General features: G+C 37.0%; 2 protein-coding genes across 2 annotated transcripts; one reads left to right on the forward strand and one right to left on the reverse strand.

Moving 5' to 3' along the window:
* Positions 1 to 1265: 1265 nt before the first annotated feature.
* Lipi (lipase I) lies at positions 1266 to 33220 on the reverse strand. Its single transcript, XM_021185487.2, has 10 exons — positions 33178 to 33220; positions 30176 to 30561; positions 27599 to 27707; positions 25745 to 25846; positions 22593 to 22682; positions 21059 to 21226; positions 18653 to 18757; positions 15871 to 15982; positions 10717 to 10893; positions 1266 to 1353 (listed from the first exon to the last, which is right to left on the reverse strand). Exons 2-10 carry the CDS (start codon positions 30518 to 30520, stop codon positions 1266 to 1268), a joined length of 1296 nt encoding a protein of 431 aa, XP_021041146.2. The 5' UTR covers positions 30521 to 30561; positions 33178 to 33220.
* A 15206-nt stretch (positions 33221 to 48426) lies between these two features.
* Positions 48427 to 57771, forward strand: Rbm11 (RNA binding motif protein 11). The gene is made up of 5 exons (XM_021185530.2): positions 48427 to 48564; positions 52077 to 52239; positions 53764 to 53836; positions 54372 to 54468; positions 56246 to 57771. Exons 1-5 carry the CDS (start codon positions 48469 to 48471, stop codon positions 56531 to 56533), a joined length of 717 nt encoding a protein of 238 aa, XP_021041189.1. The 5' UTR covers positions 48427 to 48468; the 3' UTR covers positions 56534 to 57771.
* The last annotated feature ends 14318 nt before the right edge of the window (positions 57772 to 72089 follow it).

Below are 72089 nucleotides of genomic sequence, written 5' to 3' on the forward strand. Positions count from 1 at the left end.
AACAACATACATTAGGTGGGTCGCACTCCAGCCTTGCTGGTAACTTACAATAATATTAAGTATACATTTGGGTACAGTGAAGAACAGTCAACCCTGGCACACATAGAGGAACCTGTCTTCATCCTATGTATTGTTTGATATACATAACAAGAAGACAATCATCACTAAAACACTAAAACAAAAAAGCAAAGAAGAACGCACGAATTCACTATACTTGATATTTTGCTTTGGATATTTATAACACAAACTATAGAGGGGTTGAGACCCAAGTAAGAAAGATCTGTGGTGAAGAAGTGCCTCGATTAAACAGGTGTGTTGCAAAATGTCAAGGAAATGTAGATTGCATTTCAAATAACAGTGTTAATTAATCTAACTCCTCATATTACAAGCACCAGTTGATGAAAGACATTCACAAGATAACTAACATGCATCCAAACATCTCCCATTTAATTTGAGTTATGCACTGAATATTCAGCATCTTTAGGCTGGAAACTCCTCATCAGTTAGGTAACGAGATTTATTTCATGAGGTTTTACAAAATTTGATAGGTTAAAATGTTCCAAAAGCAATAATGGTCCTTGTGACTATTAGGTAGAATCATGTTTATTTTTGTCATCATCGTGGACAGATACTATTCTTAGTTTTGTTGAGTAAATTTCATAAACATTTCTTAGAGGACTGAGAAAAAAGTTAAATTAATCCACTCAAAAGTCCTACCATTAAATCAAGGATTTAGGATTTCATTTTAAGCAATGTAGGTCCATAAATTATTATTTTATTGAGCACTGTAGCATAACACCCATATGTGCAGTGCATAACAAGTTCTTCATATTCACAAGGTTCACATGAACCCAGCTTATTTCACAAAACAATACATTTTCAAATTTTATAAAAGTATTTTTCCATAATAGAGATGTACAGTGATATTGAATTTGCTCCATGGCAAAGCACTAAACTTCCCATTTCCCTTAGGAGCTGTGCTTTTTACATATCCACTTATTATTAAGCTAAGCAGCAGATGTAAACAGTAGATGCTAAAATTCACTTAGGAAGCAGGCAAGGAGAAATGAACAGTTTTAGAATATATTCAGGATGAGTTTTGTCATGCACATACGTTGTTTGCTAATTTTTGATTCTCCAAAGTGAATTAAAGTAGATATACCTGGATTACAGATTAAATAATGCATTCTAAAGCAGTGGCTGGGTACATTGCTGCAGTTGACAAATTTGTTAGTCCATAATTTTAAACTGGATGAAAAAGGTGTTCACTCCATCTGTGTGTTACATTCATCTGGTTGAAGATCTATCCTTGTTCTTTCTTTCAATACAAAATTATACTTACAAATTGGTGGTCTTTGAAAAAGAAGAAAAGAGGGAAACATCTATTAGTAAGGTAGCAAATTTTATTTCCTCTTAATGTACTAATGTTATATAATATAAGAATAGTCTATTCTGTAATTAACTAGTGTTCCAAAAGAAGAGCATTGGAACAATTCCATACAACTGAATTCATTTGTCTCATCAGTGTAGGGACATCATAGAGATCATACTTATGAAAAGGAAAGTAATTCTCATTTCCACTTTTATCTCTGTCACATTGTATAGAATAATTCTATAGGACAATAAACATTGCTACTGAAATTAGTGACTTACTGAATTCAACTTTAAAGTAGCTATAATACTCTTTCCATCATGACTAACTCCAAGGAGAGAGAGAGAGTGACATATGAAACATATTTATCTACATGCATTTCTTCAACCCTGTTTTGCAATTCATTACAATGGTAATAACATCATGTAACATATGATACATCTTATGAGACTGTGTATACACTATTTGAGATGACTAATATATGCAACAACTGTGGTTAATGAAGTTTCTTGTCCAGACACTTTCTTTCCTGTTAATATTTGAAGAAACTTGCAAACATAAAAACAAACAAAAACACAAGAAATCAAATTAAATAGTAAAAGTTTGGTAAACATCTTTGGAAGGGGTAAATTAACACATGGTAGAAATAATCACTTTTTTTAAATCATCAATAGTAGCTATGTCAAAAGAAGTCAAGACAACCATATAGGTTATCTTACTTTTATCAACCTCCTAGCTGGTGGAAATTCTATTGGATGTTTTGTTGTTGTTTTTTGTTTGTCTTATTACACAGCTCAGGTTGGTCTTGAGTTTACTTTAAACCTTCTGCAATATCCTGTATACGCAGAAACTGCAGGCATGAACCACTACAGCTAGCAATATCATGAAACAAGAGCAGATTTTGTTTAAAATCCTTGACTTTTATAAGAAATACATTTTATGTTTGCATATATAATATAAACTGATCATCTTAAAAATTAACAGAGGATACTTCATGTGTGAAGTAATAAAGACTAGTTACAACTTTCTTTTTTACATTGGTGGTACTAGAATTGTAGAATGACACTACTCAAGTACTGGGAAGAGTTTCATATTGGCAGAAGCAGCTTTCAGTATGCTATAGTGTGTGCTTTTGGGACTGTAGATGACTCAGTCATTGAAGGCACTTCTTGCTCTTGCAAAGGATCATGGGGGTCCATTTCAGGAGCTATGGATAGTTCCAGGGCATCGGATTCCCTCTTCTGGAATATGCAGGCACTACACGCAAGGAGTGTAAGGTTGCCTACATAAGCAAAATACACGTACACATAAAATAAATTAAAAATAATTTCTAAAATAAATTAAAGAAAAGTGGAGGGAAGATTTCTAGTCCCTCAAAAGCTTACACCAATTCTTGCTGTATTCTGTTGTACTTATGCATGAATATGGCTTCAATACTTGAATTTCATGTGTCACACTTTTACACTCTTTATATTAAAAATGTGCCGGGCGGTGGTGGCACACGCCTTTAATCCCAGCACTTGGGAGGCAGAGGCTGGCGGATTTCTGAGTTTGAGGCCAGCCTGGTCTACAGAGTAAGTTCCAGGACTGCCAGGGCTACACAGAGAAACCCTGTCTCGAAAAAAAAAAAATGTATCAGACCTACAAATGATAAAGTTATCTCTGGAGCTCAGTGCCTTTCCAGACTGCACGTCTAAGATATATGAACAGAGCAAGGATAATCTTCTTTCATTTTTAAAAATAGAAAGAAGCTCACAAGCTAATCACCACAGATTTAGGTTGTCAACATGTAGAATATATGTCCTATTAAATAATGCTCAGTTCATAAGGCATGTACAACATTATAAAAACAGTTTAAGCATATGTGTAAGGCTTGCCAACCTTAAATTTAGCCATTGTGTATGCGAGAGTTCAGTTTTCTTTCTCTTTACATTATGAGAAGTCATCTCTTTTCACTGTCATTACTCTCATGTTAAAGTGTTTTATTTTATACAGTTGATACGCCCTGCTTTCTAATGAAAACACTATTTCAAAGAAAATGAATACTTGTTATAAGTCCCAAGAGAAAATTGTTTTTATATTCTTTTATTTTAGCATATACATTGAATATTGCACTTCTAATATTTTGCTTATTACAGATTAATACAAGAGGAAACTATTTTATCGATATAATGTAAAACAATAAAATTGAAAGTAATTCTAAGATAATATCTAAAACTAAATCCAATTTAGTTTTTACTGCAATCTATAAATAACAAAACAAATGATAAGAAGTACATTTTTCTTTTTAAAAAACTGTTTCTGAGAGCTTTGCATGATTTATCACATTTACTTTCCTACTGTTTCTTTGCAAAATGACTTAGAGAAAGATTTTAAGCATTAATACAGAGACAGAAATATATCTTTTCCTAACTTCTAGGACAGCAATAAATTCATGGCATACAGGTCACTAGCTGGATAAAGTGTGCTTAAAGTGTGCTTAAAGGGTGGAAGTAAATTAACCTAGGTTAAATACTTCTCCAAGTCTGTCTAGTATAGCATGAAATCAGGCCTTCTAAAGAACATCTGCCCAAAATTAATTTAATAGCTTCTTGAAAATCAACCTCAAAGATATTTATAGAAACTCTCCATTATACATTATATTTACAGCCCTGCTCAAGTACAGACCTCACCAGACAGAAGAACAAATTGGTACCTAGATCAACAGAGGGACTTCATCCCACAACTGGTGAAAGAAGATGCAGAGACCCAAAACGAAACAGGAGACAGAGCCAGAAAAATGTGAAGAACAGGAGGAGGAAGGACTGTAGGAGTCAGGGACGTCAGAGCACCAAGAGAATACATAGGATCAACTAAGCAGAGCTTTGAGGGGCTCACAGAGACTAATGTGACAGCCAGGGAGCCTCTATTAGTCTGATCTAGATCATTTGCATGTATGTTCTGGTTGTATAGTATGGCATTCTTGTGGGACTCCCAAGAGTGGGACAAAGGATTCTCTGACTCTTTCATCTGCTCATGGCATGCATTTTCTCCAACTGGGTTGTCTCATTCAGCCTTGATATGACCATATGTGCCTAGTGTTATTGCAACCTGTGCTGTGTTCAGTTGATATCATGGAGGCCTGCTCTTTTCTGAAAGGAAATAGAAGAGGAGGGGATCTGGAGGAAATGGGCAGTGGAATAGGAAATAGGAATCCCCCAAAGAATATAGATAAATGATACAGACACAAAAAAGAAGTTCAAGATGTTGTTGAAAACTTAGATGGAATCTTATTTTTAAAAAAAAAAGAAAGAAAAAGAACAAAATCTGCAGGGCCAGGACAATGGGATTCAAGACAAGAGTTAATTTATCAAATTCCTGTTTAGTTTCTGTTTCCATGATCATAGAAGAAAATAAGATTTATTACCTTTTATGCCTTAAAGTTATTATAGTACAATATTATAATCAATCATTCCTTATAGCAAGCTTAGATATAGGAATAAAATTATCAGGCATATTATAATCTAACTGTTCCAATTCAGAAAAAAATTAATTACCCAAAGAGAATAATTTGTCATTTTTTGAGAAACAAAGAAATAGAACTTTCAATAAAATCAAGGCAACAGGCACCATAGCTACTTATAAAAGTACTGAAAATAAAATTTGTTTCAGGATGAAGAAAACATGAGGAATTTTCAAAGATATTATATTGTAGTTCCTTAATAATGCACCCACAATATAAAGAATTATTGTGAAAACAGCTTTAGAAAGTAAATTAAACCAGATGAGAACATGTGTCTATCGGGAAAAGCATTTAAGGACGAGACTGAAAAGCTCCATTTTGTAATGTTCTTCCCATGCAAACAGGAGGACAGAAATTAGAAGCCCCAGCACCCATGTAAACCAGACTCAGGGTGGAGCACAGAAAGATCCCAACTGAGAACTTGCAGTTATATGTATGAAACTGAATCCATGAGCTCAGATTCAATGGAAGTCTAGGTTCAAAAAAGTCAAAGTTGAAATCTCTGGCCCTTATAAATCACATGCCCTCACATATGTACAATAACAGAACAAACACATGAACTCATACTTGAAATTATATGTACACACATATATACTACAAAGAGAAAACAAAAGGCCACAGCAAGAATTTACCTACACTGTTATTAATCTTGTTTAGCTAAATGTGTAAATGCCCAAATTGAAGAGTACAAATGACCTCATCATTGCCATTTGAAAAATGCCAATTAGCCGGGCGTGGTGGCGCACGCCTTTAATCCCAGCACTCGGGAGGCAGAGGCAGGCGGATTTCTGAGTTCGAGGCCAGCCTGGTCTACAAAGTGAGTGCCAGGACAGCCAGGGCTACACAGAGAAACCCTGTCTCGAAAAAACAAAAACAAAAACAAAAAAAAAAAAAAAAGAAAAATGCCAATTAATGACAAGCTATATTTGTTAAAAACAACAACAACAACAAAAACTAGAATCAAGCAACCAATTAAGTAGCAGTCACAAAATGAAGCCACAAGTAACCTAGTTGTGGTGGTTTGAATGAGATTTCCCCTATAAGCCTCAGGCATTTGAATTCTTGGTCTTCAGTTAGTTGTAGTTTGGAAAGTATTAGGAGGTGTGGCCTTTTGAGGGGAAGGAGTGAGACTGGGATTGGCTTCCTGTTTCAGAAGTCTTTCTCCATCCCCAGGGTGCTCTCTGCTTCCTGTTTGGGGATTAGAATGTCAATTCTCAGATGTTGCCCTAGTACCATGCCTGCCTGCCTGCTGCTGTCCTGCCTGCCAAAATGCTGATAGACTCTTATCTCTTTGGAAGTGCAAGCACCACTTAAATGTATTTTTTTTTAAATAATGGCTTTTATTGTGACATTCCTCTTTAAAAAAAAAAAGATTTATTTAATATGTGTAAGTATACTGTAGCTGCCTTCAGACATTCCAGAAGAGGGAGTTATAGATGGTTGTGAGCCACCATGTGGTTGCTGGGATTTGAACTCAGGACCTTCAAAACAGCAGTTGGTGCTCTTAACCACTAAGTTATCTCTCCGGCCCAAATGTATTTATTTTATAAGTGGCCTTAATCATATTTTTTTAGCACTGTAATATGAAGTAACTAAGACAGTGGTAGAGGAACACTTGTCAGAAGAGCCGTAAACACAGACTGCTGTTCAAAAGTAGCAAAACATATAGCTACTTTGAAAATTTCTTTGCCAATTCGTGATAAAGTTTAAGATATATCATATGGCCCAACAATCCTGCTTCTTGATATCTATATAAGAAAAATGAATAATGAAAAAATGACACCTTATAGCCATATAAAAACCCATATGCAAGTACAAGTTTACTAATAAGAAACAAAACTAAAGCTCATGTATTTTAAATGGTGAGTGGATAAGTAATATAATACTTTTAAAAAAACACTATTAATCTATAATCTTCAGTGATAAAGATTGCAGCTAGGTGCAAAATGCCACATTTACCATGACCTATAATGCTATATCTATAATATCTGGAAAAGTTTGAGCCAGTCACAGCTCCACTTCTACATCACCACCACTCCCAATTGCTGTGTAGTTTTGCAAAACTTTAGGGTTTTTTTTTGCAAAAACAAAAATATTAATAATTTTTAATAATATTATTATATTAATAACATAATGTTGAAACATTATGTATGAATCCTGTTTTCAAAATCAACAATTAATAAACTCAACCTCATGAAACTGCAAAGTTCCTATAAGGCAAGGACACTTTCAAAGGGACAAAACGGCAGTTTATAGAATGGGAAAATATTTTTTACCAACTCCAGGTCTGACAGAGGGTTGATATCCAAAATATATAAATAGCTCAGGAAACCAGACAGCAACAAACCCAAAAAGCAATTTAAAAATTGGGTACAGAATTCTTTACAGAGGAATGGCTGATGGCCAAGAAGCACTTAAAGAAATGTTCAACATCCTTAGTCACCAGGGAAATGCAAATCAAAACAACTCTGAGATTTTATCCCACTCCCCTGAGAATGGCCAAGATCAAATCACGCTGAGGAGAATGTGGAGCAAGGGAAACACTCCTCATTTGCCAGTGGGAGTATGAACTTATACAACCAATTGGGAAATCAATTTAGTGATTTCTCAGAAAATTGGGAATAGATCTACCTTATGACCTAGCTATATGACTCCTATACTCAAAAGTTCTTCCACCATACCACAAGGACATTTGCACAACTATGTTCACAGACAGAAACAGCTGTATTCGTAATAGCCAGAAGCTGGAAACAATCTAGATGTCCTTCGACTGAAGAATGGATAATAAAATTGTGGTACATCTACACAATGGAGTATGACTCAGCCATTAAAAACAATGACATCATGAGATTTGCAGGCAAATGCATGAAACTAGAAAAGATCACCCTACATGAAGTAACCCAGACCCAGAAAGACAACTATAATATGGACTCCTTTATAAGTGGATATTAGTCACAAAATATAGGTAACAAGCTACAAATCACAGACCCAAAGAAGTTAAGTAATGAGAAAGGCCCAATCAGGATGTGCCTGAGTCTCACTGAGAAAGGGAAATAGATTAAACATTCGTGGTGAATAGAGAGGACTGGGTTGGGGAGGAGTGAGAATGGGAAAGGGGGGATCAGATGCAGGGAGGACAGAGTACTGGGAGAAAAAAAAATGGATAGAGGAAGGAATATCTGGGACTAGCTAGAAAACTAGAACAATGGAAATTCCCAGGAATCCAAGAGGCTAAGACTCCTAGCAATGGGGAATATTGAGCCTGAACTGGCCATCTCCTATAACCAGGCAAAACTCCTAATGGAGAGATTGAGACACCAACAGAACCACAAAACCACAAAATCCATCCAACCTACAAGATATGCAGGGGTAAAAAATTGATCAGAGTTTGAGAGAAGGGCCGATCAATGACTGGCCCATCTTGAAATCCATGTCATGAGAGTGACCCCAGTCCTAACACTATTCACTAACACTATTCTGCTCTACTTGAAGACAGGAGTCTAGCATAACTGTCCTCAGAGAGGCTTCACCCAGCAATTGATGGAAGCTGATGCGGAGACTCATAGCCAAACATTAAGTGGAGCTCAGGGATTCCTGTGGGAGATGGGGAGAGGGGAGAAAGTATTGAAGGAACCTGAAGAAAATATATCACAAGAAAAGCTACAGCAGCAACTAACCTGGGCACATAGGTGCTCATAGAAACAAACTGTCAACCATAGAGCATGCATGGGACTGACCTAAGACTTCTGCGCATAGGTAACAGCTGTGCTGCTGGGTCTTCATAAGGGACTCCTAAAGTGGGAGCAGGGGCTGTCTCTGATTGCATGGCCTGCCTTTGAATCCCTTGCCCCTAACTGGGCTGTATTGTCTAGCTGCAATAGACAAGGATGTGCCTAGTCTTACTGCAACTTGATATGCCAAGGCTGGTTGATATCCATGGGAGGCCTCCCCTGTTCTGAGAAGAAGGGAAGGGGGGTTTGAGATGAGAGGGGACGCAGGAGCACTAAAAGGAGAGGAGGGAAGGAAAGATGCGATCAGGATATAAAGTAAATAAATAAAAAATTAAAATACTGATCCAAAACAGAAAGTATTAATAATGATGTCTTAGTTGAAACATTACATATGAATCATTTTTTAGAAATAATTTGCAATGAATATCTACTTGTTAATTAGTAGAAATGCTTTTTTATTATAAAAATAAGCACCAAAGCAGATATAGGTTAAAACTACAACATTGGTCTCCAATGCATGATATACTGCTCCAATGACATATTTGTAAGAAATGATATTAAATTTTCTTGCTGGTATATATTGATTTTGATACTTTTGCATACATTTCAACCACAGGGACAATGAAACTACCTTTTATGAATAATAGCATTTTGCTGATTTTTGAATGTATGTATATTATTGTACTGAAATTATAAGATGATTTTCATTTAGGTTAATTTCTCCACACTCTTCTGTGGATATAGAATTCATCAACATGTATGTTCTCGGCTTCAGGAGATTTCTCAGTCAGTAACACAAGATGGGGGCCTGAACTGGACCACATTCACATAAAAAGGCTGACACAATGGCAGTCTTATAACTTCAACAGATTCCTGGGGCTCATTATTATGAGGCCAGAAAGAGACTCTTTCTTCAACACAGTGTGAATGGAACTTGAAGAGTGATATCTAAAGTGTCAACACACACATATGTACATGCCCAAAGGCACTTGTAGACACATACAGACATTTATATCACTATACCCATACACACATATGTGTATGTTTGTGTGTGTGTATACACACACACACACATATATATAGCTTTTGTTTTTACTTTCTTCAACTACTTACCTTCTGTACTGTACTTTTATTTATAGAAGATAATTGGGAATTCAAATTATATACCTATTGATGTGTAGATAGATGATAGATAGATAGATAGATAGATAGATAGATAGATAGATAGATAGATAGATAAAAGGTGAGTGGAAATAGAAATATTACAACAAATTAAAGACATTACAACCAATTCACAAACTATTTCTTTTGTGATGTGAATATGGGGTGGGATATTATGAGATACCCATGTATGCACGGGTGCATGTGTGGTTCATCTACCTATGCCTGCACAGGCAGAGGCCAGAACATAATGTTGGTATATTCTCCTGCCATTTTCTACCTTATTTCTTTGAGCTAGGATGTCTTACTGAAGTTTGGAGAGTTCTCTGTTTTGTAACCTGGCTCGGTGATTCCCCTTGTCTCTTCCTGAAACGCTGGCATCACACTTGCAGAGCAATGCCTGACCTTTTCCATGCTGATACAAATCCTACCCAGACCCTTGTGATTTGCCCTAACACAAAAAGCATGTTTTCTCCCCTTCCATTCTTCCATTCTTCCATTCTTCCATTCTTCCATTCTTCCATTCTCTGTCTCAATCTTTACTGAAGCTGCTGAGATTTACAGTGTGCTGACCCTTTTATTTTTCTCTTAAACTCTAGTAACAGTATTTTTGAGCTTCAAAACAAAAATGAGCAAAAGAAAGTGTTGATAAACCTTTAAGGAGTATATTGTACAAATTTCCCACCCTTGTAATACCTCGTGAAATTATGTGTATTTGTGTGTTTTTTCTTTTGCTTAGACAATGTGACTCTAGACTGTCCTAAGTATCACTCAAGTCAAAATATGTACATTATATAATATTTCATAATATTTATAATACATTTTTTAACATTCTGGGATTCATGTATAATAAAATTAACCAGTATTTGTGCCCATAAATTCTTAACCAAAACTTTCAAATAACTTTTAATATTAGGAAAAATTATTATAATCAAATTTTGATTTCCTACCTTTCTGGATATGTGAGTGATTTTAACACAAGACTCTGTATTTTGTACTGGCACGCGGCACAGTAAGGATTTGTGGACTGAAAGTATGTCAAGCAAATGCGTGAAACGCTCACAATGTCATTTACGAACTGAACAAGAATCTTGACTTCTTGAAGATTATCAAATGGCTTGTTCTTCCTAAGTAGAAAAAAAAAAGTATATGTTCAATATATTAATAAATTAACTATATTTTAAAATTAGTATAGTAATAATGAGGCAGAACCCAGAGGGCACTTTTATAAGGGAGAGAACAGACAAAGCTGGAGAGAACAACAATAAGAATTGTTACATTCCCATGCAGACACAAGGAGCATATGCTTTCGTCTAAGACTGGTTTTCCTGTATTTGACTTTATAGATCCTTCTTCAACCACCAGAGTCCCTTCAATTGACAAGGAGTTCAAATGAAAAACAATCCTCTCTAATATTCCTTAGAATAATTTTCCTAAAGAAAATGCCAATAAAATTGTCTTAGTCAGGGTTCTATTCCTGCACAAACATCATGACCAAGAAGCAAGTTGGGGAGGAAAGGGTTTATTCAGCTTACACTTCCACATTGCTGTTCATCACCAAAGGAAGTCAGGACTGGGACTCAAGCAGGTCAGGAAGCAGGAGCTGATGCAGAGGCCATGGAGGGATGTTCCTTACTGGCTTGCTTCCCCTGGCTTGCTCAGCTGGCTTTCTTATAGAACCCAGGACTACCAGCCCAGAGATGGCACCACCCACAAGAGGCCCTCCCCCTTGATCACTAATTGAGAAAATGCCTCACAGCTAGATCTCTTGGAGACATTTCCTCAAGGGAGGCTCCTTTCTCTGTGATAACTCCAACTTGAGTCACATTGACACAAAACTAGCCAGTACAAAAATGCTGAGATTTAAAAATGAAAAGTGTAAGTAATATTTTATAAGCATAATTTCATGACCACTCTTATTGTATCAGAATAGTATTCATGCTTCAAGCATGTGCTTGGACCTCATTTAGCCAGAAAGTTCCTTTTTAAACTATTATAAGTTTAGCTATTCTAAATGTAAAAGAACAAGAACAAAACAAAAACAAAACTAAGATTCAAATTGTTCACCCATCGTGTTCCTAATTATGTTCCATACTTTAAATTCTGTTTATTACTCCTTCCCAAGTTCTCCATTTCTGTGTACCAGAAATATACGTCCCTGAGACAATTCCCAGTATTATTAGTATTGGCGAAATCCAAACAAAACAGAGTCCTCTCTACTGCCATTTCTCAGTGGTTAAGGATATAAAAGAGGTAGACCAGAGGAACCAGAGGATTTGGGTCAGAAGAAAGAAAAAAAAGAAGTAAATCTTGAGGATGAGAAAGGGAAGAGAGGAGAGAAAAGAAAAGACAGGGGAATCGAATCTTCACTGAAAGATGTACCTGTTTTGAGGGGCAAAGTGCTGGAGCAGAGGCAAGGGAACAGAGGGTAGCACTTGGAATCCAGGATTCCCTGCGAACCCTGACCTCTCCTTGCTCTCCTATCCCTTAAATCCTTTGCATAGTAAGTCAGACTTCCCAAAAGATGTCAACATTCCCTCCAAAGTCTATCTCTCCTTTCTTGCCCTGGCAGCGTTTCTCACTTTCCCCTACAGGATATAACTTCATTGAATGTATCAGCAATGTGTTTGAAAGTGCGTATGAAAATTTCTCAGTTACCTCAACACACCCAGTTAAGAATGTCACTACCAATTCCCATCTTACCCAGGGTTTCAAATGCCTGGATACTTATTCCCTCTACATCAAGGGGTTCTCTTCTCTTCTGCTTCTCCCTCCCCCAACCCAATTCCCCATTTCAGCCCCTACCCACACCCTCTATGTTCTTCTCCATCTCCCTATCTTTTCTCCCTCCCTTGAGATCAGATTGCCTCAGTGTAAACAATTATTAAAACTGGAGGAATGCTGGCTATCGTAACTTTTGTTCTATTATTAATTAAAGTCTATCTGCTGCACTAGTCTGAAATATTTAAAGACAGATATCATTTATTTAAACAAAACAAAACCTACAATGTTTGGCATGTTTCCTCTCAAAACATTTAGTGAATGATTAAATTGGATGCAATCTATACATACTCAACTCCATGTATGATGGTTTGGTTCACAGTTCAAAATTTGAATTTATTGTAGACTGGTTTACTTTAATCAATTTCACACTTCGGATGAATCATGAAAACACATCTCACATAGATTTAGAAGTCTCCAAACCTCTAAAATATCTCTTGTTCTTGGTTTTTATTCTACTGAATTAGTCTAGTCCCCTTTGTCTGTCACTAAAATGCAAGAGTAGCCATCTCTGAAGACTCTCAAATTTTCTATAATCTCACTATCACTCATCTTAATATCTAATGCCTGTATCCCCCATTTAGAAGCCGACAGTGAGGTGTGGTGATACAGCTTGGTGGATAAGAGGTCGCCACAACTTACAACCCGAGTTTCATTCCTGGAGTCCAGATGATAGAAGCAGAGACTCAATATTCAGGAACTGTTCTTGGATCCCGACATGCATGTTATAGCATGTTTATTCTCCCCTTTGAATTTATTGTAGACTGGTTTACTTTAATCAATTTCACACACACACATGAATGCTTTTTAGTGATATGGAAAAAAAAAACCATCATACCACAACAATATGTATGAAAATTACAAGCCAGGATATTTTTAGTGAAGTCTTAATTTACAAAAAAAAAAAAAAAAGAAAGAATTAGTGAAAGAAAGAAAAGAAAAAAGGAAGAGAACAGAAATAAAATGAAAGATGCAGTGTTCGCATATCATGTATAAGCATGAGGGGTGAGCCAGACGAAAAGAAGGGGAAGAATCATTAACTTGTCTTACATGTTCCTACTTTTCTCTGTATAATACTGCACATTTTGTACAAAGAGCAGATATGCCTATTTCAGCTCTTGAAGGGGAAGTGCAGTCTTTTAAGATTCTTTGATTCTTCTCTTATCTGGACAAAATCACATGCCATATAACTCTAATAGAAAAACAATGGCCAAGCTTAAGTAAACATATTTTAATAAGTGTACACATCCTCATAGTTTTATCCCTTTCCATACTGAACCCATTATGAGGAAATGCATCAGTGTTTCACAGTGTTTAACTGTTTGCAAAATAAACCAGAACAAATCCCTTTACCCACTGGAAGAATTGAAGCAACTGTGTTAATAGTGTACTCAGTGAGCTACTTATGAGTTTAGTTATCCTGTTTTCTCTGGGCCTTTGTGAGCAACTTCTCCCAGTTTGCTTATGAGATTTCATTACATTCAAGGGTGTTGACTCCTTTTCTGCCTTCTCACACCATAATATGTGGTAATCTATCCCGAAACTCATTACTCATATTCAATTATGCATCACTTCCACCAGTGTTTTGGTTCCTTCTGAACAATGACACTATTTCAGGTTGAGTGCCCTGAAGTACTTTAAAAATCTAAATATATTTATTCATAAATAATGTGCTAGAATTAATTTAAAAGGTAACAGTGTATTTCTGATAAGAATAAATGATAGAATATGTAGGCATTTGTGTGTAATATACAAAAACTTTATCCAATTTAAGAGATCGTAAGAAACTATTCACTGAATAGTATTTTGTATTACAACACATAACATATAACAAGCTTAGGTGAAAAGAAATTGAAATTTCTTTTAATGAAATGTGGACTCTGATAGGAGTGATGAGTTTGGATCAAAATTCTTCTATGATGGATTTTGTATCTTCTTTGAGAGACTGAAAAGAGGTGAAAAGGAGGAGAAAAAATTTATTTCACACTTCAATTTTCATGTCACCACTAATCTGCAAAGGTCTTTCTGAATTTAAAAATATATTTATAGATTGCAATATGAAAATATTCATGTAATTTTTTCACTGGTCTGATGTTGAGCCAGGATTTTATTGCTGGGAATACTCACAGCATCCATGATGGAAGCTCTTACTCTCATGTCACCTTGAAGATTTCCAGTACTTTGCCAATGAGTATTATTTCCTTGTGATCTTCATGGATAATAAGATTTGAAATATTTTTCTATGCTATAAATCATATCTACTATGAGATATGGTTATGTATTATATTTTACACAATTGCAGATATTTTTAATTAAATGTTTATAGAACCTCAATATTAAGAAGGCTGCCATTGTTCGACAATTAAATTTGCATCCAGTCCTGTATATTTTCCTTTCTCTTAATTGGCAATTTATACTTTATACTATGTTTAGAAATAAGACACAATATATTTATTCTACTTGCCAGTTTTTGGTATTATAACTAAGATGTGACCGTAGTAAAGGTTGAAGATAGCAACTGTGGCTCCTGCAACTCAGAGGTCACCAATAACAGGTCAAAGTTGAAGCCACTTTATTGCCTATTATTTTCCAAATAAAGTGTATTGTTTACTCAGTCACCAGACATAAAAACAGTTTCACTATTAAATGACTTTTTAGTAGTTTAAACCAGCACATTGGAAACTATAGTTTTAATATATACATTCACCTTTATATCATCCTTTTTTTTAAGATAAATTTTACTTTGTATTTTAAGAATCTATCTAAGTGATAAATAGATGTTCAGCAAATTTGAGCTAAGAATGTACTCAAACATTGTGTAACTTTAGAAATGTGTATATCGAATTATACATATGTAAAAAGTCAATTGGAATTGAGGAAAGACGTGTATTCAACATGTGCTTGGGGACTCTGGAACTCAGGAATCTCTAAATGCTAAATTTGTCTCCCACAATCATTGACTGATGGCACTAGATATTTGTTTGTGACACCATGAAAACAATATTGTTTAGAAGCTCGAGAAAGTGAGCAAGCAAGGTGTTTAGAAGAAACACAGGAATTAAGAGTTAAAAGCATGACCAAAAAGTGGCTTTATCTATTCCTCTAGTGTTTGTGGCCATGAGCTGTGAACCATGTGCTATCTATTTCATATTTAATTTTGCCCTACAGAATGAGAGACTAGAACATGATATATAAGATGTTACTAATATTTAAGCCTCTTCATTTAGAAATTTTATTACAAATTATCTACTAAGCCATTCATAAAAAATACAAATAAGCAAACGTTTGATCTATCAAAGAAATAAATAATAAAGAGTACTTACTCATAGAGCGTTGAGTATTCCAATTCTCCAAGGTCATTTAATAAACCAAATGAAATTGAGCCATTTCTCATAGTTTCACTCAAGGCAACTATATTGAGAGCAAAATAGTAGGCTACAAAATAAAAACACAGAATGTTATTCATACTATATTTCAAACTTTGTTTTACTACACATGCAAATAGACACACATGCTTCCTGATATATGCATATTTTATATGCATAAAAATATTTAGATAAAATATTACCAATGAATAATTAATTCTATTTCTTGTCAAGTTTTTTACAAAACACTATTCTTAATTCTTTGAGAAGTTCAAAGACTTTATCCTGATCATATTTATCCTCATACCCAAATTTCCATATCCACCAACCCTATCCTTACTTTCTCAATCAGTGAACTTTGAGTTTTCCAAAACTCTTCCTCCCTGAGTACAGATTATGTTGCCCAACTATTCTTGAGAGGGAGACCTCCTGCCCTGAAAGTTGGTCAACATATGAGTGGTCACATTTTAAGAGAAAATTAAAAAAGAAAGAAAAAAAGTCAGGGTCTGAAGAATAAGAACCTGCCAGACAATCTTGAGTATGGTGAAAATTTGGCTAAATCAATGCTAAATTATAACCTGTCTCAAACATAAAATTAAATAGATATGTAATATGAGCCCTTTAAACAATGCTATGTTTTTAAGGAGCATATTTAACTATTTATTACAAGGTCTCCTAATTATCTGGTAATATATACAGCTAAATTTGCTTAACAACTTTAATTGTCAATCACTTTGACTGCTAAGGAATGCCAGTGAGGTTAAATAACTGGATATAGTGTAAGTTCATTGGAGCTTTGGAGCTGTTATACCTCTGTTAGATATGCTAATATATAATAAAATTGCTCATATTTTGCATGTGCGCGTGTTTACACTCATACTTTCTTTCTTCCTTTTTTTTTTTTTTTTTTTTTTTTTTTGGTTTTTCGAGACAGGGTTTCTCTTTGCAGTCCTGGCTTTCTTGGAACTCACTCTGTAGACCAGGCTGGCCTCGAACTCAGAAATTCACCCACCTCTGCCTCCCAAGTGCTGGGATTACAGGAATGCACCACCACTGCCTGGCCTCACACATACATTTTTAAAACAGAGAACATTGTGTTTTGATGCATAAAAAAATTAATAAGTAATTGAAAATATAAAAAATAATTGGCCAACATGATTAAGTCCTGAAAAGTCATCAGTAGGATATGTTTAACAATAAAGACTTAAGCAATAGAAAATTAACAATGAAAAGTATGGGGTACCCTAACCCTAACCCTTATAATAGCCAGAAGCTGGAAAGAACCCAGATGTCCCTCAAAAGAGGAACGGATACAGAAAATAGGTACATTTACACAATGGAGTACTACTCAGCTATTAAAAACAATGAATTTATGAAATTCTTAGGCAAATGGATGGATTTGGAGGATATCATCCTGAGTGAGGTAACCCAGTCACAAAAGAACTCACATGATATCCACTTACTGATAAGTGGATATTAGCCCAGAAACTTAGAGTACCCAAGATACAATTTGCAAAACACATGAAACTCGAGAAGAAGGAAGACCAAAATGTGGATACTTCATTCTTTCTTAGAATGGGGAATAACATACCCATGGAAGGAGTTACAGAGACAAAGTTTGTAGCTGAGACAGAAGAAAGGGCAGAGACTGCCCCACCCAGGGATCCATCCCATATACAAACACCAAACCCAGACACTATTGCATATGCCAGCAAGATTGTGCTGACAGGACCCTGTTATAGCTGTCTCTTGTGAGGCTATGCCAGTGCCTGGCAAATACATAAGCGGATGCTCATAATCATCTATTGGATGGAACACAGGGCTCCTAAAGAAGGAGCTAGAGAAAGTAAGCAATGAGCTAAAGGGATCTGCAACCCTATAGGTGGACCAACAATATGAACTAACCAGTACCCCACAGAACTGTGTCTCTAGTTGCATATGTAGCAGAGGGTGGCCTAGTCAGTCACCAATAGGAGGAGAGGCCCTTGGTCTTATGAAGATTATATGCCCCAGTACAGGGGCATGCCAGGGCCAGGAAGCAGGAGTAGGTGGGTTGGGGAGCAGGGCAGTGGGGAGAGTATAGTGGACTTTCGGGATAGCATTTGAAATGTAAATGAAGAAAATATATAATTAAAAAAAAAAGAAAAGGGGGAAATCAAGAAACTTATGTAGGAAGCTGAAATTATGAAATAGAAGAGAATATTCAACATTTGGGAGAGAAAAGGTGAAGAAGAGAATGGAGAAGAAAAGAGCATTGAAACCATGGAAATGTGAGTGCAGGCAGAACATGTGTGTGCAGAAGTCCATATATGTTCAGAAGTACATTTGAGGGCAGGAAGTACACATTAGCACAGGAACTACATGTGTGTGTTGAAATACATGAGTGTGGAGTGTACACAGGAGCACCAGAAGTACATGTGAGTACAGGAAGCATAAACAACCAGAACTTGTGAACAAATGGAACTAGTGTGGCTGACTCAAGCATGGCATGGGGATGGGGACTCCATTGTCTTTCTCCTTTTGTCTCCCCTGATTGCCATTGCCTCACTTCCTATACTTATTATAATATTTATCTAACCATTGTATTTAGAAGTGGCTGGATTCTTCAATTTACAAGTTTAAAAACAGTGAAAAAGGCATCCTTAATGGTTACTTATAACCATGCTCTCCATTATTCTCAGATAGCATATGCTTATCTATAATAGCTCATTTTAAAAAAAAAACAATGCAAATAACTTACTACAGAATGGATTTTGGCCACTAGTATCCAAAAATGCAGTGGTCCTAAGAGGCCATTCTTCTGTTTTTTTCTTCAACTCTTCTTTCCATAGTTTAGCTTGATTACCTAAGATTTAAGAAAAAGAACATAGGAATTGAATTTCTATCAAGGAGCACACAAACTTTTCAAATCACTAAAGTTCTTAAATAGCAATGTACATGATCAAATATAGATTAAAAAGTACCTTAAAATATGCAAGATACTTTGTGTTAATTTTCAAAGTAACTTTTATATTCAAGATTCACAAAAGCAATCTACTTATTAGAACCTGACATAATCGGAATGACTAAGACCCACTTGTACCAGTTTTTACATTATAAGTTTGGAAGTCTATTCACAAATCGCTTTAGTAAATTTAACCAGAATAAATGAATTACAAAAAAGAAATTTAACATGCAATTTAGCTCCAAGAATAAAGCCCCAAAATTATCATATAAAGTATAAACTATATATAGTATATAGTATATAGTATATAGTATATAGTATATAGTATATAGTATATAGTATATAGTATATAGTATATAGTATATAGTATATAGTAGTATATAGTAGTATATAGTAGTATATAGTAGTATATAGTAGTATATAGTAGTATATAGTAGTATATAGTAGCATATAGTAGTATATAGTAGCATATAGTAGTATATAGTAGTATATAGTAGTATATAGTACATAGTACATAGTATATAGTATATAGCATATGTGTATGTGTGTGTATATATATATATATATATATATATATGTGTGTGTGTGTGTGTGTGTGTGTGTGTGTATTATGTATACCATAATATACATGAACATAAATAATATAAATCTTATGTATTGAATATATTTCATATATATATGTATCTAAATACAAGATATTAAATTAGTAATATATTAAATATATCCAGATATCTCTTTTTGTCTACCTTGAAACTTTTAAGTTTAATAAGGTAGACAAAATACTTAATTGATACTTTAGAATTTTTAACCCTACTTCAACCTTATGTTCTTAAACAATCTCTACAGTTAGTGTGAAACACAGATAGAGAAACACTACTACTAGAAAAGCAATCTGCCTCTGTAGATGTACAGTAAATAAATAACCTAATTAGGTCTTGGACAGAAGAAACCTATGGAATGGAAATGTGGATTTCACAATCCTGGATAGACCAGGCTTTATGTAGAGATGTTCCATGCATGGTCAGTGAGGCTGAATAAAGCAGGGTACCCCTGGTTCATTTCACTCTTCTTAATTAACTCCTACTCCTAGAGCACCTTAGACTTTGCAAGCATTTCTGGAATATCTTTCCATGATACTAAGCAGATACTGATAAGTTTATAATATGCTGAGATCTGGAATTCTCTTTGGGAAATATTGAACTGCCTCTGGAATTCTTTTAAGTCTTCGGTTTTTAAAGTATTTACCTGACCATCTTCTAATTATTTATTTATTACTTCACAATTTTATATATAGATAATATGATTTGGAGGTTTGGATGAAAAGGGTCCTTGTAGAGTTGTAGGGAAGGCCAATATTAGGAGCTGTGGCCTTGTTGGAAGGAGTGTGTTCCTGGGAGTGGACTTTGAAGTCTCAAATGCCCAGTGTCACTCTCTCTTTCTGCTGCCTGCTGCTCCAGATAGGAAACTCTCAGCTACTTCTCCAGCACCATGCCTGCCTGCATGCCACTATGCGGCCCTCCATGATAATAATGCACTACATCTCTGAATGGTAAACAAGCCCTTCTCAAAGGTTTGTGTGGGTTTTTTGTTTGTTTGTTTTTTGTAAGAGTTAATGTGGTCATGGTGTCTCCTCACAGCAACAAAATTCCAACCAAAGCAATATAATTAGTGCACTTTGATTATCCCACCCCCCACTATTCTTCATCTGCTCCTACTTCATCCCATCTTTTCAGAGTTATTTATTTTTCTCTCTATTTTCACTGGCAGGTTTTCATTTTCAACAGCTGCCAACATAACTATCTTTTTTACATTTTACTGATATAGAAGGCATGAACTACACAGAATTCTTGACGACTTGCTGAGAGCAAATCCAAAGCTAACTAGCTAGGAGGTACACCTCTTCACTTGTACCTAAAACTTCCTGTTAAAAGAAAGACAGGAAAAAAAAAAAGCAGTTTCCAGTGCACAAAGAATGTAGACATTCTGCCTCTAGACATAGGAAGACAGGAAGGAAAATTCCTTAGACAAAAATTGATACAGAATGTATACACTGAATCTGCCATTACTCTGTTTATAAATTTTCCCCAAACTGTAATGTACTAGCAGATTAATATAAAACACACTTTAGCATCCAACCTAAAATACTACCCTGATGGTCTTACTCATCTTGAAAAGGAATTGTATAAACACAACTTCTCTCACCAAGTCTTGGGCAGGAGTCTTTGTAAAGGTTCCCACAGTCCACACACAAACCATTCTTGTAATCTTTATAGGAACGACAAGGAAATGAAACAAAGTTGCAGCTTGTTTCAAAAGCTGCAAGGAACAAGTAAATGGCTCTCTGATGGTCGCATTTAATAAAATTGGTTCCTTAGGTGTGAGAAAAACAAGCAAAATTAACTGTAAATATATGAAATCAAGATCAAGGGAAAAACCTGACCATTAAGTTATACCAAATTCTGTTTCTTATGTATACAGAGCATTGAAAATACAGTTATAGTTCAACCATTGGACTGAGCACAGGGTCCCCATTGGAAGAGTTAGAGAAAGGACTAAAGGAGCTGAAGGGGTTTGCAACCCATAGGAAGAACAACAATACCAACCAGCCAGACCCACCAGAACTCCCAGAGATTAAACCACTAACCAAAGAGTGCACATGGAGAGACCCATGGCTACAGTGACATATGTAGCAGAGGATGGCCTTGTTGGGCATTAATGGGAAAAGAGGCCCTTGGCCCTGTGAAGGCTGGATGCCCCAGTATAGGGGAATTCCCAGGTGGGGAGGCAGGAGTGGGGGGGAGCACCCTCATAGAAGCAGGGGAAAGGAGGATGGGATAGGTAGTTTCTGGAGGAGAAACCAGGAAAGGGGTATATTTGAAATTTAAATAAATAAAATATCCAATTAAAAAAGTCCCATCAAATTTTTAAATTGAGCATGACTTTTTCATGAAATTAATAAAACATTTTCATCAAGTAATAATACGGAAAGCATAGCTGTTTCAATTTAACAGGCTATACTAACACATTGCAACAGTGTTTGCAATTATAGAATTTCTCCCTTCTAGTTCTATATCCCTAAAATACTGATGCAATGTCAACTATGTCTATGGAGACAAGTGTTGTTAAAATGCACTTATGTCACTTCCCTTTCCCAGTTTTTCATATTTTCTTTCGTTGGTTCAATCTTCTCTTAGTCACAGTGGAATTTGGTCATGCACTAAGTGCTTAAGAGGGCCCCATTCCACACTCAGAAGCCATGAATAACCCCATGTGTGGGACACAGAAGTGGCCAGTGTTGTCAAATCTGTGTATATGTGGTATTGATCATAAGTGCTAAATCTTGTGATCAAACTCATGTTCTAGAAGTATTCTAGGATACTTGAGTTAGATGTGTTTTTCTAGATAATAGAAAATTGTTCTTTATGGTTAAAATAAGGAACTAAAATTGTTGAAACAACACCAAACAGGTTTCACCCATGACCAGTTGTTGTATATGCTAGTAACCTTAGTATATTAAGTAGTATCAATTTAAATTATCTCTTGCCAGTAACTCTTTGAAGTCAATAGCAAAAATTCTGATATCAAAATCTTGCCCACAGATTAAGTAGCCAAAAGATAAATTAATTTCCCATATCATTTTGGATTCTGTATAACTGTAATCAGAATATATTGTATGAAAAAAAAATCTAGTTTCAATAAAAGAAAAAAAAAGAATGAAAATACTTTTTTCATATACCTGAAAAAATTGATGTAGGACAACCTGGCTGATGTTTTCCTCCATTTGGATAAAAATCAATGTGTCCTGATGGCTCTCCAATACCCAAACCTAGGAAGAAAACACCGATGAAATCATAGAGCTTTTAAAATATTTTGAGCAACTGTATATAATGAAAATATCTGCTAAAATCCATTAAACTTGGTCTTCAGAAATTGTTCTATCTTTGTTAGTTTCTTCTGTCTCCAGCAACCCTTCCCTCCATCTCTCCTTCTCCCCACTCCCTCCTTCTTCCTGCCATGACTTTTGTCCCTTTTCAGAGATACATCTATAAGAGATATATATGCATATTCATATAAACAACAGCTCAAAATACCCTAGAATTCACTATGTAACTGAAGCCTGGCCCCAAACTCAGAATAATCCTCTCTATTTTGCCCTGTAAATTCTTAGATTACATATATGAGTTACAATAAATGGATGCTTTTTTAAAAAAATTAGCAGTTTTCTGGTACCTCTTTTTCAAATTGTTTCTCATAAAAATTATGTGTTAGTAATTTTGCACATTTATGATTCACCTGCTTTCTATGGGCAAATCCTTATACTTTGCAGTAGCGGGGACAGGAAAATTGTTGGCGTGGAAATGATGTGTGATAGAGAAAAGAATACAAGAGAAACTGAAAGAACTGTCAGATAGTAATCAGTGTAATGGAGAGAAAAAAATCAAAAGAAAAACACCTAGCAGCAAGGATAATCCTTGAATACTTTTTAAAAATGGAAGTTAAACCTGGAAAGCTTTTTAATGTAGCTTGGCTAGAGAATTTCTCACTCTGAAGTTTGACAACTTAAGTGGTTGTGAGAAGAGTGGGAGGCAGTGAGTCAACCGTATACTGGGAGCACACTAGGGTCCACAAAGAAACTGCGTAAAATACAATGGGCAAGGATCAGCACAAGGTGAAACATTATTAGGTATTTCACATACAGCTGTCAGGGCAGTGTGATGCATTTCTCCCTGTTTGGATAAAGGTGCCTTGGGCTTGCTGATGCTAGCATTACTCAGTAGCAAAATCTACAACACTTGCTTCCTCCAGCGATTACAACTTGAGTTAGGATGGCATGAGCCATGTGCCTATGATTCATGTGCTTCTATTTGCTTCTAGAATCCCAGGGCTCTGGAGATGGTTCCAATTCTGAATCTATTACCAATATTTTACTCTATAACCAAAGGGAGCATGAAAGGCATATCTCAGAAAACTTGGGACTATACTTAGATGTGAAATTTCACTGCCACATAAGATTGAAATTCTTTAGCTGAGGGTACAAGCAATTTCGTGTTACTGAATTCTTGAGATAATATTAGTGTCTAGGTATGAATCAAGAGGCAGCACTTTTAATTTAGGTAGAGCATATAACAGAATCCAGTAAGGTGTCATATCATAAAGAGCCATAAAATGGGGTCATACACAGCATGAGAAGCAGATAAAAGTGTGTTCAAGGTAAAAAGATGAAAGCCAGTTTAAGTCATTTCATTACAAGTCCTCAGACTCCATAGAAGCAAGTGTGCCTTCAATGTAGCCGTGGAGAATCCCTCCTTTAGCATTACAATGTACTCACTTAGTTGAATTTAAGCAAAGACTTGCCATTATTTAAAATATGACCCTAGAACAGTGGTTCTCAGCCTATGGGGTCACCATCTCTGTGAGGGTCAATTGATCTTTTCACAGGATTCACCTAAGACTGTTAGAAAACACAGATATTTGCATTATAATTCATAACATTAGCAAAATTGCAGTTATGAAGTAGCAATGAAAATAATTGGTTATGCGATGCTGCAAAATGAGAAAGCGTATTAAAGGGTCACAGCATTAGGAAGGTTGAGAACCAGTGCCCTAGAGGAAAGTCAGCTGTTTGGAGTAATCTCTGAAACCTCTGCATGTCTCAGAACAGCATGAAAGCGCCTCGTGAGACAGATGTCTCACCTGCCAATGGGTAAGGATAAAAACAACAGAGCCACTCAGCCATCAGGAAGAAACAACTGGTACTTATTGTGAATCCACAAATGGTCCTTGGGGCAGTCCTGCCATATGTACACATATGTACATTCACATAAGAACATAACTTTAGAGATTTTTTATTGTTTTTAATGATCCATATTGTGTCTGTGTGGGGCATGTGCACGTAACTATGGGTGTCTGTGGAGGACAGAACTACTTAACACTCCCTAGATCTGGAGTTATGAGCCGCATGTTATAACTCTGGGCAGTGCATGATCTGAACCACAGAGCCTTCTCAGCAGCACCCTGTGTACTGATTGTGAAAACACAAAGGACAGGGATAATTGTCTATATTTTGGCTTGTCTTGCTTAAAAGGATGATTTCAAGTTTCACTCATTTTCCTGAAAATGTTGTGATTTCATCTTTCTTTATGGCTATATAAATTTCCAGGTATGTTTATCTATTCATGGGCATCTAGACTGCTTCTGTGTCCTTAGTATTGTAAGTAGTGCAGCTATAAACATGTTTATATACCATACATACATGCAGAAAAACATTGAAGTGAGTTTGGTAAGTAATCAAGAGTCTCCCTGATATATATGAAGAGTTCAGTCAGTCTGTCTGTCTGTCTGTCTGTCTGTCTGTCTCTCTTTCTCTCTCTCTCTCTCTCTCTCTCTCTCTCTCTCTCTCTCTCTCTCTCTCTGTGTGTGTGTGTGTGTGTGTGTGTATCTCTGTCTCTCTCTGTCTCTGTCTGTCTCTCTCCAACTGACTCATCTCATTCATTCAATCAAAAGGGCCTCAGGACAGTCTCAATAGCTCTTCTAATGCCTTTGTCGAACATTTTATAACCAAAGCCATCCAAACCCTGTTAGAGAGCTTTATAAAGGCTATTTAAATCAATAGAGAATAATGCCTAGTTATAGAAAATATTCCTTATCTGTGTTTTTAGTGCTATGCTCAGTTCTACTTGGCATGCATTACAGGTGGGAAAGAAAGCTAAAGAGCAGCATTGAACATGGCAAAGAAGTATTGTAAAGTCAGTGACTGCCCACAGAATGAAGAATTAAATCCCAAACAGTTTTATCTGCAACTCTTCCTCATCTTACAACCTCAAACTTGGGATCTACATTTCACATTTTGCTTTGAAACACAAATCTCATAGATACTTATTATTTTACTTTTGATATCAGTGTGGATGACATCTACAAACTTGGCATCTGTGTAATATAATCTGCTATTCGATGGCTTTCTAGAAAATTGTGGTCCAGCTGGGTCAAGACCTGAAATTCAAAACATAAACTGTCAATGGAGTTATATTTTACTAGCTTGCTCTATTTTACACTTGCCGATTTTCAATTATAAACATAAGCACTTGAAATTTTAGTTTAAACCTGTCCCAGCATATTTAAAGTTAAAATAAATTTGACAAACACAAGTACTTTCATTATGTGAATATTTATCAGCACCCTTCAAAGGCATTCAAAACACAGGAAAGATGTTTCAACAAAATATTGATATCATATTTTACCAAATTTATCTAAAGAATAGATGAAGTTAGCTGTGTAACTTTATATTAATTGTAACCATGACCTCTTGTGTTGGAGGAAAAGCCTTAATAAATGTCTTCTGGACCTCTCTTCACTTCTTCCCCTTATCAGCCTCATCCTATATTTGTTTATAGGTAAAAATGCTCCTCAATACTATTCAGGTAACAAAATTTCTATTCTCTTAATAGTCCCATCTCCCAAGAGTTTCTGATACATCCTTAAGGAAAAATGTTGCAAATTCCATGAATACGAATACTATTCTATAGAGTAAATTCTAAAATAAAATCTCAAGATCGTGACTTTCTGAAGCATAACAAGGAGGTAGGAATAAAATTCAGTTCACTGAGGAAGAGACCATTTTCCCAGACCCATGAGGTGAAGGAAAAAAGAACTGACTCCAGCAAGTTATCCTTTAACGGAAATCAATATATAAATAAGTGTTATTTTAACTACTGCTCCTCACACTCTTCTATTGTTCCTATTTTATTTAGCCTGTTTGCCTGAGTGGCCTACCTATCTCTTTCACTAAATTTTTCTGATGGAAGAAACCTGTACAAGTTCATGCATCTCTATGAGTGATTTCACCTTTCCTTCCCCCCTTTATGGAACTTTATTATGAAAATATTATCCTTTATAAATCACTGGAGCTACCATAATTATCCTATTGACATAGCTATGAATAATTGCTTAATAAACCTGACATAGACAAATGATGGAAATTTATGCAAACACCATGGGGTCACTACCTTTAACTATAGTTAAGTTTACCTTGTGAATCTGAGTGAATGTGAGAATATTTCATACTTGAATATCATCTTTTGATTTATCTAATACTCAAATTAATGCTTAAAAATATGAAATTACAATAGTGCTTAGGGATATGAATTGCATACCTAAAATTCTAAACTAAATTTTAACAGAATGGAATGGACCTTGCCATGTATTCTTTGACATTCACATAAAACTACAAAACCCAATACTTGCTTTTCATGACCATAATAATCACTAAGAAAGTATTCACAATCTACAGTTACAAAATAGTATTCAAATATATTTTGTATAGCCTGCTAGGTTTTAAGTAGAATAAACTCTAATGGAAAATGTGCTAAAAAGATATTTTCCCCCGGTTTTAAAAATCTATTTGGATCATTAGGCATGATAGAAGTAGAAACACATCTTTTATAAAGTCGTCTATGAAAGGAAATTGTGACAAGTTCCTGATTAGACAGAAACTGATCCATCTCCAAGGGGGAATACGCAGTGTAACTGTGGCTTCACAGAATGAGTTGGGCAGTGTTCCTTCTGTTTTTATTTTGTGGAATAATTTGAAGAGTATTGGTATTAGGTCTTCTTTGAAAGCCTGATAGAATTCTCCACTAAACCCATCTGGTCCTGTTTTAACTTTGGCACTTTGTATGTGTCTAGAAAATTGTCCATTTCATCCAGGTAAAAAGATAATTTTACAAAAGAAAAAGATTGTTTTACCTGTAATTCTTCCAAGTTGACCATGAAATATCTTTCCTACAAACCCACTAATATGAGCCCCTAAGCTCATGCCAATGAAATGAAAATTGTCAAGTGATGCCCCATGGATCTGTAAATGAAAAATACAATGTAATAACTTTAATTTTTGATAACCACACATAATTCCTAGTATACTGACATTCTGAAATCCATTATTGATTTTGGCTTCATATAATTCTGGAACATAAGGAAGAGGACTTATAACTGTGAAAAGATATGAGTTTGTTCTGCTTGTACCACAAAATATCTGACCTTTCTCTATCCATTTCCAATAACAACATTAAACTTTACTTGAAAGTTTAAATTTATGTTTAGTACAAATTTAAAGTTTTATTCACCCATATTCAGAGTGAGATATGTAAAAGTAACATTTAATTACTGAGACATATAATAATCAAATACTAATAATTGACATGACTGTGTGCTTATTTTGTGCTAAATACCTTAATATGTGTTTTATGCTTTATATTTAATATTCATGTTTGCCATATGTTATTCATTTCAATCTTATTATTTAAAACTAACCCTATGCTAAAATTATTAACTAAATAACATTCTGTTATATATCCATTTTACTCAGAAAACAGAAGTTAAAGACATATTCAAAGCTACATACAAAGATGTATTCTAAGTCACTGAATTCTGAATATTTGTGCCTCCAAAATTCTAAACCTTAATATTTATGACCTCTGCAGGAAATAGGGTGGGCACAGAGAATGCAATGGTGTCACAAAGTTGGAGCATTCAAGAATGGGGCTAATGTCCTGACAGGCAAAACCTAAAGAAGCTCATTTGGATCTTCCATGATGTTAGAATGCTGAGAAAAGATTCAAACTATGAGCCAAGAACTGGTTCTCACCAGAGCCAGACTCCTCCAGGTCTTTGCAGAACCATGAGACATGAATGTGTTTGTATATAAGGTCAGTTTAAAGAGTTTGTCATACAGTGGCTCAAATGGACTAAGGCCCAAGGCTGGAGCTGTTTGATTACGAACTATATGCTAGCCTTCTGTCTTCCCTTCAGGGTATAACAAAGCCCCTAGCAGAACTGGTAAAAATATATAAGTCACTCTTATTTTTGAAATGCTATGATGAAGTATATGGACTCAAGGTGGGTTCCAAGACCACTGGTTAGATAGTATAGCAAATCAATCGAAGGACAAGGTTTAGACATCTGGTCTACATCAAGTAGGAAGCTTTGAGAGCTCTCTGTGTGTATATTTTTTGGCCGACTCCCAGGGAGCTAATAGTGATGATGCAGATTACACACTGATGTTTGAAGCTCATAAAATGATGATCATTTTTCACCACTATTGCAGAGCCAGGCAGGGACGTTCCTAGCAAAAAAAAAAAAAAAAAAAAAAAAACAATTCTGTTCTTCAAATACCTCAAAGCAATTGCGCAAAAAAGAGGAGGGAGTCGCTCTCCAAACCACAAAGCTTTGGTTTGGCTACTTCTCTCCCAGCAAAATGCCATGATTTTTTCCTAAAATTCTCTACTTAACTCACCCTTTCCACAGTATGTGGTGCCTGTTATCTCAACGTCCGTCCTGAGTCACAATGTTTTTTAAATTGGAGATTTTAAAAAATTAATGAAAAATTATTTTAGTCACTTGTTAAGTATATGTCATGTGCCATTTAAGCATGAACACATTTGCGTATGTATAGTAACATATGTTTCTATGTCAATTTAATATTCGTGCAACATAAAATAAGATTTCATAATTTTTAATGTTTAAACAAAGAAATTTGGCAGAGATGTGAAGTGGCTGTTCACAGTGACACAGATGAGAGGCAACAGGCTCAAGCTTTGATCCCCTCCAGTGTGAATCCTGGTTTGGATTCTTTGATGTAATACCTGTTCAACCTAGCATAAGTTTAGAAGTTCATTTCAACTAAAATTCAGACTTTAAAACTAAGAACACCCCAAGAAATTGAATATGACCTATCTTTCTCTGAAATACTGTCACCACCAATTCTCAGAAAGAAAAAAAAAAAAACATGAAGCACTGTAAATTGTTTACTATGCCAAACTTTATGGCACAGTAAACAATAATTATTCAAAAATAAAAGACCTAAAAGAAGCCTTGAATTTAGTAGATCTATGCCAAACCTGAGGAGACCTGATGAAAATTGAGAGCTATGTTCAGGTATGTCAGAGTTAACTACATCCTAGACTCTTTTCCTCTCATATTTACCAACAACAAACATATTAGCCAGATCTTAGAAAAGATAACTAAAAGAAAAAATGTACAGACATTACAGTAATGTCCACTCCCATATAAAACCATGAATTCAGTTCAAATTCAGAGTTTTAAAGAGCTTTAAATTGTTAATAGTTTAAAATAAAAGGTTTCTCATGTTTAAAAATATGAAAATAAAATATGGAGGTAGTATTTAGAGTAGACAGAATATGGCTTAAAATTTCTATGTCTAAGTTAAAGTTCCAACTGCTTCCGGAAAAAGTATTCATTTCATGGTATCACATAACAAACCATATATTGTATATCATCGGTCTACCTTAAATTTTTCCAACTTACCAAAAGATTTTCAATGGTTTCTCTCAAAATCTCAGCAACTCTTCTGGTATTTCTAACAGCTCTAGAATACATGAAAGTCGTAGCGCCCTGGTTCCAGTCTACAACAATGAGATTCACATCTTCCTGTTTCAAAAAGGCTTTAGTAAACCTAGTAAGCCACACTGGGGTGGAACCAAAGGGCCTGTACCCATGAATAATCCAGACGGTTTTCTTCGATGGGTTGAAACGGGTGTTGAGTGAGTTATTAGATTCAAAGAGTGGTTCTGCACACTTGGCGTTGCCCCTTGAGTACATCAGCAGATTTATCTTTACTTTGGGACAAAATAAATCTTTTAAGCTATTCATTGCACTTAACTTTGTGAATTCAAGACATGTTCTATTCTTGTCTGAAAAGATAAAAATTCAATCTGAGCATTAGGATAACAGTGCCATTTTGTTGGTATAAATTTATAAAACTGAATGGGAGAATTCTGTTTTATTTGCACATTAACATGATTTACTGAGCACAGCTAATGTTAAAGCTGTACATGGATCAGGTAAAAAGACTTCCTGAATTAGAAGTAATAAAAATAATAATGACAAATATGAACAAATGCGATAGGTTCCAACTCATAAACACTCTTTTAAAATAAAATAAAATGGCTCTGACTTAAGCCATTGTTACTACTAATCAAGTGGGAAGGACGGCAGGAAAGGTAGATACATTGTGAATTTTTACAAAAGCTTTACAGAAGTGCATTTACATATTAAAATATTATCTCACCATTATCCATATTAACACGAATAAAAATAATAGAATACCAGTTTGCTCATAAATTTATAGTAGTATAAAATTCCTTCTATGGCATATAATTCAAGCAGGAATAACTCCAGTTCGTTAGCCTCGACAAATTAGCAATACCATGAGAAGACAAAGAAAAGGAGGAGAGAAAAAGAAGACAGGAAAAGAGGCAAGAAATTGTTCCAAAAGATTGGTGAGTGTCAATATACAAAATAGATATAAACAAATGCTTAGAAAATAGAGTGACGGAATGTGGGGTCTGAAAGTCGTGTGACAGGGGGGAGCCAGACCAGAGCAAGAGTGAGTTTGAGATGTATCCAAATCCTGAAATCTCGTCCAAAGATGGCAGGAGTTAGAACGGCATCCTCCTTGTTCTGGGTCTGCATGCTCTGGTGCAAATAGCCTCTATGACCCCCAGCTCTGCCAGCCTTGAGGTCGTCATGTAGCCTGGTGCCCAAATTACAGGTAAACGTCCCCTCTATCTGCCTACAAGGCCATGTCTCACAAGCTCCTGGAATTCATTTTCATACAAATGAAGCATGAGGAGCCCCTTTGTACCAAACAGTAAAGTACACTCATCCCGAAAACCCCTACCCACTCCCCAAGGTTTATATAGCTGTTCATACCCCCAATAAAAATAGCTGTTTCATTGAAAATCCATCTGAGAAGTCTTTTTCTGCCCACTCTGAGCTGAGATCCTAGGAACCCGCCACCCTCCCAACAGGTAAGCTTTGTTCCTTCCATTTTGAGTAGATATGCAATGGTGACTGGATACCCCGCAGGCAAAAGCAGAACTGGGCCAGCAATAAAATACTGCTAGGAAGTTTTATATGTATGTGTGCAGTGTGTATATATTAAACACATTATTAAAGTTATTTTTATAATATTTGAATTAAAATGAGAAATTATATTATTACTAAAGATATTAATAATCACAAGATTTTGTATAATGGCAAAAAGTATAAAATACCTTTATCTATCTGTTATTATCTGTCTATCATCTACCTCTGTATTCATTTATTCATCTATCCATCCTAGAAGAATGAAGGCCAGAAAATGAAATAACTAAAATTGTTAAATAGCAGTGGTCACTGTAAGCAGTAAAATAATGGCTGCTTTATATTTAGATTTTGTAGTTTTTCCAGAATTGTGAATTGTTGATAAGCATGAGCATAAAATATTTTTATGGGTGCATTGCTTTGTGCTACATCTTGAGCATCAATTTAGTAATACTATTTTGGAAATAAACTTTTCAGTATTTGTCAAATATTTATAAAAGCATTAGTAAATACCTAAGTGATTTAAAATTTAAACATTGTAAATAAAAGGAAAATAAAAACAAGAAGTAACAAATATTATTTTAATATGGTACATAATATGCAATACTTATGATCATTCTAACTGTGAAAGCATAGATACACTATTGCTATACTTACTTAGAGGAAAGAAGCTAGCTATGGAGCTATTACACCTGCATAGTATTTCCAGGTCAGTGGAGATGTCATTAAAAGGGCCTTGTAATAAGTATTAGAGAAAAACAAAGAAATAAAGAACAGACCCATGGTGGCTATCAACATGCTAGGCTAAGCAAATTTTATGAATCATATACATCCACCTCATATGCCAGGTCTGGACAAGTGTGAAACATAGTCAGATAACCCAAACTCCTTTGTTATAAGACTTGATAGACTTTGCCTGGTCTTAGAGGAGTACTGAGACACTAAATAGCAAGATCCGTCTGATACACAAGTAAGACAGAAACACCTACATCCAAAGAGTCATCAGAAATATGTCCTATTACCAGTTGTAGCATTAATTGTCTATGTTCTATAGCATTGTCATTCGGAATAGAAGAAAACAATGTCATTTCAAAACAAAGAGAAAGAAGCTATTGAGGGAAAGTTTAGAAGTTGTTTTAAAAGACCAGGATCAGATCAAGAACAGGACAATTAAAACTTCGATTAAGGAAAATATACAACTGCATAATAAACATTCGAATGATAAAATCATATACAATATGAAATCTCTCCCTGCAGGAAGACATGGAAGAAGGCAGAGTTAAGATTGTGAAGAGAGTGGAGATAACGGTGGAGACAAACGGTGAACGTTTGGGAGAAGAGAGGAGGGCTGTTTCACCAGCTAAGGGCATCTTTTGATGGCATTGTTTGCAAACTCAACAAGCTCACCACAACGTAGAGAAATGTCACTCAATTGAACTCACCAGGATCTTTAGAAACTCCACTGGTATTTGATTGAAAATTGAAATACCCTAAAAATGTGAAGACAGAATGTTTCTGGTTACAAACAGAGTAGTGATAACTTCAAGTTTTCTCCTTTTGAAACATTTCATCAAAGAAACTAAGGTGTAAAAATGGGACTTTCAATGGAAATAGTTGAAACTTTAAAAAAAAATCTTTTACTTTTTCTAAAAGACATTACACGCACTTATTGCTATGGTGATATGTATGTTTGTGCCCCTGTGCACGTGTAATACATATCGATATATGAGTGCATGCTCCTGTGTGTGTGCAAGAGAAGACCAAAGAGAAACAGCAGGTGTCTGCCTCCATCACTCTCAAATTGACTGCCTTGAGACAGGATACTTCACTAACCCAAAAGCTACTGATTATTTTTTGGTTGGGGGTGGGGGAGTACAGCAAACTTTATTGATGGTATTCAAGCAAGTAGGTAAGGCTCCCTAAGCCTCTCCTGTTACTATGGGGATCTGGGATGGAAATTGTGAGGGAGATGCTCAGTGTTGGGGGCCGAGTTAGGGGAGGGACTCCTCAGCAACCCAGGGCTTCTCTTCTAACTAAATTGACAGTCAAGGGAACCCCAAAGGCCCACTAGTCTCCGGCCCTTATTGCTGGTGTTACAGTCACTCACAGCTACTCCCATCTTTTTTTCCATGAATACTGGGGACTCAAACTCAGGCCCTCATGCTTTCAAAGTGAAGCCTGATGACACTCTTAAGTAAAACTGTTAGATTCACAGAGACATGATTCATAGGAGCTCACTTGAAATACTGAGAATAGTGAATTTGAAAACAGATACGGATTTAACTTTAAATGTTAAAAAGCTGAATAACACAGAAAGTTCACAGCACAATTCATCCATATACTGCTGCACACTAACCTTTTTACTAATAAATAGAATGTAGGTGAGGAGTATAGAAAATTAGACACATCCTCAACTGAAAGTATTACAAGATTCCTATTCTTATCTCCAAAAATTACAACTGCTTTAAATCACTGGAAGCATGGGGTTACGGGAAGAAAAGAGTTATCATGTAACTCTAGGCAATGTGGTTCCTCAAATCCCAATGCCAGATATGTCATAGTTCCTTGTATGCCATTGTCTAAGGCGGCCCCAGAGAATCCCAGAATGACACAGGGTGTTGCCATTTTTCTTGGGTGTCCAAACAGACCTAGTTGACAAGATGTTGTTGTAAAAGACAACATAGCCTGTGGGTGGAAGATACAGAGAACATACGCTATTTCTGTGGAAATTTCCTAGTTTCTCTTTCCTAGTGCCAGTCAGTGCTGTGTGTTGATTGGAAGGAGAGACGTAAGCATTCTTTACTCAACTGTGAGCCCCCTGAACACAAATACTACTTCACCAGAAAAAAGGATTCACTCACTCACTTTGTGCAAGAGTGACATGGCTGTAATGGAGCTAAATACCTGCTCTCTCTGAATAGATTGGAAGTCCGGTCCAAAAAAAGGAATTCATGCCTTGTAATATAAATCCATTCAAAACTCCATGAGCAAGAAGACCTCAGGCTCTAGAGAAGATCTTACTACCACTCTTTGGCTAAATTGACAAGCTGCCTTCTAAATGTGGGCATTTAAGGTTTATTATTATTATTATTATTATTATTATTGGTTATTTTATCTATTGACATTGCAAGTGTTATCCCCCTTCCCAGTTTCCACTCCACGAACTCCCTATCGCCCTTCCCCCTACCTCTATGAGGGTGCTCTGACATTCCCCCATCCACTCCTGCCTCAGTGCCCTAGCATACCCCTGCCCTGGGGCATCAAGCCTCTACAGGACCAAGGGGCTCCCTCCCAGTGATGCCCGATAAGACAATCTGCTACATATCCAGCTGGAACCATGGGGCCCCCATGTGTACTCTTTGGTTGATGGTTTAGTCCCTGGGAACTTTAGAGGGTCTGGTTGGTTGATATTGTTGTTCTTCCTATGGGGTTGCAAAACCCTTCCGCTCCTTCAGTCCTTGCCCCAACTTCTCCATTGGGGTCCCTGCACTCAGTCCGATGTTTGGCTCGGTACATCTTCATCTGCATTGGTCAGGCTCTGGCCTCTCAGGGGACAGCTATACTAGGTTCCCGAGAGTATTTCTTGCAGTTCTTGGCATCAGCAATAGTGTCTGGATTTGGCGTCTGCAGGTGGGACGGGTCCCTAGGTGGGGCTATCTCTGCTCTTTCTGAATGGTTTTGAAGTTCTGTCCAAAATAAGGAGCTCATGCCTGCTATTATAAACCCATCCAAAATTCCATGGTCAAGGAGATCTTAGACCCAAGAAAGGAATCATATTACCACTGTTTGGCTAAATTGACAAGCTGCCTACTAAATATATGTGTTTATATCTATAAGCTAATGCTACTTCCAAACTCAATAAAAAAAAGGTTTCTCTTTACAATAAGTGGAGATAAATATAGGGATGCATGATATTTCACAGTACTTAAGAAAAATGATGTTTGGTCAGAAGCAGGACATTTATACCATCTCCTTAATATTCAGGAGATGTGAATGGAAAGGGGATTGAAAAACATAAGACCAAAAGACAGGGAGAAGACCTGTGAAATATTGTCTTTTGGGCATGTCATATTCAATGTAATCGTGAGATCACCTCAGATGATTCGGCCTGCAATGAGCCTATACTAGACTGGGCCCATTGACCATCATTCATGGCTTAGAGGATCATACCATTCCCTACTGAATGGTGCCTGGGTAGCGGCAGATATATTCATCACTTCTATACACACAAATGAGCTCGCCAGGCTCTCTGGGACTGCTACAAAAATATAATCAAAGGCAAATAAATGACTTGGACTTTATCTGATGACGTAGGATTGTTTCTTAAATAGCATTAGCAAGAATATTAATACACAGCAGTTTAGACACCTGAAAACCACATATTTAAAAACTTTGCATAAATGTGTGACCACATAAGGACCATGCATATAAATGGCAAAAAAATTAAAGACATCTAATAGAAGTATGGTATAATGGCCAAGAATCCCAAGGAATGATACCCAATATCATTGGCTATCCAAAAATATGTTAATTAATGCTCAAACAACATGCCATTATACACACATTAAAATGCTAAAAATCTCTAAGTCCAGAAGGGAAAGTATTACAATCTGTAAGCCTAGCGGGAAAGTATTATGGAGGAAATAAAGCTAGTGTGGAAGAAATTGGAAAAATAATATGGTACTTTGGAATCAGCTCAATTAATTCTTACAGTGAAAATAAATACCTTATTAAACCATAACAGTGTATATCTAGATATTAACCATTGAGAGCTAAGGACATATTCTCATAAAAGCATGTACAAGTTCATACAGCATGCTTTCCAAAAATGTCATACTCTTGAAAGAATCTACATGACAACCAGAAAACACATGAACAGTTGAGTTCTTACAATTTGTATAATTTATTAATTCCCTAGCAATTAATAATAATAATAATAATAATAAACTATTAAGGCATAGACAAACTTAGTCAATTGCAAGAATATGTCGAGTTGAAGATATAGAAAAGTCTAGAAAAATGAGAAACATTCATTGACATGAAATTCTAGAAAAGGGATATTTAATCTAGAATATCAGAAAATAGGATTTAATAGAATCAGAAGTAGGAAAGAAATTAATTGCAAAGTGTATAGAATAAACGGTGTATAGTAAATCTTTTATATCCGAATTGATATGATTTGGTGTATCTTGTAAAATAGGGTACATATAATTTCCAACATGTTTCAGTGTGTTGAGTTAAATCTGTACATTTTGCTGCATTTACTGTATACTTTGATGCTCCCACCTTGATGATAATGGACTGAACCTCTGAACCTGTAAGCCAGCCCCAATTAAATGTTGTCCTTATAAGAGTTGCTTTGGTCATGGTGTCCTTTCACCGCAGTAAAACTCTAATTGAAACAAATACTATCTCACATATAAAAATAGAAGTGAGGTTATTAAAATGATGAAACCCTACTAGTAATTATCCTATTAAAAGAAAGTTGGAGAAGGGACTGAAGATGCTGAGGGGTTTGCAGCTCCATGGAGGGAGCAACAGTGTCAACAGGCCAGAACCTTCGGAGCTTCTGGGGACTGTACCACCAACCAAAGAATACACACAGAGGGACCCATGGTGCTAGCCTCATATGTGGCAGAGAATGGCCTTTTTGGACATCATTGGTAGCAGAGGCCCTTGTACCTGAGGGTGTTCTATGCCTCAGTGTAGGGGAATGCCAGGGCAAGAAGACAAGAGTGGGTAGGTTGGAGGGAGAGCACCCTCATAGAGGAAAGGCGAGAAGGAATGGGTTAGGAGGTTTCTGAAGATGAGACCTGGAAAGGATAAAATACTTGAAATGTTAAAAAAAAAAAAAAAAAAAGAAAGAAAGAAAAAAGAAAACTATCCAATAAAAAACATCTGAAAAAAATAAAAAAGAAAGAAAGAAAGAAAGAAAGAAAGAAAGAAAGAAAGAAAGAAAGAAAGAAAGAAAGAAAGGATAAAGTCAACTGCCACAGTATGAATTGTTTTTAACAGTCTTGAGTATGAGTCATTATTTTTATAGTGTGTGACATTTGGTTCTAGTTTAAATTTATGGAGATAGAAACTGAAAAAGTAAGTACATTTTGGATAACTGACATAAGAAATAAATGGTTTGCCTTATATAAGCAATGGAAATTATGAACTATAATTTTTTAAAAGCCAGAAGCAAATAAATAAGTTTCTCAACATTTCCATAAATTACATTTATATTTTTTCAGTTCTCATTATGTTCTTTTGGTAGCTTTTTTCTACACTAACTGATTTGGGGGATTTTGGTTTGGAATGTCATGGAGGAGGGGCTTTTGTTGTTTGTTGCCTTTGGTGGCGTTTTGTTCACTTAACTAGACAAACAAGAAGGCTCTTGATCCCAGGACACTTTAAGGGCTCAATTGGCCTATGCCTAGCAAAGGACCTCAGGTAGAACTTGTGACCCACGCAGATACTTTAGGAATGTGTAACAGGTTAAGTGGCTTTATTCTTTCAGGAGCTCGAGTTAAAAGGAATGCATCCTGTAATAACTTTTAAAGTACTTAGGATCAGTGACAGGAGATCATAAATTAATTTAAGCTAGTTTAAAGGGGCGTTGGTGACTAAAGTCCATTGGCTCTTTTAAAAATAAAAGAGGGCTGAATAGGAAAGAAGGACACAGAGAAAGAATTATAGAAAGACTGGCGGGAGGGGGGTGAAGAGAAGAGATAAAAATATATACTCACATAAAATAAATACTAAAAGGCAAAAGGACTCTAGGGCCCCCAATGGAGGAGCCAGAGAAAGTAACCAAGGAGCTAAAGGGATCTGCAACCCTATAGGTGGAACAACAATACGAACTAACCAGTACCCCTCAGAGCTCGTGTCTCTAACTTCATATGTATCAGAAGATGGCCTAGTCAGCCATCAGTGGAAAGAGAGGCCCATTGGTTGTGCAAACTTTATCTGCCTCAGTACAGGGGAACGCCAGGGCCAAGAAGTGGGAGTGGGTGGGTGGGGGAGTGGGTGGGGGAGCGTGTGGGGGACTTTTGGGATAGCATTGGAAATGTAAATGAAATAAATATCTAATTAAAAATAAAGAAATAAAGAAATAAAATAAAATAAAAAGAATAGAAAAGATTTGATTAAACACTAACATGCACTTTGGTCCAAATATACATAGAATTAATTTTACTGCAATTCATTTGTGAATTCTAAATGAATTCAATTCGATTCTAATTTATAGTTTTAGAACTATGAGGAGAAATTTATGCAAAAGACAATGTAGAAGTGACAATAGTGAGGACTTCTTAAAATATTTTTTTGTGTTACACATACATAACAAAATTAAACCCACAAAACTGAACACCTATGATACATAAAAAGAATTAGTGGTTGATGATGATTCAATACATCTATATTGTGTAAAGATCAAAGGGGAAGTTCATATATATACATCCTTGCATTTGCTACTTATGGTATCCATTGGTGATGACAACCTAGCCCATTTTTCTTGTTATCTGGTCATGCACAGTACATTTTTGTTAGGTAATACCAACATAAATTGCAATAGATGAGACAGTTCATTCTCCCTATTTTACTGTTCTATTGTATCTTTTGTATCTCCCCCATTCTGGTCCATTACCCCTCGGTGCTTCATGTATCCATCACTCCATTCTTATCCTTTTCAAGACAAATTTTGATTGTGTATTTCACTTAACAAGATATTTCTCTCACCACTGAATTGAAGGAGGTAACAGAAATTGGCTCTACATAGTATAATCTTTGAATTCAAACACTTGGAAACTGCTGAGAACAGATCATCTACCTTGTGCCGTTCAGAGAGGTAGAAGCTAAAAGATGCAGGATGCTCATAGCTGCAAAGGAAAGCAACTGAATAATGCCGACATTAACCACACATTCTATAAAGTTATCTTCCTCTGATAGCCCTTTAAACTCTACTTGTTCTAAATAGTCTGCAAGAATTTTTTTTTCATTTTAACCAAATTCCTATCTGAGCTATACAGCTTAGGGCAAGGTCTATAATTTTAGGGGAAAAAATGACTCTAATTCTCTGTATTCCAATTTTCTCACCTCTGAAATGAAAAAGGAGAGCCATCTTAAACTATCAGAGGAGTCAAACATAGAAACTGACAAACCTTTTCATGAAATTCAAATATGATCAGTAGCCTAAGAATAACGTTCATATTTTAAATGAGAGAAAAAATAGAAATGTCAATATTTTGTGATATTTGAAAATTAAAACGAATCCAATAGTATTCTTCAATAAAGCTTCGTGAACAGGCCCACAATGCTCTGTTTTCACTGAATCTAAAACTGCATTCACTGTCAGATAGCAGAGCTGAAAACACACAACATTGATACAAAATTTCAACTATTTCTTATCTAGCCTTTTACAGAAATATTTTCCTCTTCTTGAGTCAAGAATAAGCAACAACAAAACTGAAACTTTAGCAGTTAGCAATTACAATAAGAATATAGTTGCATGTAATTTAAATAAGCATGCCAATAAATATCTTTATACAATCTGTTCTATACCTTTCTACTAGCCTTGTGTTCTATAAATACTTCTTAAACATTTTAACTAATTTTATGTTAATTTTGATATTTTATTGTCGTCATCATCAGAAACAAGCTAAACTTTCAACAGAAATAAAATATATTTACCAACTATAACTCTATTTTTTCCTGTTGAAAAGTTAGAACACTGGCTAATCCTCGTCACAGTCCTAACCAAAATCTCTGAAAGCCTGGACCAGAAGTGTGCATAATATACTAACAAAATAACGATGGAGTGTCATATCAGAGAAGAAATAAATCTGGTGGTGTACCATTCAAGATTCTCTAGCTCTTCAGTCAAGATGCTGATACCATGTATCACGAATCCAAAATATCTTTTAAAAAAAATCTTGGGTAAAATGTACAATATCAACTACGCATTATTGCTTGGATTATCTATTTAAATATGAAGTTTAAACACCTCCAAAACCTAGGATTATTTCAAATAGCCAACTGAAAGTAAAAGCAAACGTATTCATTTCTACTTGGTATATTATGGTTTTTCGAGTGCATAGTCACAAATTTATAAAACACATATAAGACATAAAAAAAAAATCATCATTCACAAAATTCCACCAGAGAGCTATTCATCTGACTTGTGAGTTTGCTACTGTTTTCATTTACATAAATTAGAATGGCTTGTTCAACCATAACCAACAGGTCATGCTCCTTCACGCTAGAACAAGAAGTTCACCCATAAAGTAGAAAGTCACATTACTAATATTAGTAAACTTTATTACCATTATCAAGCAGCAGAAGAATTACAGTTCTTGCTTACTACCACTAGACACTTTGGGACTTTTATTATGTGAAACAAACAGAGAGAGAGAGACAGACAGACAGAGAGACAGAGAGACAGAGAGAGACAGAGAGAGACAGAGAGACAGAGACAGAGACAGAAAGACCTCCTGCATTGATATTTGGTTTGCTTTGCAAATGATAAATTACCTACTCAATAATTTTCTTCAAATGTCAGACTTTTCAGACAAATGAAATGGAAGCAACTTACATAATACGTCATAATTTTCAGACACTGAACTAACACCTTACTCCTTAATTACTTTTTAACCTTGAATGTTTCTACTTATTCCGTTTGCATATTTTTCCAGCTATTAATATTCTGACAAATAAATACATCCTAAAACTCCTATTTAGCAAACCCACACATGTACACATGAGTACATACCTACCTTCACAATAGCAATCTTGTCTGTTATAAATACCATAATCATAGCAAGTTTTTCAAACGATCATGGCATAAGATAATGTAAACCATATTAATTATTTTACAGGCATGCTAATGATAAGTTATTAATAAACAGCTTACCAAATCTTGCCCAGCATATCAAACACAGAAAAATGTATATTCTCATTTGGTATCAGAAAGTGTGAAAGAAACACTGGAATTCACCAGAAATTTTCTGCAATTCGTTAAGGTTCTTGTGGGATAGGATTGTCTCCGTCCGGCAAGCTTTCCTGTAAAAATGACTCTTGCTCCTCCCCCGGCTGGAGAAGGTGAAGGAGTCTGTCATTATCCACTAGCGTGTGTTAAGAGAGCATGTCTAAGCCAAAGAAAGACTTTGTAATAACTCACAAATGTTCAGCTACACAAATAGCATTTTAATGGAATGAGAAACCTAATTGTAGATGTCTTCATTCCTTAACCTCAGAATTTTAGAAGTGGCATGGGAGGATATGTTTGTGGAAAGCACAGGCGAAAAAAAAAATATATATATATATTAGTAGAAATTCCAGAAATAGAAAGAGCCAGGGTAAGTTGTGTTTTATGATCATTTTGATTATAAACTGAGTTCTTCACAGACCTGAGATCAATAACAAAATCCACACCCATGAAGATGCCTGGGTTTTTATGCATGTCATTATGCATCCAAAACACAGTGGCTATTTTAGACCTCTCAGACACTGAACCACCAACCAGGCAGCATACACTAGCTGGTACAAGGCCCCCAACACATGTACAGCAGAGGACAGTCTGGTCTGGCCTCAGTCAGAGAAGATGGGCCTAACCTTTCAGAGACTTGAGGCCCCAGGGAGGGGGGTGGACATGAGGGCTGGGTGGAGACATTCTCTCAGAGACAGGGTAGGAGGAATGGGATGAGGAAGTGCTGTGGGAGGGCAGACCTGGAGGGGAATAATGTCTGGACTTATGATCTTGCTTGTCTCTTGGAGCTAAAATTTGAAAAGAAAAAAAATCTTTTTGGTTTTAATATAAAAATAACATTTAAAGGCATTGCTAGTTTTCTCTTTAATGCTTATTTAGTTTTTCTTCTATTTTCTTTCCAGGCAAGAATGTTGAGAAAGAAAAAAGAATCAATAACTGTTCATATACAGAGCACAGGTTCAAAACAAAACTTGTTTTTAGAAAATATGTTTCTTGGAATTATTTCAATAATACAGTAAAACATGGAATGTTTTATTTACAACACAGGTCATCAGCCGCTAATCTGAAGTCTGGAGAGATGGTTTAGAAACCCCCAGACATGAAAAACTTCTTTTAAAATCAGGACAAGTAACTGATGATAAACTGTTCAATTTGAAGTGCTCAAGTTTTATTGAGGCTGTGTTTTTAGGAATGTAGATGAATGCAGACACCTCCACACACACAGCTGTTAATAGCTGTGAATCTCAAAATGAAAAGCGTGTAACCGTGTTATTTGAGATGGGAGAAACACAGTGTAAAACATGTAAAATGTGGTTTTAATGAGATGATATTTAATAGACTAAGAGAAAAACCTTCCAAAAGACATAATTTACTTTTTTCTGGTTTTTTGTTTGTTTGTTTTATGATGATATTTTTATAGTCATCATTCTGACCTGCTCTTATGAATGTGGGGTTTTAGCCAATAGAGTATTTTGCAGAGTCTCAAAACATAAAATGGCAATCCTTCATTATCATATATTTTACTAGCTTTCAGCATGAGAACATTTGGTTACTAATGCCTAGTGGAATGTCAGTGGAAGATAATATAATGTAAAGTATACTAATGGTTTTAGTATTCTGTGTGTTTATTTTCTTCTTACTCAGAAATACAGTATGAGAGTAAGAATCGTATCGATACGTGTGCAGAGTAAACAATGTCTCGCAAAGGAGATTATGTGGGCGAGGAGTTACAAACTCTGTAGGGTTGATGGAGTTCTGTTCATCAGCCCTGTTTCTGAGCACTTGAACACTAACTATAAAAGCTAAGCAGTATTTACTAGGGAAGTCAATTTTCCGAATGTATTTTGGGATGAACTTTTATTTAATTTATATAATTCTGGTAAAAATATTTAATAAAGTCTGAGGACTGTAGCTCTGTTAGTAAAGTGTGCACATAGGCTGCTCCAGACGCTAGATTAGATTTCTAATACCACATAAATGAGTTGTAAATCTTGCCATCGGGAGAAGATGAGAACAAAAGACTTTCAAGATCAGCCATGGCTACATTGCAAGTTTGAGGCCAGACAGTGACAAGATTTCAGAAATATTAACCTCTGAATCAGCAATTAGACCTCCAAAGGACATTGTTACAGAACGGCAAGCTCCTTCCATTCCATAAGAAAATCACAAATGCAAGATAAAAAAAAACAATGAGAACAAAAGAATTCATCTCAACATCATTAGCATGGCATCAAATGGAAAATAGCAATGTCTAATGGGACAGAATTTCTCTAATTGTGTATACTGTGAAGATTAATAATGCATATGTATCATTATTTGTAGTTAAAGAAAACATCTATTACCAACCTCTCTTATTCATGAATTCATTCATATGCAAGTTCATTTATCCAACTTTTACTAAGCATCTCCTGAGATCCATAGATGTAGTTTTAGGGATTCACCTTAGAGATGCTCATTTTTTTTCAGAGATACAATTTCAACGGGTATTTATTATATAGTCACAAGTGTGTCGGGTTCTGCCTGGGATGCTTATATTTGATTATGCAGCACTAGTTCAAAATAAAGAGGAGTTGAAAACTATAACTAGAAAATTATGTTACTACATATGTGGGGCAGCCAGAGATTCTAGATTGCACAGTAGAGGAAATCCCAGCAGAATACACTTTCTGGGATGAGCTACTGAAGGGAAATTAGAAATCTGCATATCTCTCTATATAACTAGCAGTCTGTCAACTCTAGGTTTTTACATACATGCAAAACCATATGTATACACATGTAGATTTTTTTACACTTTGGTATGTTTGTGCAAGGAGAAGTATAAAACATTCTGCTAAAAGCAGTCAAATTCTTTATGCAGTATTGCACATGTTCCCATTAAAGCTTTATATGTGATTAATGGGCTAGTAAACATCGAAAACAAACACACTTCTTTTTCACATTTCTGAGAGACATGCATTCGATACAAATTAGAAAATACAGTGTACTTAAGTAAAAAGAGCTATCTGTTGAGATCAAACGCTACGTATATATCCAAGCATATGAGCTGTTTCAAAATGATGAATAAGAAATCTAAAAAATAAATAGCATAAATGTATATAAAGCCCAAAGAGCGTAGAAGTCTTAAGGCACTAAGACAATTCACAAATACGTACAGAAAATAGAATACATTTCATATAACAATATAATATAATACAATATAACCTTTAATTGTTTGAAAATACAAACTTTTATGTAAGCACTGAATATGTATATATGTTACAGAGAAAAATTGGTTTGAATTAGATTTTTTAAAATAAAAAAAGTATAAATATGTAAGAGATGTTCATGGAAGAGAAAGTTTCAAGTGTCCATTCATGTGAACGACATACATTTGCTCTCTAGCATGTGCTTACTTCTTACTACACTGTATTTATTTGGATGATGAAGCAAAGAGAGACAATATTCACAGACTTGAGCAGTAATAAGCAAAGGTAACCAAAAGTAACAACTAAAGCTACTAACATCCCGCTATCCAGATTTCTATATTGGCCTTTGTTCCCCGGACTAAAAACAATTCCCAACTTCCTAAAAGCAATTCAAAAATAAATATTGGATAAAATAGCTCTATTTGGTCTAATCTGTTTCTTTAAAAAAAAAAAATAAGTCAAGCTATTTGCCCAACTCACACAGCTAAGTATGTCAGAGTTAAAAGAGAAGTGAGATTTTTTTCCTAAAATGTGTATTTTACTAAAATATCCTCACACAATTTATTTTGATGATGCTTTCTCCTCCCCAACTCCTCCCAGATCCTTTCCACCTCTCTGCCCCTCTGGCTTCATTTCTCAAAAAAAAAATCCTATAAATATATAAAACAGCAAAAATACAAAAAGCAAATAAAAAACAAACAAGCAAAAAGACCAAAAAAAAAAAAAAAAAAAAAAACCAAAAACATAACAGAAAGCCTTCCAAAAAGGAAGTGTGTTTTGTTTTGGACAATTGACAGTCACTCTTGGGCACAGGGCTGCCTTGCAGTGTGGTTGATATACTCAGAGATGATCCATTGGAGAAAAGTGAATTTCCCTTTGCTAGCAGTTACTAAGTGTGAATCCTTTCTTGTTTAGGTGTGGGACCACCATGTCAACTCCCGCTCTCAGTGCTGGGCCCTTGTTAGTTTGGGCCTGTGCAGGTCCTTTGCATGTTGCTCTAGTTTCTGTGATTTCATGTGTGTGTCAATCCCATGGTATATGAATGATACTGTTTCCTTGGCGTCATACAGCATCCTTGGCGCTTACAGTTCTTTCTTCCACCTCTCCCTCATAGATCAATGAGTCTCAAGCGGATGGGGTTTGAAAAAACCTCAATTTAGAACCGACTGCTTGTCAAGTCTCTTACTCTGCTCATTGCCCAGTTGTGGATCTCTGGGAGATGGATTTCCATCTTCTACAAAGAAAGGGCTTCTCTGATGAGGCTGGAAGGAGCAACTGGTCGATGGGTACAGCAACATGTCATTTGGAGTCATTTGATCGCTATGTTTCTTTAGCAAAATAAAAGTAAAATGTCTCTCCCTGGGTCCATGGGCTATACAGTCTCGGATTCTTGCCCACTGAAAAAACAGTGTCAGATCTGAGTCCCATCTCATGAGGTGGTCCTTACGTCCAATCAAAAGGCGGTTGGTTACTTCAATAACATTTGTGCCATGGTTGCACCGGTGTATCTTGTGGGTAGTTCATGATTGTAGGTCACGGGGTTTGTATCTGGGTGAATTTACTTTTTTCCTCTGGTGACATGAGATGTCTAGGTGAAGCATTATCCCACCTGTCATTTGGTGACAATTTAAATTCATTTCACATATGTGAAAAAGTAAGGTTAGTAAGGTCCCACAGTAGTAGGTTGTTAGGTGGTTTCTCAATTGGTGTTAGCTGTTAGTTACCCCTCACTTATATGCTCCTTTGCCCTGCTCTCTTGCCTTTCCCTATTCTGGCTTTTTCTTTACCTCTTAATATCACTACATTCTATATCCCCCCCCCCCCCTGCTTTCTCCCCTTCCCTTTCACTCCGCCCCGCTTGCTCTGGCCCGGCTCGCTCTGGTCTATAGGTTTTTTTTATTTGTTTCTCATTAAGGATGGTTGTGAGCCACGATGTGGTTGCTGGGATTTGAACTCATGACCTCCCGAAGAACAGTCAGTGCTCTTACCTGCTGAGCCATCTCACCAGATAACACTACATTCTATTCCCCCTTCCTTGTAAAAATCCTTTCTTCTCTACTGTTCCCTTACTAGGTACCTGACTCTGATTCTTCAGGTTGTAACAGACATCTCGATAGCTTGAAAGCTCACATGCACATATAAGAGAAAACACACAGTATCTAATTTGTCTTCTGTGTATGGGTTACCTCAATCAGGATAATTGCTTCTAGTTACATCTATTTACCTGAAATTTCCCCTAGTTTCATTTTTTTTCACAGCTGAATAATATTCCGTTGTGTTAATTTCATTATCTGTTCATCCATTCGTGAACATCTAAACTGTTTCCAATTTCTGTTTATCACGAATAGAGCAACGACAAACAGGGATGCCTCTGTAGTAGGATCCTTTGGGCACATATTGAAGAGTCACATAGCTGGATCTTGAGGTAGACCTTTCTAAGGAACACTGACGTCCATAATGACAGGACCAGTTGTCACTCCCACAAGCAAAGGATAAATGTTGTTCTTCACCCACAGCCTTGCCACCATGTTTTGTTGCTTGTCTTATTTATCTTGGCCCTTCTGACTGGGGTAAGATTTGGTTTTCGAGACAGGGTTTCCTCTGTGTATCCCTGCCTGTCCTAGAACTCACTCTGTAGACCAGACTTGCCTCAAACTCAGAAATCTGCCCGTTTCTGCCTCCCAAGTGCTGGAATTAAAGGCATGGGCCACCACCGCTGGCGGTAAGATGAAATCTTAAAGTAGTTTTCATTTGCATCTCCTCATGATGTTGGACATTTCTGTGAGAGTTGCTCAATCATTTCCGTTTCTTTAGAGAGGAATTTTCTGATCAATCAACCGAGCAGAAGTATATCTCCTGAATTCAAAATGAATTCCTACCACTCCACCAACCAAAGACCAAATTAAGTTCCCATTACTGAATGATCTTTCCAGGGTGATTTCAGGGTCCTCTCGGGAACTTTTTTTTTTTTAATGACTCATTTATACACAGTGTTTTCTTGAGTTCAGTGCCCTTTTCAGAGCCCACAGAAAAATTTCAAAAACCTATCTCGGTATTACTTAAAGGCTAAATAAACTTTAATTTTAGTCTTTTCTTGTATCAATAGCCATACACGGAGACATTTATTGACATGCTATAACTTAACTTCACAGTGTTACTGATCTACCAATTTAACTCTTTGGAAACAAATTAATTTTTTATATCCCCCTAGGCACGTTGATACTGAAGTTAGTCAATCTGAATATCAACTTCCTAGTTATTGTATTTCCAACGTTGCTTAAAAAGAAAAAAAAAAAAAGCAAACTAGAAGCACCCATTAATCTTGTTCATAAAGAGGCAGAGGCACTGTGCCAAGTGGACCACTGATGCCCTCAGGTCAGTAAGTCAGTCTTTCTAGTCAGGGAGGGCGGGGCTGCGAGGTGGTGGGCGGGTCCCGCGGGACGGTGGGCGTGACTTCACGCCCCGCCCCTGGCGCGCGCCCGCCTCGGGCTCCGCTGCCCAGGCGGAGCCGCGCAGTAAAGCGGAGCGAGGGGGCGGGGCCTCGGCACCTCCTCCATCCCTGGCTGCGGACCGCAGGGATGTTCCCGGCTCAGGAGGAGGCTGACAGGACCGTGTTTGTGGGCAATTTAGAGGCCCGAGTGCGGGAAGAGATTCTTTACGAGCTGTTCCTTCAGGTACCGTCCGCGGGGAAGGCCGGGCGGCGGCTGCGGAGCCCCGGGACCCCGCCCCACCGGAGCTCCGCTCTCCCTTCCCTCGCTTAGGCACGCAAGTGTGCAGCCGGGGATGAGCGGCTCGTACTCTCCTTCCTCTACAGCCCTGGGTGGGCAACGACCTCCCACCCCCACACCCCCAGCCTGGCAGCCCCCAGGCCAGGGCTCCCGGAGCCTCTCCGGGCCCTGGATGTGCTGCGGGAACACGAAACAACCCCGTCACCGTCCTCACGGAATAGTAAGCACCCTTCTGTCCAACCTGGAAAATGGCACCTGCGAGAAGGATACTTCTCTTGAAAACCTTTCCCTGGCTGTCACCCTTTCTTTCTCCCAAGCCTTTGGATGGGGAGAGCATTTTGTTGTTGTAGAATCATACAAGTGATTTCTGAAATGCTAGGCAGTCAATTCACCATGACTAACTTAATGGATTCCCTAGTCATGACACTGTATTTCATACTCGGACCTTCAGGACTTTTTTGAGAACTGGAGAGCACACGTCCGGGCCCCACTTGCCAGAGACGGGTGTCTTCAGCCCCTCATCTAATTGGTTAATGACTCAGAATTATAGAGCAAATCGGAAGTGGTGATAAGGGACTCTAAAGGGGGAGTCAAAACTGTTTCTCACGGATTATGCTTATCTGCAAAAGGAACAGGTAGATAATAAGGAAGGGGGTGGAGGGAACCTGTTGAAAGTGAGAACACAGCGGTCTGCAGTGAGGCCAGTAACCGAGTCTCGAACTTAAATGTAAAATGGTTGTAATTAATCATCTCTGAAATGCAATGAGATTGCCAGAAATAAACTTCTCTTTGTGAAACAGCTACAGCCAGCGTTGTTGGTTGCTGCTACTGCTAATAGGACTGCTATTGTTATTACTAATAATGCGAACCATTGCTACTAAAATAAAAAAAAGTCAGGAGTGACTTCCGCTTTCAAAATAAGGGAAAATTCTCAGGGACACAATAACAGAGATGCGTTTCTAGAGTGAGGTTGTGGGTACCAGTAGTGATTTTTTTTTCCTAATTTTTAAAGGACTTACTTATCTCTAAATTTAAGGAAAGAATCTCTTTGCCACGCATAGATGCTAAAGGGTTGATACCTAACAAGAAAACATAAGATCTTTATTTTATCCATTGCCACTTTACAGTATCCCCTCTATAAACACCATTATCTGCTTTGTGACCCAATATGATTTGAAATTCACTATTCGGAAGTGGAGTAATTTCAGCCTCTCCAGAAAGCATTGCTTCTGCACCCCAGGGGGTGGGGGTGGAGGAGGGCTGAGGAAAGGCGGTTTGTGGGATTACAAATCCCCTAAAACCTTAGCTCTCTAGTCAGTAAGTACTAGGTCCAAATCAGTAGTGTACACACAGAAGGCAAGATACAATATTTCTTCATTTCTTTTCATGATTTCCTTTTCCCACTTAATTAAAATTTAAGCTCCATTGAACAGGTCAAGCAGTAAGCCTGTGTTTTCATTTTACCCAGACAGAATTTGCTAACGTAGATTATCATTTGGAAGACTTAACATATTCAAGAGCAAAACCCCCAAACGACTTGACAGCTGCCCTGAAAATGTCTCATACTGACTTTCAAAGAAGCTTAAGTGATATAATATTGCTTTGTTGATATCAGAACAGTCCGTCGAACTTTACTTTTGAAAATGATACGGCAAAACTGGGAGTGTTGCTCAGTGGTCAGCACTAGCTTTGCATTCCTAACATTCTAGGCTCAGTCTCCAGCACCCAGGAAATAAGAATTTTGGCATATGTATATAAGTAAATCTTGTCTGTATATCCTGCTGCTAACTTAATGTTAATAGAAGAAAAAAAAACCTAGAAAGCAGAATAAATCATTTTACTTTTGTTACTATATTAATATAATTTATTTCAAGTTTCTGAATATTCTTTTTATACTCATATATATATATATATATATATATATATATATATATATATAATTTTTGTCCTTTTAACCAGGAAGTATTGGGCTGGAGACATGGGGAGGGAAGATGGTGGTTGTGGTTTCGAATGTCTTGCATGTGAAGCTCCAGGACACACCCAGGAGGCTGTCTTCATCGAAGAGGCAGCAATGGGGAAGTCATTTTGCTGTTATCCCACTCAAACAGGGGGACCATGAGCTAGTCCCTGCAGAAAGCATTCAGAGGAGAGAGACTAGCATGCTAACTCCAGCACCATTGTAAAGATGAAAAACAAGTATTTAGGCAACTCCACCGTGAAAAATAGTAATCCTAGCATACGGCCAGAGTCACGTCTGGTCTCCATGGGCACAGCCTCCAAGTATGCGAAAAAATTCATTCATAGAATTCTTCCCTCAGGTGTGGCTAACAGTGTTCTCTAATATTTGGCTTTACTTCTTTGCTTTTTATTGCCTATTACAAGTTTTTATTGCTACGCATTCTGAATAAGTACAATATATTGTACTTCATTCTGCTTGAATAATTGACAGTAGAATAGTATTTCTAGTTGTTACCTTTTTTCAGTTGTTCATTTTTCTGAATAGTTTACGCACTCTACCAGATCTTAAACATATTAAAATAAATTTCCTTTCAGCATATATATATGTATATATGTATGTATGTATATATATATATATATATATATATATATATAGCCGTGTTACTAGACCAAAATGCATATTAGGTTCAGTTTCTCTTATAAACACTGTGTAGAATACACTGGCATGTGTGCAGGTGTGCATACGTGTATGTGTATACGTGCATTCATGTGCATGAATGTGCATGTGTGAGTTCTGGCACATGCTTATGGGGTTCAGAGACTTTTCCCTTTGTTTGAGACAGTTGTTGTTGTTGCTGCTGTTGCTGTTGCTGTTGTTATATACCCCAGGCTAGCTGGTTCTCTGGCTACTAACAATTGACATTTTGAGGATTCAAATTCAAGCCCTCACACCTGCCTGGCAGCCCTTTGACCCACTTTAAGCTCAGTGACCATGAACCAAAGAAAATCTTCTCTAAGGGAGCTGAAGTGTTTTGTTTCTGATATAGCGTAGGGCAATAAAAAGGGTCTCTGTCATTACTGTTAATTTAGTTTTTCAGAGAACCTCTTGCAGTTTCTTAAAAGAAGTGAGCCCATGATGTCATGTCGCCACCTCTTTGGCCATAACTCAAGCACATGATATTTTTTTTCTCATTCCAATTCTCAGTTAAATACTGTTAATATTTGTGGGGAGGTGGTAGTATTTTAATGTGAGATTCAACTATTCTCTAAATAGATGTGTAAAGTCTAAAATAAGGACATTTTTTTCCTTTTAATATTGCTAGTATAATCTACAAGTTCCTTTACCATAACTGTCTTTGAAAAGCTAGAAATTTTTTCTAGGAAAAAAATGGAGCTATTTATGACTGTTCTTTATTTTAGTCAAACTTGAGTCTTTGATTTGCCTTAGTGTAAAAACAAAATCCTTGGATTTATAAGAAAATAATTCAAGTTTCTTACAGGCTGGGCCACTAACCAAAGTGACTCTTTGCAAAGACAGAGACGGAAAGCCAAAGTCCTTTGGCTTCGTCTGCTTCAAGCATCCCGAGTCCGTAGCCTATGCCATAGCTCTGCTGAATGGAATTCGTTTGTATGGGAGACCAATTAATGTGCAGTATCGGTTTGGTAAGTTCTCTCACCAATTGATCCTCAGAGAGTCGTTTGCAGATCCTGTTCTCTGGGGCTTGTGAGCTTTGTTTTCTATGTAAGTGGAGGATAGTGGTTCTCAACCCCTCTAATGATGAAACGCTTCAATGCCGTTCTTCATGTTCTGGAGAACTCATCATAAAATGGGTTTTGTTGCTACTTCATAACTGTAGTCTTGCTACTTTTATGAATCATAATGTCAATATGACATAGGCAGGATATCTGACATGCAAGCCCTAAAGTGTTTACCACCCACAGATTGCTATAGGACAATAAAATGTGCCTTTATTCTTAAGGTTATTCATTTTCCCAGAGTATATATCTAATGTTTAATGTATAATTAATTGACAGTGCCTACCATATTACCAAGCAAAACACATCTCTTCTGTATTAAAACTTCCAACATTCTTTTTTTTTTCAGAATCAACTAGGAATTACCTACAAAAAAAAAAAAAAAAAACGGTGCTAGCAACTCGAAAATTTACATGAATTATAAACAAATAGGTGTAGACTTTATCTAGCAAAGCTATTTTGCTTTGTTGACACTGCTCAAGTACCTATCACCTGCAAGAAAGTCCTTCCCAATTAGTCTTTCGTGGGAAACCATTTTATGCACATTGCTGGGGCCTGAATTTAAAATGGAGAGGCCCCAAATGACGTATGGTGCATACATCATGAACGCGTCATTTGTAACAAGAAGCTCAGAGAACATTTGCAGGCTTAGCGGACTAAGAGAAGCCACCTAATAAGTACCTCTCAGGCATTCTAGGGTGGTGCTGACTTAGCAGCAGCAGCAGCAGCAGCAGCAGCAGCAGCAGCAGCAGCGGCGGCGGGGCATGCCTTTCTAAAGTCAACCATAACAAAAAACCATATCTTTTTGCAAAAGGAAAGTGTCCGCATTTCTCTTTTGCCGAGCCTCTCTGTCAATTCATAGAATAGGTTTGGGTGTGCTATATTCTGACACATTTCGTGTAAAGTCGAACTGGCTCTTGTCTGTGATGTTTAGGGAACTCCTATCTTATATTCTAGGAGCAAATGACAACGATGATATGACATTTTTAGCTTACAGCAAAATGGAAGAAAACAATTGTATATCTTAGGCCAATGCCTGCATTATGTTCATATCTGTCCATAGCTTTTGGAAGTTCAATTTTTATCTAGTCACTTATAGTCATGTATGAAATATGTAGATATCACTCTAGATATAAATGTTTTGCACTAGTAGAGAATTTGAGTCAATACTATGTCCTAAAAGAGTAAGATTTTTACATTTGTCTTGGTTTGGTTTTTATGAAATAGTGTCTCACTATGTGTCCCAGGTTAACTTGAAACTCTGGATCCTCTTACCCCAGTCTCTCAAATGCTCAACTCTAGACCAAACCAGCAAATTTGGGGGTTTTGGATGACTTTATGACTTAATATTATAATTTTCAAACTCCCAAGTAATTATGCCATAAAACATTTTTTTTCAATTTTATTTTCTTTCATTCTATCTCATTAAAGGGAGTTCTCGCTCTTCTGAACCAGCCAACCAAAGTTTTGAGAGCTGTGCTAAGATTAACTCACACAGCTTCAGGTAATCAAATGCATGTTTGTTTGTTTTCTTCATAAAATAGACTTTCATTATCTTCATTTGTTACACATCAACAAGTATATGAAAGCACCAGTGTCAGCACATAATGTTTTAATTAAGCTCTAAAGATATCTCTAAAACGAATGGGACAAAAATGCTGTCCTCTTTTTCTGTCTACAGAAAACTGGTGTTCTCTTGTGGTCCCAAGTCACTTGCTGGGCTGTGTTACTATCTGAGTCTTCCTTTGGTCAAATACAACATGATCTGACATATTCCTTATAAAAAAATAAAATGTGATTATATACTTATAATCTTATACTTATGATATCGATACTGCATAATTAAATCATTAATGTGTTCCTATGTCATTACATTGTCCATGAAATAATTCACTGTTCGCGTGTGTTCATCTTAAAGGCTCCCAGGGAAGCCTTGTCGTTCACTTCCATGTGTAAAACTATCAGTAATTTATCTAAGGAGAAATTGACACTTGTACCTCGCCATTTCAAGCTGTGCTTCCTTCTCTTCTTCTGCAAAGGAACGATGAAATGGCGGGCAGGCCTTCCTTTCCTGTGCCGTTTTTCCCAATTACGAGTGCCGCCTTACCTCAAGAGTATTTTTTCTTTCAAAAAATGGTGAGTGTGACATGCTTTTGACTTAGTATATAACTTACAAAAGAATAAGAAGGAAAAACACCATTCTTAACCATTCAGTGCTTAAATAAATAAATAAATAAATAAATAAATAAATAATCTGACCTGGCATCCGTACAGCATATGCCCAGGCACGTGCTCAGACAGGGTCACACACAGTTTCAGTGAGTCATCTGTGCTCAGTGGTAAAGGGCAGGAGATGGCAATAAAGGAAGGACCCTGGCTGAGTGCCGAATTCTCATCAAAGCAAACATTTCCAAAGATGCTCTGAGGCATGACGATTTTCACTCAGTTTACAGTATTTGTGGATGGGGCCGTCTATCACATGTATTTTTGTAGCTCATTTTTAAGCTCCCCACAGTTCCTGTGGAGCCTAAAATTCCTAATACTGCTATTTGATTTTAGACGCTTTCCTCACAACTCTGTCTTATTAGCAAAACAATGTAAGTCAGGCGGTCCTGCTCAGCACAGCCAACAGTGTAAGTTTGTTAGTGACAGTTGTGAGGCCATTTCTTATTTATTTAATATGTTTTTTTATAGCTAGATGTGTACCAGTAAAGAGATCTTCCCTGACACAATAGAGTCTCCCCAGGTGCAGTTACACCCCAGAAGCCAAGCTTGCACTGGAAAACTGTCCCATGCCCCCTATGTCTGATTAGAATAGTCAGAATTTCAACTAACTCGGTAAAGCCCTGGAAGCCACTCTCCATCTGAAAAGTGACAGCTGTGTCATTTTTCCACCTTGGGGGTTCTTAGCTTCCTCTGTACCTATGAAGTTCTAATTTTCATTAACATTTAAAATCCTGTACTTGGATCACACATTGGGAAGGTTTTATGTATGTCTGAAGCAAATGGAACATGACAGGAGACTTTTTCCTGTTATAAAATTTTGTGTAACTCTACATTAAATCAAATAATTTCAATTTTTTTGATTTAATGTTGATTTACATAATTACTTAATGATTTTTTGAAACTGGGAGTATTTGAGGAGACTCAGCCTAAAAATAAAAACAAAATATCTGTAGATGCATCTCAGTTGTAGAGTGCCTGCCGAACAAAGGCAAGGTCCTAGGGTTAATATTCCAGCTCTGGGGGTGGGGGTGGGGGTGGGGTCTCCTTAATGATTTATATTGGTAACAGGTTCTAAATGAGAATAGATGGCATATATATATATATATATATATATATATATATACATGTACACTATTTTGCGTTTATTTTCCCCTTTATAGTGTGTCTACAAACTATATGTTTTGCATAATATTTATTTTTATTTTTTCTTCTTCTTTTTTAAAATTAGATACTTTCTTTATTTACATTTCAAATAGTTTCCCCTCCGAAAACACTCTATCCCTTCTCCACTACCCCTGCTCTCCAACCCACCCACTCCTGCTTCCTGGCCCTGGCATTCCCCTATACTGGGGCATAGAGCCTTCACAGGACCAAGGACCGCTCCTCCCATTGATGACCGACTAGGCCATCCTCTGCAACATATTGCATAATATTTCTACTGGACATTGCTAATCAATGCAGTAGTGAAGTATGTGGCATCTTTAGTATACGTGCTGCCGAAGCGAGCACACGTGCGTGGCATCTTTAATCTTTGTGCTTCGTACTAACCAGACAAAGAAATGACCCTAACCCTGTACAGCCCACTCGCTGTGTTACACCCAGACCAGCTCAGCCATGTCTGCCTGAAACCACATGTGAGGTGCCTCAGCATGGTGAGTGTGTGTTCACAAGTGTCTTCTCTTCACAGCCATGGTACGCACACAGTCCAGTGCTGCAACCGCCTTTCTGTGAGATGCCGGCCCCACTTCCCAACAGTGTGCCTGGGTCTTGCTCCTTAAATCACGCTCCAGGCCCAGAGGCTGGACCCAGCTCCTATGAGTGGACTCACCAGCCACCAAGCGACCCTGACCTGTATCCTAGGAATAAACGGAAGAGGCAAAGGCCAGACAGTGACAGCGACAGTAGCTCAGAAGACAAGAGAGGAAACGAAGGAAGCCAAAAATGCCGCAAGTGTAAAAAAAAGAAAAGATGCTAGCGAACTGTATCTGCACTGCTCTCAAACCTCTCTGGAAAAAAAAAATCTGTTGCACCAAATGATCGATATCTTGTCCAGCTTGTTGTTTTTGAAAACGTATGGAAATATGACTCTGTGATTTGCTATTCAGTTTACTATTCATGCTTACGAATGACAAAAGCCTTGAAACAGTAATATATTGTTGTGCGTTTGTATTTGCAAGATTGCCTTGGGACCATTGTCTCACCGAAGGCTTTCTACCAGCGCAGGTGGGCTGGCCTCAGAGGGGTTGCAGGCAGAACTAATGGGAATAATTAAAAACCGTGTGCTTTAGTAACTATGTAGCCAGGATGCTAATTAAAAACAGTGTGCTTTAGTAACTATGTAGCAAGGATGCTTGAGTTCCCATTGTAGCTGCCACTTTTCCTTTTTATGTCTAAATATGGTATCTCTGAGCATCCCTATCACACAGTGTTGCCTTTAAGCATAGGACACTCAGCCTATGACAGGAAAGATAGCTGCCATAGGCTCCGTGTCCTACGCTTAAAGGCAACACTGTGTGATTATTCATGTTTTCTCTGATTTTTATTTGATATAATTATCTGTATACATCACACTTATTGTTTGTAAGGGCACTCAGTTAGTGGTATCAGTATCTACTCTCTAGTTCTCCCAGCAAGGGTGGGAAGAACATAGTGAGTGTGAATTGCTGTGATGAGCAAGTGTATAGAATGGTGCCGCATATACTTAATGCCTATTGTCCAAGTCAGTACATTTATTTCACTTATTTTAGAAGATAAATGTTAACATTTCAAATGAATGGGGTATGTCAGCACTTTTGTTAACTTGACAGCTTACCATAAACTAAAATTATGAAGATCATATATATGTATATATATATTTGGTTTTTCAAGTCAGGGTTTCTCTGTGTAGCTCTGACTGTCCTGGAACTCACTCTGTAGACCAGGCTGGCCTCGAACTCAGAAATCCTCCTGCCTCTGCCTCCCGAGTGCTGGGACTAAAGGCATGCGCCACCACGCCTGGCGAAGATCATATATTTATTAAAGCTAATTGAAAGGATAATGCAAACTCATTATGAATTATCTATTCAGTTCAGGAGAGAATAAGGCACACGTGGGTGTGACCTTTGCATGTTGCCCACTTGTTCATACATATTATTTAATGAATAAAAGTATCTTGAACCAACAAAATAACTGAGTTTTACTCTTGCGTAATGAGGATATAAGTGGCGATTATGACAAATACAAGCTTATCTATATAAAGACCTAAATTGCGCTGCATGGAACTCTAACTGGGCTTTTAACATTCTTAAATATTAAAATATGAAAGTGTTGTTTTTTTCTTTTAAATCCATATTTTGGCAATTTGGAATCATGGCCAAGATAAAATTCATTCTTTCATAATTTTATAGCAGCACCTTTATACATATTAACATCATCTTCTATATTCCTCTAGTTATGAAATTTACCACAGACATAAATTAGGCCATGTGATTAGCAGAGCTGTGTATAAGAATGCATCTTAGCAACTGAGATTAATGTGTGTAAGAAAATTAGGTTGAAGTAGGACATGCTCTAAATGTCACAACTGGGAAATGTTCTTGTAACTCTCCCATCCGAGAAAGAAAACTAACTCAGTATCTACTCTTAACTAGTCAGCCATTCAGCTAAGCAGAATGCTAAGAGAGTCGATTTGACTGTGGTGTCTTTTGTTAAAGACCAGGAAACTTCCTATAAGATGCTAAGATTCGCCCCAACCCCAAAATTTTAAGTTGTCTATTTTCCAAGTGCTATAGCCTTGGATGAAGGATTATTAAAATTCTTTGCCTCGCATGGTTTTCTTCTCCAATTTTAATCCACCAGTCTCAGAATTGACTTCAAATTGTAGATGAAGTTAATAATCTAAAAATAAAACTAAACCCTTTCTGTGTTCTCATCTTCAATTTATTTAATTAACTTGTAATATACCACTCAGTGTCATAACAAGGAAAGATGCCACAAAAAGTTAGTGTCAAGCTAACCTTCAAATTTGCAGAGAGGAGACACACACCGTGCTGTGGCTTAGATAAGAGATGCCTATGAAATTTCAGCATTAAATGCAATTTATATGCAATATTTTTGTAAAATTATTTTAAAATGCTGTTGCAATTGATTTTTTGTTATTGTCTATGGCCTAAAAATACTGAAAATTGTTACACATAGTTCATCACTTTTCGGGTTAAAAATATACTCAAATAGAGCCTCAATTTCTTTACTATATGGCTAAAGATTTCTCTCTTGACAATATTTCCAATATTGTACCTAGATTTTTCCCCGTATTTATTAAACATATTCACTGGAGTGTCTCACACTCACAACACAAACCTTATACTTTCCTTTCTAGCCAAATTCTCCCCAACTATTTCTTCTTTGATCAGTTGCTGACGCAAAAGGATAATGCTGACCTGTGAGCTTGCTGAGTGCCCTGACAGTGGTAACAGGAAAGATGTATTGAGTGTATGTTCTTGACCCACCTTTGCTTGCCTATGTCCCAGATTAGACAATCTAAGCTGCCTTGCTTCAAGCTTCTACATCTTGTGGGACAGAGAAGAACATAGAGACTGTGGAAACTGACTTAGAAAAATTGATCAAAAGGAGAGGAGTTATAATGGCTCTTCTCTTTCCTTTAATGTGACCAGTTATTTTGACTCAATCATGGTCTGGTCTAGAAATAAATCCAATATTGGAGATTCCAATTATGAAGAGAGCTAATAATCTTTATTACCCAGCTTACCTAGCTCTTACCAATATTACCTGAAAAGTCACAGGTTTTTTTCCTGTTCATTCTCAAAGATACCTCCCCCAGAGTGGGAGGCCAGATCTTGGATCTGATTGTTGCTAATTTGCATACCTGGGACATCCCCACAGACAACCTTAATCCTGTTGCTTTTAACTTTTGACTTTGTATTTCAAGCAGATAGGTTACCTACATACAGGCTCACCTTCAGCAAAGATCAGTCATGGCAGTTATTTATGAAGAGATGCATTGAGTGCATATTGTGGCTTTGGTCTGAATGGGAAAAAAGGTGTGCTATGAGGGCCGGCAGCCAAACACAGGCCTCTGATGATTCTATGACTCCTATCAACCTAAGACAGAGGCATGTGCCAAGCAGCCATATTTGTTCATGATAAACACTAAAAGGCCACGTTTGTGCAAATAAACACAAACAAGCAGTATCTGGCCTCCAGGATGGGAAAGAGAGAGGATAACAGATTCAGTCCTAAGCCAGGCACAGCCACCAGCCACCATAATTCCCAGGCAGGACCATGAAACATAAGTAAATCTGATGCCCCAGTCCAGCTAAAATTTAATAAATAAAAAGGGAGGAACTGTGCCCTTCCCCCCAACCTTGAGTGGGCTGATTCAGACCTTGTTTTTGCCACAGCCTAGCGCACCTAAGGTGGAGTCTTTCAAACTAGGTAAAGTCTATTGTCTGCTACCTGCTGAGCAGCCTGAGCTTGTTGTCCTGATAAGAACCTGAAAAAGCTACAAGATCCTGACAAAGCAATGAAATCCTGGCCTAATGGGGAATGGGTCTCCCCCCCCCCCCCGCCCGCCCCCCCCCCCCCCCCGCTTTAAGTTCAGACTCAAAAGTAAATATTGAGCCTTGATCAGAGAAATCTGTCTTGGCTCATTATTTCTCTCGCCGCCTTTCCCATCCATCTCCAGCTTTCCTTTCAGTAACCCAGGAACCAGTGGCCACTGGCAGCTACAATCAGTTATGGCTAATGTTCTCCTACTGAATAGTTATTAAATTTTTCCATAGGGTATCTTTCCTTGGAAACTTACTTAGTTCCTACTCTTGCTCTCGTTACACTGAAATAATAGGCTCTTATATTTTCATGTGAACACACTGGAAAAAAAGTATCCATGATGCTATGCTCAATTTTGTGTCTACTTAAATATGTAAAGCTTAGGCATTCTTCTCATGATGGAAACGGTTCAGTGAGATGCATAAGCTTTGTTCTGCCATCTTTTTCTACAGTTCTAGGTAGGTAATGCAATCACTTTTAAAACACACATCTATCTATTTATTAATTTGTGTATGTGTGTGTGTGTATCTATGTCTGTAAAGGATAAGAATTATAATTGACTAGATGGATTCCCCACCAACTGGAATGGGAATTTGAACCAGAGTTAAAATTAAAGCTTAGGGTATGGCCAGCAAGATGGTCCACTGGGCAAATGTGTTTGACACCAAGCCTGAAAACCTGGCTTTGACCCCCAAGGACACACATAGTAAAAGAAAAGAACAGAGTCCTACAAGTAATCCTACAAGTGGTCCTATAGTCCCTATGTGATCAGTCACATATAAAACACACACACACACACACTATTGCATGTTTCATTTACCTCTATGAAACATTATCTTGTATTCGTACCCATTTTTCAGCTATGCATCCTTGTCTGAAGAATATAGTTCTTTGAATTTGGGAGTCATACATTTTGAGTGGTATAGCTTCAGTACCAAAATTAGTGTTGGGAGGACATTTATTCATTGATCACTGATTCTCAGACTGATGACTATTCTCCATAGAAAATAAGGAATGTTGAACAAGGTTGAAATGAGGAATAGTGAGGAGCTTGAGAGCTGTCTCAGTTGGCAACGTGTCTGCTGTGTAAGCATGTGAGCCTGTGTTGAGATCAATAGCGCCCAGGCACAAAGCTGGGAATGGTGGCAAGTTTTTGTAATACTAGCCCTGGGAGGTAGAGGACGGAGGTCTTAGAAGCTTCCTGACAGGCTAATCTTGCCAAATAGATGAGCTCCAAGGTGAGAAAGTTAAATCCCTCATATAATTAAGTTCATGACTAGACACTTAACTTTAAAGTCAGCCTCACCCTGTGCAATTACACATGAACTAACATACTGTGGTATTTTAACAAGCTTCTCTAAGAGGTAAAACGGTAGTCAGGCACTCTCCCTTCAAAGTTTTCCATCAAAGCCTGTCCTTTAGGTATAGTATATTTACAGCATATTGAGGATTTCATCTTTGGTCATGTTCTGTGACACATAAATTGTGATTCTGGAAGAATTTTACAAAACTTGATGGACTGAGTTCTCATGAAAACCATCTTTTGGCCCTGGCACAGCAATTGTACTCATGAACTTAGAGAGGCTGTGATGACCTGCACAAGATAAGTACAAGGTTGGCCCTGTCATCATTTCATAATTCACAAGGGATGGAAAGGATGATAACGCCACACATCTGAGTAACTACTGACAGTTATGGTTGCTGGGAAAGAGGGTATCGTTTTGATCAGTGTTCATGGCTAAGCTGCTTTTGATCTAGTAAGTAGTCTCCTAACAAACTCATGAAAGCAGCCATAGTTAAACTCAGTCACAGACATAGACACACACAGACAGATACACACACACACACATGTACACACACAAACACACACACATACACAGAGATATTCACAGATATACACATAGACACACACACATAATTAAATAAGCTATTTAAAAGCAACATTAAAAAGATTTTTAGTGCTCCAAAAAGGTCAGTGAATTTACAATCAGTGTTCTTTAGAAAAGCACATTATGGTTCATGGATGAATTCTTTTGTATGGGTCTCATTTACTTCCTGAGAACAACAGATCAAAGTGATTGTCTCAGTTATCCTTTGATGTGGTATGAGGGGGAAGAAGTGTATGTCTAGATTGGCTATTCTAAGATTAGAAGCTGGGCTGGTATCAGGCCAACAGAAGCATAGACCTGAGATAAATTTTTATGAAAGTAATGATTTATAAATGCCTCCCTTCTGTGTTTATGTGCCCATGGGTTGACCTTTGCAGATAATATTTTTAGGAGTCTTTTATTTATAACAAGTGGTACCCACTGCCATCTATACTTGTTGCAAATATACTTTTCTTTTCTGAAATTTTTTCTTTTGCTTTCTGACACTGTTTGCTAATTTAAATGACTTTTTCAGCTTTCCTTTTGGTGTTTTGTTTCATCCTTACAGTAAAATATGCAAAATACTTAAAATTAATGTTATTATGGGATGTAAGTTAAAGGATGTATCTTGTTTTAGTCTTCATATTGTTAATTTAAATAACTCATCTACCACATAGTAAACTCTTGTTTGTGTTTCCTATACTATTTATTCTCACACATTAAAGATCTGGCTTTATAACAATACTACAACATTATGATATTTTAGTTATTATAGTCATAACATAGTGATCAATTTCATGAAACTGCACATTTGCAAGTTCCTAAAACAAACTTTTCACATTTTACTATGATTAAACTGCATTCTTCCACTTATTTAATTGGTGTGAAATACTTAAATTTATTAGCCACTTATCATTTTCTTTAAAATAGCTTTCAGACATACTGTAAAGTGTCAGTTTTACTTTGAATTCACTTTCCGAGCATTTAAACATAAAAATTACAGTGCAAACATTTCCTGGTTTCTGAATACCACAGTTCTACAGTGACTCTGCAAAGGGAAGCACTTCTCTAAATGTAGCTTAGACACTACAGAACTGTGAGGTATTTAGGTCATTTTAAAGAATTGTGTGCCAATAATCCTGAAGTAAGACCAATGAAATTTAAAAGGAAAGCAAAGGACAGAGAGGGTCCAAGCATCGGATGTAAGATGGAACAGCTTCAGAGCAGATAGAAGACTCGGTGACTTACCTTTAAAGTGTGTATGAAAACGCTGCTCTTTAGTGACAGTGTAATTTAACTTGAGCCAATAATGTTAATTTTACATACATGTTATAGATGAAAAAGATAGAGCCAAAGCAATATTTATGAAAATTGATCTGGTTGTATTATTGAAGGACTATGAAGAAGCAGAGTTGTTCCATATTTTTTTTAACTTGCAATCTAGTCTTTCTTATTCCATTTAATTAATTAGTTAATTAATTAATTCCCCAGTATTTATTAAAGCATTGTCATGGATCTCAAGGGCCAGAAGCTATCCTTGCAAACTGGTTTCATTCTCTTTTCCAGTTCTCAAGACAGAGTCAGGACTGACCTGACTCATTTCTTTTCTGTTCTTCCATGCAAGCCCACATAGACTGCTTGCTGTAAATGTCCCCTGGAGACTACCTAAACATCCTCATCTCCACCATTTTCCAATGAACACGAGAGACTGCAGCAGAGGCAAGGATGCTTACTAAACATCTGAACCCCAGTGTGCATGACAACTCATGTTCCCTGCTGTGTTTGTGTTGGAGGTATTCACTCTGGAACTAGGATTTGGATGTTCCTGCTTACATGTGTTGCTTTTATCCTTTCCTTTCCCTTTTAAATGTCACTGCTTTAATTTCAGTATTATGGGCACATAGTACTTTAAACTAACCTAAACACCTCACAGTTCTGGACTGTCTAACCTGTTCTAAAGAAGTGCTTCACACCGCAGAGACACACTGTAGAACGGTGGTTTTCAGAAACCAGGAAACGTCTCCACTAGATTTGTTATCACAGGGCCTCTCAGTTACGAATGGAAATGCTAAGGGTTGCTGAAGAGTGTTGAGGTTATCTAGCTGTTATAGATTTGATCATGACAACATGTCTTCAGTAAATATGCCATGAAAATTACAGAATATAAACATGTAGGAGAGATTACAGAGCTACGTATAAGAGGGTGATCTTTTTCTCTAGGTGGCACAGTATATAGGCAACAGAAACAAGAGCTTGCACTGAGAAATTAGCTGAGGGATGTGTCTATGGACGAATACATTTCCATTCGCTTTATAGATGGATGCATTCAGCATCAACAGGAGTTTTTAGGATATGTATGGGCTGAGTGAATGTTTACCTCCTGATTTGCATAATGACATCCCATCCCCCAACTCTTTTGCTTGGTATCCTGTTGAGGTGAAGGATGATGAAGGTAGAGCCATCATTGCTGTCTTTAGTATCTATATGAAAAGAGAGGGAGCTGTTTTTCTTCCCTTCCTTTCACCAAGTGAGGATGCAGGAATACACTCATATACCAAGGAGGAAGCAGGCACTCACTGGATTCCTAGTCTTCCAGAACCACGATCTTAACCTTCCCAGACTTCAGAATTGTGGAAAGAGGATATGTTCAATATTATCAAATCATGACAGTTTGTTATAGCAGCCTTAGCTGGCTTGGACAAAGCCAAAAAAAATTATAACAGAAATTAGAAGTAGCAGGACTCAAACCAATCCTTCCCACATATGGAAAGAACACAAATTGACAAAGATCTTAAAGTCCAGCTACAATGATCCAAGAAATGAAAATTTAAGGGATCCTTCTAGATTGCAAATTAAAACTTAGACCATAGCAAATGTTCACACTTCATCTGACACTAAAAGTGTTTCTATTGCCATTATCAGAGAAAAAGTAGAGTATGGATTTTGGTGGATTTCCCCCTAAAATTATTGTCCATAATGCACCAAAATAATTCTCACTAAAATAAGTATATGATGAAATGGCTATAGAAATTTATTTTGCTTAATAGTTCTTTAGTATATGCATATGTTAAAACATCTAAGAACTCATAAAATATAAAGGTTTTGAAAGAAAAAAGATTTGAACATGCTATAATGGTGCAACAAGAATTTTTGGACGTCATGGTAGGTGGTAATTGTGCTATAAAGAAAGTCACAGTTCTTTGGCATGCCTCTCTTGAGGTATAGGATATATTTCTTGCCTATGTGCATTTTCTGGTGCTGTAACAAAATATATGAGGCCGAGTGAGTTGAAAGGATTTTTCATTACCTCACTCTCCTGGAGGTTCAAGAGAACCATATATCAGCTATCTGATCCATCAGAGTGCTCTGGTGGAGACCTTGTGATAGAAAGTATGGCAATGGCAGGAGAATTTGAGTTCATGGTCAGTGGGATGGATAAAAGGGATTCAGAAGAAATTCTATTGTCCACTCTATGGGCCGTTATCTGGGGAGCTCTTCCCACCGTGAGCTGGATGGACTAATGCTAAAAAAGCATTGATCTGCTTATGAGAGAAGCAGCCCCATGAATTCCCAATAACTCCCCCTCTTAGAAGATCCTATCCCCTCAGTGCCAAACTTTCTATCCATGAGACTTCAGGGAACAAATCACAAGCAGAATGCAACGTGTCTCCTCCCTATATACATTGAACCTGACTCTTACTTTTTTTTTCTCGTCTCCTATTAGACATGTCTCTCACCCCAGGAGTTAAAGACACGTATTTGTGTCATAGAAGCCATCTGTAACCTTATGTTTTTCCACCCGCCCACTCTGTTCCCAGAAATAATGACTCTGAAACTTCTAATGTAGGAATAAATGCTTAAGTCACTATCTTTGGCTGTATCCACTGAGTAGCTCATATCTTTAATTACCTGATCATTTTATTCAAAGTCATGCCACATGGCTAGTTCTCAGTTTCATATGACTGCCTTTTTCAGTGTCTGGGTCCCGAATCTCCTCTGCCTGCCAATTTTCCCAGAATTTCTTTTTCTCTATCAAATGCCCCACAGGCTAATCTTGCCTCAGCTCACTGGCCAATCAGTATTTTATTGACAGCTGATGATTCCATTCAGTACAAGAGATTATCTCTACATGTCTGTATTTTATGTATTTGGAACCTGAGTCTTTGAATTCTATTTCCAGTTACCTTACTATTGAGGGTACCACATAAAGTTCCATAGAAATTTCCAAAAGCCCCATGTAAAGCAAGGTACAGGAAGAAAGTTATTGTGGGCCTTATTAATTTGCCCTCAAGAAGGTCACCACATGAGCTCAATCAATACTATACAGAGCAGAATCATGAGATTCGTGGAAATGTTTCTTTCTGCAACTGAGTTTTGACATAATTGACTCCTCAATGAGTGGTAAATAAAGTCATGTTTGAAGAGATCCAATCCTAGATTCCAGAGCTGATCTATCTCTGGGAATGGCTTGCTGATCTCTGGGAATGGCTTGCTGATCATTTTATCATGGAAAAACAGCACTTTCTTTTTCTCCCTTCAGGAGGTAAGTTGGCTTCCACACTGAGATTTTCTGGCCATCAGATAAATTTTGCCAATACTTGTCTCCTCAGCTAATCAGCCTTTGGAACTTTGGAGTACAACAGTGGAAATCGTTTGGCTCTCAGACAACTGCTATACCCTCCGCACAGGCAATTTGTTTCATAGTTGCTGTGTTTTGGCTCTGTCACTACCTTTTTGTGCATTTGGCTCCTCTCTTCAGACATCAGGTACAGATGCAAGACAGAAGGGTATTAACTGCAACTTCTTCTTCTTCTTCTTTTTTTAAAATCACATCAACAGAGTTGTATTTCTTACAGGGCTGGAGAGATGGCTTAACAGATAAAGGCAGGAGTTCAACACACACCCCGAAACCACATAAAAATGGAAGAAGAGAAGAACCTGTTTCCACAAAGTTGTCCTTTGTTCTCCATAGACTTTTGAAACATGTGTCCACACACATAAATAAAGTATAATTTTAAATAGATCATAACATATGCAGCATTCTGCTACATACCTACCAGCTGTCAATCTTTCTGAAACACAACTGAAGTGTTTAGAGCCACTTGGGTGCCTGGCTTTCCTCACAATTACAAGATGAGTAGATAAAAGAGCTAATCCTTAAGAGTTAATCTGAAATTTAAAAATAGAAGAAACCTTACCCCTCATTTAATTTTAAACATAAAATCTTCAATTTGTTCATAGGATATTATATATATATGAAAATTCAGTCTAAAAAGTTATAGGGAATAATTTACATCAAAGAGACTCTGAGGACTTTCGTGCCTTCTCTGCTGTTGAGAGCTTGAAAGATACTTGCTGAGCTGACCATCTGTGTCTTCTTACCAACCCTCCCCCCACCCATCAACACTCTAATGATCACAAGCCTAGAAGGTTTTAACCCTCCTTTAACCTTTATCAGGTCACAGAAGATACAGAAAGGCCTGTGTACCTGAAGACACCATGAAAACCATTCATTTCCTCACATTTTATTCAAGGAACTGAGATAATCTCTTCTTTTCATTTTTTTCTCCCAAATCCACTCATGTTTTTCCTAGCATCTGTCACACTAAGCCAGCCTGGCTTTCTCAAGCTTTCTAACTCTGAAGATCTAAATGGGATTCAACACATTGGTACTATCTATGATAATTAAAGAAGAATGTAGCTTGTCGATGGTACCCATACCTGTTCTTTCAGTCAATTTGGAGTGACTTATTTTTCTTTAATCCCAAAGTAGACAAGACTATTTGGGACTTTAACTCAAAAGGAAAGCTATATAAACAAGATGTCCCTTTGTCTGGCCATATATAATTTTCAAGCACACTGCAGGAGGGATATGTTGCCTGTTGAGACACTCCGCAATTTCTCTTCCCAACCTTCCTCACTCATACTAAAAGCTTGCTCATCAGTGTTCACTTGAGGCTGTTGACATCAGTGTCACTGTGGCATTGGGGTTATCACCAAAGCATCTGAAGTTACACCTCATGCCACAATCTCCAGGATGTATGTAAGCATTCCTGTTCAGGACCATCCTTCACCCTTACATCATTGGTGAATGTTCCTAGTTTGTTTTGAAAAACCATAGTCAACTACAATCTGTAGTCTTCCTAGGTGATTTCCTTGCCTCCCATCTATAACTGAAACCAGCATCTCTTCAGAGGATGGTGCCTGTCTGACAGCAGCCCTTTTAAGAGGTAGCTGTCATGTTTTTCTCCTTCTTGCCCCTCAGCCAAAAGGAGGGTAATTGCCCCTACGCTTAATATCAACCCTTCTAGATCCTTCTTATTTTTTCTGTCATTGAGATATAATCACATGCAGTGCCTTCTGTTTGCAATGTTCACATACTTTCATATATTAAATGTTGAGGAAATGCAGGATGAAACATGTATTTCATAATATTACCTCATAATTTTATGGCTAAGAATCTAAGCAGTTCCTACATTTACAGCTAGTATTGTATTAGAAAGCTTGTACAAATTACTGCAAGTTTGGATTATATAATAATAATGTGCTTTTCAAAGAGGGAGTGAATTCAGAAAGATGGTCTCCTTTAGCATTCTGAGAAAATTATTTGAAGGCTTTTCATTTTCTCAAAGGAGTTGATATGAGACACGAGGAATAAAAAAAAACTGTTATTCAGTTTTACTATAGTTTTACAATGGGAAACCAACATTTAGGTGTCAGTTATGTAACTCAAACCTTGCTTATGCATAATGCACAGTGAATCACACTTACAGTGAGTTATTTGGGGTACAAAAACAAAACGCTGGTGAATATGTGGAGAGAAATGTACTGAACCCAGTATGAATGTTCTTTTATTATCTCAGACAATTTAATTACTCTGCATTGATATTTGGGAAGTTTTTCTTTTGATCACTCATATTTTTTTATATTCTGAATGTAAACTGCAGAATATATTCATTTAAGAATACTAAAGATATGCATTTCTTCTTGTCAGTTTTTTCCTGAAATATGCTTCATCCCTCCTTCTAGTTGGTGTCATTTCTAAATCTATGGGATTCATAAGCTCACTTTGCATCTGTCCTTCTTTCTTTTATTACATACTGCTGTGATCCTAACCTCACACTTCCTGTGGTGCTCTGCACATAGGAAACACCCTGAGTGCTGAAGAAAAGGAATGTGTTCTTTCTCACAGTTCCTAATTTCTAGAATCTTGCTTTTCTGAAACAGTTCAGTAATATATGTCACTTTATCATACACTGAAATAATCTATCTATGAGAATGCATCCACATCTCTCTATTAACTAAGTTATATGAGTAAACAATGCAATGGAATATAAATGTATATACTACATCCAGACATGTCTTTCCTTAAATCAAAATGTTATGGCGAGAGTTCATGCTGAATTCATGTGCCCCCTCATTGTCTAGAAATTTCCCACCAGTCAGGTCCTCCAAAAGTCAGATGCACTCTTTCTAACTTACCACCTGAGCTTTTAATATTCAAACCAGGTAATACAGATGGTTCTGAAGAACTGCCAAACCAGCAACACAAGAGAGTTATCCTGATGCCATCCCTGATTCTAGCACTCAGAAAGAGTAGCCACCACCAAAGTTCTCTCTACCACAACCATTAGCAGTTATCTCACCTCTATGATGAGAATTTTAATGCTAGATTCTCATTATGCAAAGACCCATGTACTAAAGACCTCAGTCCCCAGTTTGGAATTCTGAGAAGTAGTGGAAACCTTAAGAGAAATGCTTAATGAAAAGCCAGGCATGGTGGTGCATGCCTTTAATCCCAGCACTCGGGAGGCAGAGGCAGGCAGATTTCTGAGTTCGAGGCCAGCCTGGTCTACAGAGTGAGTTCCAGGACAGCCAGGGCTATAGGAGGTAAGATGATACATTAGCGGTCTCTAATTCACTGTAAAGAAAGTTGAGTGAAGAATACAGATGTTCATGGGACAAGCTTGTCAATAGGACCTACAGGAATGGGTATCTGGATTTCTCTTTGATAGAAATCTTAGCATTCAGAAGTAACAAAGGGCAGAGGGATGACAGCTTATGTCTTCACTCATCCGAGCTGATGGCTTCTCATTTACATCATTCTGGAAATCTCTAGATCATTGTTCCCTCATTCATACAAACAAGGTTGTTGAAAATTTTTTTTTTCCTGTTGGTGCCACCATATATTGTCTTAGGAGCAGAGTAACATAAAGTATTTATTTTCCTAAAATAAATAATATCATTCATTCATTCATTCATTCATAATGTATAAAACAGATCAAAATAATGCGGAAAGAAAAAATACGATGTAAAAGATTAATTTTGTATTCAAGTCTCTTCAAATTATTCCTACTGACCTTTAAAACTTCCTGCCGTTTTTGATATATTTCCCTTGAAAAAAAAATATCTCCTTAAATACATGCTAGGGATTTTTGAGTGAACCTAGAAAAGCAAGGTTCCCCTAACAATGGGCAGTGCCCATGGCTTCCCCACATGGCAGCCCATGAACTGCAAGGATATGTACCTGTCCTGTTACTGGAGCTTCCGTGGGAGACCTGGAACCTTTGACCTGGTAGATTAAATATTAAGTTCCACCACTCCTCTAAATATATTGCCGAATACTTCAGACAGGCATGAGAAAATAAGCAGCTGGGTTTCAAAATCATATGCATTTGGTCAAATTATTTCTACTCTAAACGTCTGCAGAAATTGTCACGCATAAGCTGTTCTAAATATTCTATATCAATATCCCTCAATATTTTTTAAAAAATATATGAAATCTTCATCAGATATGTATGAAATAAAGCTTCATGGACCAATGAAATTTGTATTTTTGTACTCAGAGCTGGAAACAATTATGTCCTTTAATAATAAAGCAATTAAAATTATCCTGTATACCTTGTAAATGCTTGGTAAGGATGGCCTTCCCTCTGGACCACAAAGGAATTTTAAAATGTCACATATTATTTCAAGAGCTCTTTGCAGTCATAAGTGGATGCATAAAAATAGACCAATGGTCTCTCAATGTGAACACTAAAGAGCAAAGTTCTGTTCCTGAAGACTGAGAAAGCGTGCAACCGCACAGTTAACTGCATCCAGTATTAGCACATGCATGCAGGGTACCTGGGCTCAATTCTCAATAACTTTGTGCCTTTGTTTAGCCCTTGAACCAGATCATGAATCACATTCTCCAACTCGAGTCACCAGAACAAGGTTGCATTGATGTTCTTCACCCTGTAGAGAATTTAATTAGAAGCGAAATGCACCTCATTCCCGGCCATTACTCATCCATTATCTAACCACTGTACTAAGTCAGGGATGGAAAAAAATCACTCCAGTGTGGAACAACAGTGATTGAATAATCGCCTTAGCAAATCCCAAACCAATACATTTATATCCTAGAGCCCATGATGGAGGAGAAGTGTGACTACACTGTCCAAGCATCCAAAAGATCACTCCTCTTTACCCTTCAGCTTCCTTTTACAAGGACAAGGTTAATGTATGACTAATCGGCAGGCCTTTTTGCTACTGTGACTTCATAAAATGCCTTTGAATGCCTTCATTAGTCTTAACAGTGGGAAAGGAAAGTGAAATCCTCTTTCCACGCACCTTAGAGTTGTAGCATTCTAACCGCGCAGAGTTCAAACAAATGCTAGTAATGGGTATAGACTCTTCACGCTGAGCCATTAATCTCCAGCAGATGCCAATTAAAACCCAAGGAAGCCATCTTTTCCTGAGCATTAGAGAAAAGCTTAATACTTTGAGGGAACATGACTCCCCATCCTGTGCCCCAGACTCAAATACTTCTTTGGGAAAATGTACCCTAAAAAACAGTTTGCCTATCTGCCCAGCCAATTCTTGTTTGTTGGTCTGTTGTTGTTACTGTTGTTGTTGTTTGTTATTTGTTTGTCTGTTCCTGCTTGTTTGTTTGTTCAGATCTGTGAAGAGGAATGGCCAGCTAACTATAGGTTAAACAAAACCAGATTTCACTCAGCTAATCTTAATGAGATGTGCTGTACTTTGAGTTTTTAGTTAAAAGCTCATTGGCAAGGTACTGGGTGTGTGCTAGGCATGGTTGATAACTCTCCTGACCTTGGCTCTTTTCTCACCATG

Source organism: Mus caroli, unplaced genomic scaffold, assembly GCF_978045245.1.
Source record: "Mus caroli unplaced genomic scaffold, Mus_caroli_1 scaffold_17, whole genome shotgun sequence".
Taxonomy (NCBI): domain Eukaryota; kingdom Metazoa; phylum Chordata; class Mammalia; order Rodentia; family Muridae; genus Mus; species Mus caroli.

What these genes read in the sequence shown, in the direction of transcription:
- Lipi (XM_021185487.2), bottom strand. Translation starts at nt 30,520, where the DNA reads ATGAATAGCTTAAAAGATTTATTTTGTCCCAAAGTAAAGATAAATCTG. An exon ending in TGGCCAAAATCCATTCTGTA is followed by an intron (nt 15,983 to 18,652) that starts GTAAGTTATTTG and finishes TTTATTTTGTAG; the next exon opens with CCTACTATTTTGCTCTCAAT. An exon ending in GAATACTCAACGCTCTATGA is followed by an intron (nt 10,894 to 15,870) that starts GTAAGTACTCTT and finishes TTTTCTACTTAG; the next exon opens with GAAGAACAAGCCATTTGATA.
- Rbm11 (XM_021185530.2), top strand. Translation starts at nt 48,469, where the DNA reads ATGTTCCCGGCTCAGGAGGAGGCTGACAGGACCGTGTTTGTGGGCAAT. An exon ending in TTTACGAGCTGTTCCTTCAG is followed by an intron (nt 48,565 to 52,076) that starts GTACCGTCCGCG and finishes AGTTTCTTACAG; the next exon opens with GCTGGGCCACTAACCAAAGT. An exon ending in ATTTTTTCTTTCAAAAAATG is followed by an intron (nt 54,469 to 56,245) that starts GTGAGTGTGACA and finishes TTCTCTTCACAG; the next exon opens with CCATGGTACGCACACAGTCC.